We start from the raw sequence: 72,089 nt of genomic DNA, 5'->3' as shown, positions 1-72,089 counted from the left end.
TGTCTTCTGCTATATTTGCTGTTGTTTTGCTCTTCCTTTTCTAAGGTTTTAAGATGTAGTGTGAGTTCATTTATTTGTTGTTTTTTTCTTTTTTTGAGGAATGAACTCCAGGAAATGAATTTCCCTCTTAAAACTGCTTTCATTGTGTCCCATAGATTCCGGTATGTTGTGTCTGTATTGTCGTTTATCTCTAGGAATTTTTTGATTTCCTTCTTTGTATCTTCTGTAACCCATTGATCATTCAGTAACATATTGTTCAATTTCCAGGTGATGCAGGATTTTTCCTTCCTTCTTTTATCATTGATTTCCAGTTTCATTCCATTATGGTCAGATATGGTGCATGGTATTATCTCCACACCTTTATATTTACTGAGAGTCGCCCTATGGCATAATATATGGTCTATCTTTGAGTAGGATCCATGTGCTGCTGAGAAGAATGTGTATCCACTTGATGATGGTTGATATATTCTATATATGTTGGTTAAGTCTAGGTTATTGATTGTGTTATTGAGTTTTATAGTTTCTTTGTTCAGCTTTTGTCTAGAGGATCTGTCCAATGGCGAGAGCGGTGTGTTGAAGTCCCCCATAATTATTGTGTTGTGGTCTATTTGACTCTTGAACTTGAGGAGAGTTTGTTTTATGAACGTTGCAGCACAATTGTTTGGTGCATACAAATTGATAATTGATATGTCTTGATGGTGGATGGTTCCTTTTGACAGTATATAGTGTCCTTCTTTATCTCTTTTGATTACCTTAGGTTTGAAGTTGACTTTATTCGATATGAGTATGGCCACTCCTGCTTGCTTCCAAGGGCCATGTGAGTGGTATGATTTTTCCCAACCTTTCACCTTCAGTCTGTGTATGTCTTTTCCTATCATATGAGTCTCCTGAAGGCAGCATATTGTTGGATTTGTTTTTTTAATCCAGGTTACTAGCCTATGTCTCTTGATTGGTGAATTTAAGCCATTAACATTTAAGGTTACAATTGAAATATGGTTTGTACTTCCAGTCATGTTTATTTATTTATTTATTTTAGATTGGGTAGTTTTCCCTCTTTGGTTATTTTTCTCCCCCTTTACTGAGATACCTCCCACTGTTAGTTTTAGGTGCTATTTTTCAATTCCTCTTCTTGTAATATTTTGCTCAAAATGCTTTGCAGTGCTGGTTTTCTGGCTGCGAATTCTTTTAGCTTTTGTTTATCGTGAAATATTTTAATTTCATTGTCAAATCTGAAGCTTAGTTTTGCTGGATACAGTATTCTTGGTTGGAATCCATTATTTTTCAGTGTTTGAAATACGTTGTTCCAGGATCTTCTCGCTTTCAAAGTCTGTGATAAAAAATCAGTCGTTAACCTAATTGGTTTACCCCTAAATGTAATCTGCCTCCTTTCTCTCGTAGCTTTTAGTATTCTCTCCTTGTCCTGTATGTTAGCTATCTTCATAATTATGTGTCTTGGAGTTGGTCTATTATGGTTTTGGATGTTTGGGGTCCTGTAGGCTTCCAGGATTTGGGCAATCCATTCCATCTTTCATCTCTGGGAAGTTTTCTAGTATTATTTCATTTAATAAGCTATCCATTCCTTTTGACTGAACCTGTGTGCCTTCTTTTATCCCAATGACTCTCAAGTTTGGTCTTTTGATGAGATCCTATATCTCTTGGATATTTTGCTCGTGAGATTTCAGCATCTTTTCTGTGTTGACTATATTCTTTTCAAGTTGATAAACTTTGTCTTCATTATCTGATGTTCTGACTTCTACTTGATCTAGTCTGTTTGTAATATTCTCATTAGCGCTTTTAATCTGATTTATAGTTTCTTGCATTTCTAGGATTACAGCTTGATTTTTTTTTAACACCTCTATCTCCTGTTAAAGCTCGTTCTTTGTGGATTGAATATGTGTGGTTAGTTTCTTTTCAAAATATACTTTCAATGCTTGGATTTGCTGTCTCATGTCTTCTCTAATATTCTGTTCCATCTGAGTTAGGTGTGCCTTGATTTCTTTCCCTGTCCATGTTTCTGATTCTTCTAGGTCCTCCTGTATATTTAGGTTGTCCTGCATTGTTTGTAACCCTTTTTTCCCTTGTTTTTTTCATATTGTTCACGTTGCTTTCCAGCTCTCTTTGACTGCTTTGTAACTGCTTTCTCCTATACATTTGTTTTGGCTTTGTATATCTCTGTTGTGTCTCTTTTGTGGTGGGAGATTATGCCTAGAAATGTTGGACTTTGTTGTACTTTAAAGCTGATTCATTCAATTCATATAAGGCTTCTAGGTTCTGTATGCATATAGTGATTTGTTGTTTGTTCTTAGGACTATATGTTTAGGTTAGGTGCTCTGGTGGTACGACGGTTAGTATGTCTTGGCTTCTTTAGAAGATTGCTCCACTGAAGGTGGATACTACCAGGCAATTGGATCAGGGTGTTTGTAGTAGCTAGGTATTTAGGAGTCTTATAGACAGCCTCGAGACATTCACCTATTTGCATTTAGACAATTACACAAAATGGAAGATGTAATGCTTGGGATGAAAGTTGGGGAGTAGGGGAATGAAGGTGCTGTTAAAAAGAAAAAAGGATAGAGAGAGAGATAGATTAGAGGGGAATGAAAAGAACAATAAAACTTGAAATGGGATAGAAAGAGAGAAGGAGAAGGGGAGAAAGGAACAGAGAGAGAAGAAGGAGAGAAAAAAAATATCGACAACAGCAACAACAAAAAATTAAAGTCTTAGAGATCCACCTTCTTCTCTTCCAGTAGGCGGAGCTGTGCCCTCCAAGCGGAGCTTCTGCTCTCTACCTGCCGAGAGCTACCTATGTAAGGCATCTCCTGGGAGTCTCTCAGACTTGTCAGTCCAGAGCCATTTCACTTCTCCAGCCCTTAACCCCCTTCCTCCTGTCAGCCTGCCAGCCAGGTCCTGTTCCCCAGAAGTGATTCCCCAGAGATCTAGTTACACTTGCAGCCCCACCGCATGTCCCTTTTAAGCCCCAGTGCTGTGGTAAACTGGTGGTTAAGACCTTGGGAGTCACCGCTGGTGATATGGGGGGCTGGGGGTCGGGGATCCCCTCTGCTTCCCTACGGACACGACCCCTGAGAAGTCAATGAAGTTTCCTGGCTGCTTGTATCAGAATGGGGAGTCACGCACCTGTTAAAGTGGATTCTGCTGGGAAGGAATTCCGCTGGCCGAACACTGATGACGTCACCTCTGCTAAGGCGGGCCCCAGGCTCCTTGCCAGAGTGTCCAAAGGGAGGGGTGGGACTGGTCCGGCCCGGTTGGCCTCAGCTCCTGGCTCGTGAAGGCTTGGCTAAAGACTTCTTCCTGCCAAGCTGCGTCTCGGAGTCTAGCAGGACCCAGTCACTTTGGCTGCGGGTGGGTGGAAGGATCTGCAGCTGCACCCGCGGCGCGTGGACTGTGGCTGGTGGATCTGGAACTCGGCGTCTCGTGGTAGGGTTTTGCTCGACCAGGTCACACAGATGCTTCAAAAAAATCCTAGTAGCTCCCGACTGGTCTCTCTTCAGTGGAATTTTGCTAGGAAATTCTCAGTTGGTAGAATGCAAGCGTTATCCTTGCGACTTTATGACCCCATCACTGGGGGTGTATTGAAAGTGCAGCCTCTCTGCCCGCCGCCATGTTGGATCTCTCCTCTTGAAATATTAGTCTAGGAAGTTTATCTTTCACTCACCTTTGCATTTTACATCTGAAGGTAAACTATTAAGCTTTCTTCCCTTCGTGTTCTCCTATATGTAATCTGGTCTATTAGACTTTTAGTTAAGTATTTTTGAAGTTTTGTGATTCACATAGTTATATTGTGATAAAACTGCTTCTACATGGAAACATGAACAAGTTTCACAATTTTTGAAAGATTATAACTGAAACCTTAAGTGTCCAGTGTTGCTATAACTACACTCTGGGCACATTCTGACACCTGACAGATTCACTGATTTTTATTTTAATTTTTAAATATTATCCTTACATGGTATCTAGAGACAAAATGTTCTATATAGTTTTTCCTCTCTACATTGTCATACTTGTGATGATGGGAAGTATAACCTGCAAAGTGGTTAAAAATATTCTGATGATCAGTGTTGGGGCCTGTGAATGACAGATGAATGGGCAGTCTCATGTATATTCATAATGCATAATTCTTTTTGAATTATCCATTATGAATATACATGAAGGTGAAATTCACTGTGATATTTTCATATGGATTCACAAAAAAAAAAAAAATTGATTAGATTCATTTCACTATTCCACACTGAGTGCTGTCCCCAACTCCCTGGCTTGGGTTGGGTTAGGGTTAGGGTTAGGTTAGGGTTAGAGTTGCATTGTATAACAGGAGCCCTTTAGTACAACCAGGTGATTTCCTTCATACTAAGACTTCATTTGAGCGAGTCAAATATTAGTCCAAAAATGATGAGCTATATTTTTAAGAGCCAATAAGAAAAACAATGTCCAGCTATTTTGAACCCATTTGAAGATATTTCTATAATATTTGACATTTTTTTTAAATCAGAGGTATGATTACAATAATGAAATATCTGCTTGAAAATGAACAAATAAAAGATACCATCTTGCTTTCATTGCAGCTTGGTTTAGAGCTTCCATGGTTTTATTTATTTATTTTTTTGGTTGTTTGTTTCTTTGTACCAGGGATTGTACTCAGGGACACTTGACCACTGAGCCACATCCCCAAACCTATTCATGTTTTATTTAGAGACAGGGTCTCAGTGAGTTGCTTAGGTGTCACGGTTGCTGAAGCTTGCTTTGAGCTCAAGACTGTGCTGTCTCAGCCTCTTAAGGCACTGTGATTACAGGCATGTGCCCTCACACCCTGCTTCAATGGTGTTTTGATGAACTTCTTAACACATAGTAAGGCCATGCATATCTATGTTAAATGTGGCCTCAACCTTATTCTTTTATTTGGCATTTTGACCTAAAAAATCACAGGAGAACAAATCTAAGCTTTATAAAACAATTCTGAAGTTAAATAGTTATGACAGAAAGAAATAATTTTAACATATAAATTACAATTTAATTTAATAGCTGATATACGTTTTTTTTTCAGTTTCTTAGCTTACATGAATATCTTTCTGAAAAAAATGAGAGAATCAGGTTTGAAGTGCTTCAGAATCATGAAATTGGATGACTATTTACAAAAAGAGAATGAAAGTTAGTTATTATGCAGGATGCAAGTATAAGTTGTTCTTATCAGTTCTTACCAGAAAAAAATGAGATAATTTACCATTTACAAAACAATGATAAATCGTGTATGAATGTGGACACAATGCAAAGGGGATTTGGGAGGCAACTCTTTTTCCAATGTATTTCTGGGAGAAAGTGATGTTTCTTTTTTACTTATGCATAAGCTAGTTTATTTAAAACTTAATGTAATAGTTCTACATTTCCTTGTGGAACATTAGTTTGCCATATCATGCTAGCCTGAATAAAAGAGTTTTTTAAATTCTTTCATCACATTTCAAAGATATGTCTCCGTAATCACTGCAAAATGCCTTCAAAGGTGAAGGGAGAAGGAGAGGAAAAAACTACTAGAGAGGAAGAGTGATCAAATTATTTTATGTGCATCTGTGAATATGTCATAATCAATAACTCTATTATATACAGTTAAATGCACCAGTAAAAATTTTTGTTTAAAATAATTTTCTTTAAAAATAGAACATAAAGACAGGAATGGGAATTCTGTCAGTCAAAATCATTCGTTTTCACATCAAATGTGTAAAGGCATTAGACACCACCTTATTGTTATCACTACAACATACTTACTATGTTCAGTAATATATTTTAGACCCTATTTGGGGAATTAGTAAGAGAAGAGTTTTATACAAAGAACACTCTACATGGTGATATTTATATAAGAGTTGGAAGTATTTACCACATAACTCATCAAGTGCACATCTATAATGAGCCAAATGTTTTAAAACTGCTGGTCATAACTTCTGAAATCAATTACAATTAAAGAGCTATGTATTTTTTCCAATTCTGAATATCAACAAATTAAAGACCTTAAGTGTGAAACTGCTTTTTGTCCCCCTTCTGCCCCACTATGAAACTGTCAGCCTATACACTGACATTCTTTTGTGGGAAAAAATGGCTTCACCCATTTTCTGTGGTTTATGGCCAAAATCCCAGACTGACTTAGTAACAGTCACACATTTAAAATACCCTGTCATGACTCTATCATTAGTTTACATTTGCCTCAAGAAAAGTATGAAATTTCTTAGCCAAAAATTAAAATATCCAAACAACTGGATTTTTGTCAGGTTACTAAGGCTATCTCATCTCACTTGCTTTATTGGCACTTTGCTGTAGATTCTAGTGACACTGGACCACTGTGATTCCACAAGTGTTCTTTCTCATCTCGGTGTCTGCATGCACCTCTTCCTTTTCTCTCACAATTTCTCCTTCTACTTCAGGTGTTAACTCATGTATCACTTCCATTGAAGGACCTCAAACAAACACTGACACAAATTTGGGACAGAAGTCCCTTCTAAGTGTTCCAGTAGTATCCTGTTTTATCCTTGTCCTAATGCCAATGACTCTGTATGGAAATTGCCTGATTGTCTGCTTTTGAAGCTATTGTATATGACTGTTGAGAGGTGTCCATTATCATCTCCATGTTGTCATCCCAATTCTTGCCAGAATACCCTAGCATATGGTTGTCAAATTTATGCATAAGGGGTGGAAAACCCAAAGCTCTGATACTCAGTCATAATGACAACTGTGTATGAAAATATGGGCGTACTGCATTCCATAGTGATTTTGTATTGTGGAAATATCTTTTTTTCTTCTTATAAACAATGAAAAGTTCTAAACTTCTTCACTGATTTATACTTATAAAATGTTTGAGAAAAAATATAATTCTTTTTCTCTTGTTGCAGAATTTGAATCCTGACCATGGGAGCTTCTGCCTTAAGAATAACTAATAAGACAAGACAAGATTTACTTTTGGAAACCACATAAGGATATACAGAGATTTTAAGAAAAAAAATATGAAAGCTAATATTGTGTTTTTCAGACTGTTAATATAATATTTAAATTATTAATGAAATGTATGATGTAAATACTTTATTGAAATGGATGTGTGTACCATATATATAATGAAATTATCAAAATATGAAAATTATTTAAATCTGTAAGAAAATTTGAAGTGCAAGTGCAAACCAGTTTTTATTAGATGTGTTTTCAGACTATCTAAATGTTAGCATTTAAGCTCAATTCAGCAACCAAGTCAACGCTAATTTGGTAGATCTAAATATCACATTAATGATGGATTATTTATATTATATCACTGAATATGGGTCCAGAGAATTAGGCAACATTATTTTTACATGCTGGTTACTATATTCACTAATGGATTAATGTATTGCAATTATTATACTGCCATCTTTAAATTTATATTTCAGGCACTGACTTAATAATTTTTCTAATAAGAATATTTGCTTAGTGTTTTATCTTTATTTTTTTTTCTCTTTGTTTATACAATCTTGGGAAATAATAGTAAATTTACAGGTTCTAATAAAAAGTACTTTTGTCTGCTGAAGCATTTTAAATTGAATTGCTTACATATGCTATCATTTATGATATTTTTAGTATTTTGTACAAGTCAGAACATGCTAGATAACTACAATTCAACATTCATTTATTATGAGTATATTTTTCAAATATTCACAGGTAACTGCATAGTTGTTAATTGTATCAGTTTCATTATGAAGGTTATATTGTTATCTAGCATGTTCTGACTTGTAGGAAATACTAAACCTATCATGAAAGATGGCATATGTTAACAATTCATTTTAAAATGCTTCAGTGGGAAAAAGTACTTTGCATTAGAACCTGCAACTTCACTAGTATTTTCCAAGATTGTATAAAGAAAAAAAGCAAAGCAAAACAAAACAAAACAAAACAAAACACATTAAGCAAATGCTGTTTCTCAAATCAACACTTATACATTCTATCATAATGCCTTGGACCACTTAATCCTCAGATTATTTTCATGTTTTTCTAGTAGCCTAATATTGTTCTTTATAAAAAAATATTTCCTTGAAAGACATGAAATGAACTTAATTGTTTTATTTTATAGATGCCTTCTGAATTAAATATTCCTTAGTCTTTTCTTAACCTTCATGATCTTGAATTTTTCAGGGGGAAAGCTTGTAGAATGTGCTTAAAATGGATTCTCTGGTTTCCTTATGCTTGGAGCTAGATTACATGTTTTTGCAAGAGTACCACAGAAATCAATTCTATGATTTTCACTTTGAATCACATCATGTGACCTATAATATCCTCATTACTGCTGATGTTAATATTGGTCATTAATGTGGTATTTGCAGGATTTTACTTTGTAATTATTATTTGTGTGAAGATAGTTTGAGACTATAAATATTAATATAAATATAAATGTGTATCATTCACCACTAAATTTGTTCATTTATTATACCTATACAGATTCATGATTTATTTTATTGTGTTTGCTGTTACTTGTTAATATTTTAAAAATTTATTTTTCTTTCAGAAATGTTATATTTTGATAATCTCAGATTTATAGAAGATTTAAGACAGCAGTGAAAGGAATTCATAACAAACATTCCCCAAATGTTATTCTTCATTTCTAGATAAGTCTATGTACATAACAGTTTTTATCTCTGAACCATTTGCAAGATGCACACAATGTCTTTTTATTTGTAATTTTAAAAAATCTCACATTATCTAAAAATGAGAAATTATCTCTGTAACTATGGTGCAATGATCAAAATAAGTAAACTATATTGTAAATATCTACTCTACAAATCTTATTCAAAATTTGACAGTTATTTTAACAATTGTCTTTGAACCAAAATAAATCCAATTTTGGGAAATTTTTATATCAGTTATTCACTGTGTCCAGTGGTCTTGTTTCTTCTGTTTTTTTTTTTTTTTTTTTTTTTTTTTTTTTTTTTTTTTTTTATAATCTGGGATGGTTCCTGAGCATTTCTGGGCTATTCATGATATCTTTGATTTTGATTTTTGAATGGTGTATTTCAGTAGTAGTTCTATAGATTTTTCTTCAGTTTATAATTAGATTTTAATTTTCATAATCAGTGGATAAATGCTCAAATATTTGACTCTCAAACTAACCTGAATGCTGCTGGTAGATTGCACATAGAGATCCCTGTTCCACCAATATGTCAATATATTTGGTGATATTAAAACTAATACCAATGGAATTTGCAAATATTTCTTTAGAGAAGCACATCATGAAGACTTTAGGCTTTGTGGACCAGAAGTTCTCTGTGGTCATAGCCTAAAATCTGCAATATATAATAATTGAATGCCTGATGGCATTCCAATAAAACTATATTTTCAGGGTAAGGGGGTGAGGCTCAGTGGTAGAGTACATGTATAGCACATATGAAGCCTGAGGACAAAACAACAACAGAAACACTTTATTTGCCAGAACAAGCTACATTCTGGATTTAGTCTTGATTTGTTGATCCAATGTTCCTCTAATGCTGTGAAACTTGAGTGGTGACCTGCATGTATGTTTTTTCTTTTGTATGCACAACACACTTCATATGCACCACATCATTCTTCTACAGACTTTCTGTACAATTCAGTTTATGAAATAAGAATAATTTCTGAATTTTCCCTCAGGTTTTGTTATTGAATTCACCATTTCAGTATTAATAAGTACTTTGCATATCTGCCCTTGAAACTTATTCTGTTATCTTTTAAAAAATATTATTATTAATTGTTGATAAACCTTTATTTATTTATTTATTTATTTATATGTGGTGCTGAGTATCACAAATAGTGCCTCATCCGTGCTATAAAAATTCTCTAACACTGAAAAACAACCCAGCCCTGTGTTATCATTAAGAATGAGAAAATTAATACTCAGTTTATCTAATAAATCAGGAAGAAATTTTCATGGTGACTGTAGATTAAATTTTTATGAATTCATTACTTAATACTTTTTTTAGCATTGTTGGTGTTACATATGTAATTTTTAAAATATTCAAAGTTTTACATATGATCATTATGTAAAGATTGAAAAATACAGTTAAGGAAGAACAAAGATTATTCTCCATTATTCCACTTAGATACAATGTCTTTCAAAAGGAGGGTCTGCAAACACTAAATTAAAATCAGTTTTTAATTTTTTTATTTTATTGATTGATTGATTGATTGATGATATTCTGATCTAATCCAGAAGATGCTCTACCCTAAGCCATATCCCAAGTCTTCCATTCATTTGTGAATCTCACTTTTGTGTTTTTCTCTTCCTGCATAACTCCAAGAATTACTTTTTCTAAAGTTACCATTGAATTTTACTTTTAACATATCTACACTTAATTTCACAATTACTCATTTATCAATGGAACATTTCCACTTCTAATAACAAGATCTCCCAAGTGGATGAAGGGAGTTTAGACTCCACAAAAACAGCTATACAAATGATTTCTCTTTCCCACAACCACACATAAATGTATATAAACAGCCTCAATACCCAGCCAAATAGTTGTAGTAAAACTAATAAGAACTGGAGATAGAGGGCAAAACCAAGAACAGCCTCACTAAATGGTAAAGAAAAACAGATCAGCTTTTCCCCCAAGTTGACACACCAGTATGATCAGGAGAAACTGCCCAGTTCTCAGTTTTCCCCTTTTGGCATCAGAGAAAGGAGAACATAGCTCCAATATTCTGGATTTTTAGGGAACTGTTTTCTGTCTACTGTGACACAGAACTGGTGGCATATTTTGATAATTAGTCACATTGAGAAACAGGAAAAACCATTGAACATCAAAAGAACCTACAGTGCAGAAACTTCTGTGTTTGCTGTTTTTTGTTGAGTACAGCAGCATGATTCAAATATATTGAAGAAAAACATCCAATATTAGTTTAATTAAGCATAGAGTTCAGTTTTCAAAAGTGAGATTACATTTCCAATTACCACAAATATAATAGGGAATGCACACATACCAAGGAGGCCCCACAGCTGACCTGAAAAGCAGAAGGCTGGTTTGACACCTGCCCTATCACTTGTGGGAAGAAGTGTCCCCCCTGTGGAAAGAGAGAAACAATGCTGACTCATAGCTGACACCCTGGCAAACGCAGAAATGTCACCAAGAGATGGACGCCAAGGGGTGCCTGTGATGGGACAGTCTGGTCGACTCTTGGAGGCCCAGCAACCCTCCTAATGCTCTGGGCTGTTTCCAGCAACGTCCAGAGGCATCCACAGCCTGAGCTCCTGGTGACCCTGGAGCTAGCCCAAAGGCCACAGCCCCAGCAGAGGAAAAGGTGGCCCCTCCCAAGGTGACAACCACACTCTCACCTCAACACTGAAGATGTCCTCCTGCAGAAATAAGCCAGGCACAGAGTGGAGGTCCCCATGTTCTCTCCTGTGTGGAAGAAGGGAGACAGAAGGGGAGGGGCCACCCATGGAAACAGGGAGCTGGAGGAGCAAGGAAGGGGCTGGGGGGAGGGGAGCAGCTGCATCCTGGAGTTGGCCCAGGGATGCTCTGTGCACCCTGAGCACAACCAGGGACCCAGCTGAGGCACACACAGTCCACTCAGAAACCCTGAGTCAGTGGAGGAAGACCAGCAGGGCAGGGGGAAGGTGAGGGAGCAAGGGGCACTGGCACTGAAGACAGCCAGTTCTGTCCCACACAGGTACGATCCTGTCACAATGAACCCCGCTGCCACGTTCAGCTCCAGTCCCCAGTGACACAGTCAGCACCCTCACTCTGCACCTCGCCAGCTTCCCTCCTCCATGCCATGTCATCAGAGAGTGGTGGCCCAGTGACCCTGAGAAGAGCCACGAGTCCACATTGACCTGAGCTCACCATGCAGCTCCATGTGCCCCCAGTGTGTGGACGACCGCTAAACACCCTGGCCATGGTGGAGGAGGGCAGAGCATTTCAGTGATCTGTGTCCCTCATCCTGCACTGGACTTACCAGAAAGCCTGGGACCCAGTCCCCTTGTCCCCCACGAGGGAGGAGCAAACCCAAGATCACTTAGGAGGGTGAGCCAGCAGCCACCTTCTGCTTCCTGCAGGGGACATGGAGGAAGGGAGACAACCTTGGGAACTGGTAATGCCCATGCATTCAGAGCATGTGGGATCAGGAGGGGCAGATCAGCCCTGGGACCTCATCATCCCAGCTCTGGGAAGCCAGTTCAGCGGGGCAGCATGCCCGGTTCTGCCCAGCGCACGTCCAAGACACCTTCTTAAGTCTAGATCAGATGCCTTGGAACTGAAAACACACCCCAGCTATGCTGAGAAGAGAATAGCCCATGGAGGGAGATCGGCCCACCATGCTCCAGAGGGGAAATGCAGGGGACCACAGGGACAAACTGATGCACAGCCCTGCATGTCCTGAGCCTGCTGCTCATTCCTGGAGCTTTCAAGAGGAGAGGAGGCTGCTGCAGGGGTGTACCAGGGAGTACAGGAGTGGAGTGCAGGAGGGACACTTGGGGACTATTCCCTGTGGAAAATTACACTCTCTGCAGTGAGGGCACAGGTGTGCTTCTTTTATGAACACTGGGGTTTGTTTTTGACTGCCCGCACTGGAGCATTGCTTGCAGAGCCAGGAATGAGTCTGCACGTGGGGACATGAGGGGTGTTGGGGGGAGTCTGACATAGTTGTCTCTTACACTGATTTTGGCAGAGGCTGTAGTAGACTCTTTTTCTTTATTAGTCATTTTATTATTTGTCTACCCCTGCTAATGAGGCAGCATATTTCTTGCTAGTGTGAGTTTATTTGTATTGTGATAATATACACCACAGATGCAGACATTTTAAAGTGTAGCAGTAGGTCAATTCAAAATAGTGTACAACCCTCAGTGCTACGTTGTTCCAGACCCTTTTATTACTGCAAGCAGCAAACCTCGGTTCGAAGTTCCATGTTAAGGGAACCAACAAATCTGTGGGTTTCCTGTCTGGATTCTCTCATTTTGCACATTCCAAGGCTTTCCCATGTCGGGCCGTATGTCAGCTTCCCTTCTCTTACAGCTGAGCCATTTACCCGTAGCCCCACCAGCTCCACTGCCCATGCTCTGTGCCTCACACACAGGTCACCTTGCTTGGGCCCCTTGGGCTGCTGTAATGGGTGCCTTGGGAAACCAGGGCCCCTATGGAGAGCTCTAGTTCCCCTTCCTTACCATCACTGTCCTGCCCCTGAGCTCACAAGAGTCTCTGACCCAAGGTAGCCTTCCTCCCCATTTTCTGCCCCATTGGCACGTGTGAAATGTACCACAGCCAAGCCCACAGAGCCAGTGTATCGGACTCCGAGCCAGATGGAGGTCAGGTCATTAGACTAGGCAGCGGAGGGCCAGGGAGATGGTGAGGGTGTGGGAGATGATGACCGCTGAGCCTTTGGCAGGCTGTTAGTAGGCACTGCCGTTTGCGGGCGGAGCCACATGGCCCTGGCACCACAGTAAGGCTAGACACGAGTGCTGAAGTGTCCATCAGTCACAAAAGGGAGTAGAAACTGTAAAGGACTCTGGCATCACAAGGTCCCCAGGGTCCACCACTGTCAGTGGACGTGGTCTTCTCAGTTGACTGGGCAGGGTCAGGCTGGGGCACACCCTCAGCAAGGCCTGGCAGCTGCGGGTAAATAGAATGAGTGGCTGGTGTTGATCAGTGGCACGAGGCCCACGGCAAGAATGGCAGAGGAGGGAGGGCTGGGTGGCGAGTATCAGGTGACTCCAGGTGTACTGAAGGCCACTGCCTCCAAGAACAGCTGTTGGCCACCTGCAAGAGGAACCCTCACACCCCGAGGGATCCGGGTCTCCCTGCACATTTCTGTAAGTGCATGTCAGAGTTCCTCCTCTCCTGCTCGCTCTCCCTGGTTCCACACAAACCATCGATGTGACCCTGGCATGGGTATGACCTCGTCTGTCTAAACGCCAGGCCCCAGCCCTGGACTGAGCATCAGTGAACTCAGGTGATGCATCCTGCGTGCCTGGAGGGTATAGCCCCTGGCATCCTGCTGCCATGTCCCAGTCCCTGTGCAGCTGCCTTCAATGTCATGTAGGTACCTGTTCTCACGATGAGACCTGCAGACACAGTGTGTTCAGGACAGACCCTGCTATGTCAGCCCTGGAATTTATCTGTTGCTTCCAAGTTGTGTTTATTTGTTAAACTCTAGGTCTCATTATTCATCACATATGGCTCCTTTTCTGAGTTTAGGATCCACAACCCTTTCTCATTAGACCACACATGGACACATCTTGCCCATGGACAGCAGAGCTGTGGGAAGCCACAGGGACACACATGCAGACCTCTGTCCTGGTATCCTAGCCACTCTGGCATCCAGGTGCCTGTCACACCAAAATGAGTGTATGGTAAGAAACTGAGTCCTCAGACCCAGCTTTTAATTGTTGACATGGAAGACATACCTTTTTGTTAATCCTAGGGGAGGTCCATGCTCACTGCCCAAATATTTGGTTCATGTCTATTTGATAATGAGAATACTTGGCTCACTCTTACAGAGTTGAGGCAGATCAGAAGCAAACTTATTGAAAAATGACACCCACACAATGATCCTAGCTTCTCCCTCAAGCTACCCTCTGTTGACACGGGATGCAGTGTGGTCAAGATGACTGGGTCAGGACCAGGGATGCATGGTCAAGTCCCAGCTGTCATTCTCCTGGTCACACGGTTAGTGAGTAGCTGGCAACGCACTGTGCCTGGTCCCTGTCCAGCTCTGCAGCTCGGAGCAAGGACAGCACTGAGGCACAGAGTGTGAGGTAGGGGTGAGGGTGCTGGTCCCGCTAACCAAAGCTGCTGTGCCCCTCAGTCTAGATTTCATCAGGAAGCAGAAAGGGGCTCATCACTGGCAGAGTCTGAAAAGAAGCTGGGTTTTTTATGACACTTTAGTTCTGGAAATACCAATACAGATCTTTTAAAAGCTCTATTTTGCAGAGGTCTCTAGAGTTATATGGACCCCAGTGCTGCAGATGGAAAGCTATAGCCACACCCCATTGCAGACAAAGTCCCAACTCGACACCTTCCTACAGATTTGAGGCACTAGGCAGGAGAGGTGGATTAGTGAGTCATCTTCCTGTTCCTGGTGACCTCTTAACTCCACACGCCCACATTCTTCCTCCTCAGCACCCTGTCCGTCCTCAGCTTCTGCTATACCCAGCATCTTTCCCTGGCTGCTGGTCAGCCTCTGAGCCCAGGAAAGACCATCACAACTGGAGTGAGCAGCCCATCTCCTTCATGCCCACGAGGCCGTGGATGCATGCCCCTCTGTTCGTGGAGCATACTCTTTACAGCCAGCTGCAAGCTGCTCCATCATGGGTCATGATGCATCCATAGCTATTCTTGCAGATGGCAGCCTAAGCCTGGCTCAATGGGACCACCAGTTCCACCTGATGTTGTCCCCACCGACCACGTCCCTGGGGCTACACGGTCATTGCTGTCACTGACGCATCACATGTTGTATGTGAGGTGCTGGCTGCCATCAGCCCATCCTGCCTGGACACACTGTCCTGGGTCTCTCCTGATCCTGGTCTCCTACAACTGTGTCCCTGCTAAGGGACTGGGGTCAGCCTTCACCAAGTGACAAGGTGGTCACCACCTGCTCCTCCATGCAGCTGTGGTCTCTGCTCCTCAGCATGTCCTCTACGGTCAACCAGGCACACCCACCCTCCTCTTGGAGTCCCTTTGAGTCTCCTCTGAGTCCCTTTGCCACCCATTTATCCCATTTTTTTGCTGTTCTTGTATATTTAAGATTCAAGAAGCACTTCCTGAATAAAGGCCCCTGTTTATACAGCATTGCAATCAAATTAACCCAGTATGCCCCCTTCCCAACCTCAGAACAGAGAAGCATGGGGATGATCTCTGTGGGTGTGGACTGGCTTCTGAGCACAGCATTCAGGAGTTTTCACTGTGGACAAGGTAAGCTTCTGTCTCGCCTACTTTTGGAAATAAAAATCACACCAAACCCCAGACCCTGCTGTAAGCTCCTTTTCATTCATGAATTCTCTTGAGGAATGAAAATCCCATTATTTGAGACAAAATTCTTATGAATTTAGTTCATGTTTGATGTGAATGAATAAAGTTTTTTAAGTCATTAAGAACTATGTTGAAAAAATTCAAAACAAAAATTTGTATCGGAGCATCTGTAACATGATTTCTAAAAAGAAAAAAAACTCACAAGAATTAAGCATTAGCAGTAAGAAAGACAAATTGCTGGAACGAGTGGACCTCCACATGCTATCAAAAACCCTCACTTGAACCTCATCCCTTCTACAAGATCAACCCAAACCGGGTCACAGACGATTGACATGCAATGTAAAATCATAGGAGTTTAATAGAAAACAGAAGAAAAACACTTACAGGCTGGGTAGGAGCAGATTTCTTAGCACACCATAAGCCAACAGGCGGCGGAGAGGCTGGCCAGGGAACGTCATTCAGATTGCAAGTGCTGCTGAAAGTTACCATGGAGAGCACAAGAGACCCTGTGGAAACCTGGGGTGAGACATCCGCAGGCCACTGTCCACCCATCGACTCTGTCCTGACTTGCTGAAGATTGTGCCGACTCTACAGGGAAAACAGAAGCAAATCGTTAAAAATGAGTAAACACTGGAAACGGTCACCTTATAGAAAAGGACGTAGTGGTGACAAATCCACATGGAAAGGGGCCCTGAGTCATCACCACGAGGACGTTGGCGTGGCGCGGCCTGCAGGGGGCCTGCACTGGGCCTGCACACCTCCTGTGTGCGCAGCTAAGGCCAGCTGGCGGCAGGGCGGCCACGAACCATTGGTGGGATGCACCCGCTGCCAAGTGAAAGGACTTGGCAGCTTCTGAGGGCCCCTATACGTTCCCAAGGAAACTTGTATTTAAGAGTTTATAGCAGCTCTACTTATCATTACCCAAGACCGTGCACAGCCCAAATGCCCTTCAACTAGCGAAACAGGCACACGGAGGCCACCCATGCAAAGGAATTCTGCTCAGCACAAACTAAACCTGAGCGGCCCGCACAGCCATCAGAATGGGCGGCCCGTGCAGCCTGCTGACTTTGAAGGGGCAACTTTAAAGTCAGCCGTGGCCTTCATAAGGGTCCTTCAAGATGACACGTATGCTGCGCTGTCCCCAAGAAAAAATGATAGTGATGAACACGGATTCAGGATTCAGAGTTTAGGGCTGGGGCAGAGTGTAGACAGAAAGGGTACCAGGGAGCCCTCAGGATGGACACCCTGATCTTGATGGTCATTATATAAGTCTATGTGTCTACAAAATTAATAGAACTGCACACCAACATTTTTACAATTTTACTTCAGGACAAATCTTAAAATATAAATCAACTCAAAGAAAGTGTTGCTTTCCCTGTATTTTTTTCTTAGGTCTGTACATACACATGGACTCTGCACTTATTTGGAAGATTCTGTAGCAGAAAAATTTAAATTTGAAATTCATTTCTCCCTCGGGGATGAGGACGACGCGTGTCTGAGGCGTCTGAGCCTGGGAGTCTCCACCAGGAGCTCCTTAACCTGAAGGGCCCCGGATGGCCTTGCTCCCCAGGGCCAGGAAACGCTCTCTGCCATTGGTGTAACTGTGTTCCAAGGCCAAGTGAGGGAAGACAGGGCTCTGGGACTTCCTGCAGGCTGCCTTCCTGTGCAGATTTTACACAGACGCCTGGGGATCCCTAGGGTCCTGGAGGCCTCCCGCAGTCCAATGGGGCACAGGAGACACTCCTCAGAGGCCCCACCCAGACACACAGTGGACTTCTTAATGGCTCCATTCCCCCGCAGGCTTCTGTGCCAAGAGGGTAATGAGCTCCCAGTGCCAGGGGCTTTGTCTCAACAGGATGGATCTGAGGTCATTATTTTCACAGCATTTGTTCTAACATAATGATTAGTTCTAACATAATGATTCTTTTGATTCTTCCCATTTATTTGAGAGAAAACTGCTAATTACCAACTAACAACGTGTTCCCTCCAGGCCCAGAGAAGCAACCAGGACCGGAACTCTGGAACTTCGCTTTCCATGCCCAACCACGTCCCAAGCCTCACCATCCCACTGCTTTAACATCTGTCTCCCAAACCCAATTCCTAGTCTCCATTACTCTCCTGTTTCACTAATTAAACTTGCATAAGTTCTTCCTGAATTATTAAAAGGCTTTTTTCTTATTTTCTCTCATATGTGGAAGCTAGAGCAGAATAATGGAAGAAAAGCGGGGGCAGATCCTCTGGAAGTAGAGGGGAGGTCAGTGGAGCAGAGGAAGGGGGCCAGGAGGGAGGAACCAAGGCAGGAGATGACCAGCCCATGCTCTGCACACCATGTACACTCCACAGTGCATTGCACCTGTGTCCAGCTGTAAAGCACTAAGGTAGACAATAAATGGAAGGAAGAGCTTAGGGGAAGGGAAATGAGGAGAGGGAAGAAAGAGGAAGCACAGAAGACTGAAATGGAGCAGGTGACATTGCATGCAGCCGCAATTATGTCAATGTACTCCACTATTGTGTGACCATGGGACACTAGGAGAGACGTTTTAAAAGGCTTTTCCTCCCCTTCTCCTCCAGGGCACACTGTAAGCTGTAGCAAGTGACCTGACTTAAATGTATCCTATTGATGCCAGGCTTGTCCTAGGCCCACTCATTTTCTCTCTGTGAGGGGCCAAACCAAACCAGTCAGCTTAACACTGGTGGAGGCATGCCTCCATGCTGAACCCTGGGCAAATGCACCCACTGCCGTCTCCCTCTGCCCTGCACCGCCTTCCTCATGCTCTTCTGCTTTCTAACACTCTCAGTCCTCAAGATCCAACAGATGTGTCTCCAACAGGACACCATACCTCAGAACCAAGAGATGGGCCCAGCTGCCCCTCCACGGCAGGCCAGCATGGGCGCCACTGGATTTTCCCACTATCTTCTCATCCATCTCCACAGTCCTTACACTTGCTGAGTGAAGGAAAATCAATTAAGTGCAAATGACAAATGTGTGAATGTTGTCATTAATCATGAATTTTTCTATCCCCTGCAGGAACAGGGGATGTAGTGTCACTGGTAAGTATTTGTGATAAATCAGTACAGCAGTATAAAAGTGAGCTCTTACAATACCTGAGTTTGACTTCTGTGTTCTGCTTCCGAGGTAAAATCAACGTATTTTGCAAAGCTCTGTTAAGTGTGCGCCCTCATACCAAGCTCTAGCTCAAGAGATGGGAGATCCTGCACTGGCTGCACCTACAAGGGGCTGGTCACTTAAGTTCCTGGCTATTTGGGATGGAGCATGAGTTCATCTCTGCAGGTCTACCTGTGACCTGGAATCCTAGCCTTCCTCCTTGGCAACAGCACAAGTCCAGAGCCCTCAGACCTGCACTACACCATACACTTGAAATTCCATTTTTTCCCCTTTCCCCAAAGCAAATTCATGACAGGAAGGTGGAAAGTCCTGCTCAGCGGCGAGAAACACTCACTTCCCTGTGAAAGGTCCCAAAAGTTCAGAGCACAAGCTCTTGGTGGGAACATGGCTGAGCAGCCTGGGTCAATTGCATGTGTCTGATGTGAAGAGACAGAGACAGGCACCAGAGTGACAGGTCACCACAACCTGAAGGAAATTCCAGATATGTCAGAGTATGCATGAGCTGCGAGCTAATGTAGCAGAGGTAGAAGCTAGACTTGCAGGCCCCGGGGGAGACCTTGTCTTCATAATAACATTGCTAAATTTTATTATTAAAAATCAAGTCACAAGACCAGTTTCCACAGATTTGTATCCGCAGGCTGGAGGGAACGTTTGCATGAGTTTTAATCTTCAGAGACTGATCTATGGAAGCAAAAGAGCTCCAGGAAACAGGTAAAACACACTGATAGGCACAGACACACCAACCCAGGGCCCTGAGCCTAAGGGAATCTTACCCAAGGTTGTACCTGGCCCTGAGCCCAGGGAACCCTAGCCCACTCTGCACCTGGCCCTGAGCCCCAGGGAACCCTAGCCCACTCTGCACCTGGCCTGAGCCCCAGGGAACCCTAGCCCACTCTGCACCTTGCCCTGAGCCCCAGGAAACCTTACCCTACTCTGTACTTAGCTATGAGATCCAGAGAACCCTAGCCCACTCTATACCTGGCCCTGAGCTCAGGGAACCCTAGCCCTCTCTGAACCTGGCCCTGAGCCCAGGGAACCCTAGCCCACTCTGCACCTGGCCCTGAGCCCCAGGGAGCCCTAGCCCACTCTACACCTGGCCCTGAGACCAGGGAACCCTAGCCCACTCTGTGCCTGGCTCTGAGCCCAGGGAACCCTAGCCCATTCTTTGCCTGGCCCTGAGCTCAGGGAACCCCAGCCCACTCTACACCTGGCTCTGAGCCCCAGAGAACTCTAGCCCACTGTGCACCTGGCCTTGAGCCCAGGGAACCCTAGCCTACTCTGTACCTGGCCCTGAGCTCAAGGAAGCCTAGCCCACTCTGCCTGGCCAAATCTGGACACAGTGCCTCCACCAATAGAAATGGACCGTGGCCTCCTACGTCATCCCTACCTTGGTTTCTCACACCCAGATGCAGAGGTGTGTGTCAGATGTTTTCTTAATTTCATAATTTAGGAAACAGATTAGAGATATTAAATGTGAGACCCGAAAGTGGAGAATAGCTGGCAGAAAACAGATTAAAAGCTCTATGACAATGACTTTTTGGATAGAACCCCAAAAGCACAGGCAAAAAATGTGGAAATGAACAGAATTCCATCAAACTGACGAGCTTCTGCACAGCAAAGGACCCAATCAACAGCAGAGGAGGACAGAATGAGAGCATGCACCTGCAAGCCACACCTGACAGGGATCAGAATCCCAGACACACACGGAACCCAAAAAGCTCAACAGGAAGAAAACAAGTAATTTCATTCAAAAATGAGAGGAGGATCTAAATAGGTATTTCTCAAAATAGATATTTCTAACAAGGAGCATTCAAATGCCCAACATGTACACAAAAACTTCAGAACCACTGACAATCAGGGCAACGCAAGTTAAGACCACGAGATGAGATGTCACCTCATGCTTGTTAGAATGGTCATTATCAAAAAGACAAAAAGTAATAAATGTCAGCAGGGTGCAAAGAAAAGGGAACCCTTGGGCGCTGTGAGCACAACCACAGCAGAGAACGGCAGCCCCTGTGATCCAGCAGTTCTGCTCCTGGGCGTGTATCCAAAGGAACAGAGAGTAGTGTGTAAGTGACAACTCATTCCCACATAAACTTCCACAAAGAACACACTTGCGGTGGTGCTTCTGAGATGCTTCTTAGGCAGGGTCCCTTAAGCCAAACCAACCAAAACCAAACAGATCCAAGGAGGAGCCAGATGAGGAGTCCACCCACTGAGCACAGCAGTGTGGCTGTGGGTCCTTCACAACGCCATTCTGTGACACCGGCTGCATTTATCCCTGTGTCACAAGGAATGCCAGCAAGCACAGAGCCTCCTCCCTGTGCGGCCAGGAGACAGTCTAGACAATTCCGTCACCCACAGCTTCAGAGAGGGTCTCAGTAAGCTCTGCAGCAGAATCTGCCCTGAGCCTGAGATAAGGGTTTCCTTCCCTTGCTGGTATCTACTCTAAGCCAAGGACAAACGGAATCCCACACCAGGCCATCTGGAAGGGCACACCTGCGGCCACACTCTCAGCTCCACTGACTTAAGAGGAGGGGTCCCAAGTGCTGCTGTTCACTGACTGGCAGCCATGCCGCTGAGATTCCCAGCCCCTCAGCTCCATCTCACCCAGAGGCATGGAGTTGCCCCTGTGCACTGGCACAGCATCTTCCCAGAGTAAGTGTCCCCACGGGCACTCTCCAGGCCCCTTCTCCAGGCGATTCATCCACGGATCATTCCTCGCAAGGGTGGGATCAGCGGTTTCCAGCCAAGGAGCCCAGCGGAGTCATTATAGGTTAAAGCCACTGAGCCTGGTTGGGGGTCAGGTGGCTCTCAGTGTGAACCCATCTCCCTCTGCTCCTGGGTTTTGTACCCCTCCAGGGTTAAACTAAAGCCAGGACTTAGAATAAGGCTAGTCTATGAAAGGGACCATCCGTTCACCTGGAACAGTCACCGGAGGGACGCTGCTGAGCGAGGAACAGGGTGGGCTGAGGCTCTCTGGTCACTCCCATCCCCCGAGGGTGGTCATGGTTCAGGACATGGGAAGAAGGCTTGGGAAAGAGAGGAGCCGACTTTGACTATCCCCAACACGACAACTCCCAGGTCTGTCTGTCACCAGAGACTGGGGGGAGCCTTTAACAGACGCCTGCCCAGCCGTGGTCTTGCACTCCGGGGCTGCGGAGCCGGGAAGTCACATCCTCAGGCTCTGAGGCACCTGCTGCTGCGGCGCTGCTCTTAGTGACATCCTGCTGCACTGACCTTGTAAGATCGCCAACAGCACCATGTCTGAGGTTGGCCAGGAACCTCCCCAGGAGACCAAGATCATCAGTCCCCTTGAATGAAAACCATCTGCCTGGCTCCTTCTAGGTCCTTGGCTGCTCAGCCCTCCTGGGAGCACTCTGCTGTGAGAACAGCCAAGGAGAGGCGCCACGACCCCCAGTCCTCCCTTCCAGAAGATGCACCTAAAAGGCTACTCCCGGCTCATGAGGACAGCCTGGGCAGAGGCTGTCCTCCCAGCATGCCCAGATGCCCATTGGAAATGCCACCACAGTCATGGGCACAGGGGTGCTGAGAAACGCTGCTCACTGTCTCTCTTGACAACTAGGATGTAGTTGCAAACTGCCTGGTGCTTGTGGGACAGGGCAGGTGACAAGTCCCCTGCCATTGTGGAGCAGAGCTCCTAGAGCTGACAGCTGGTCCAGACCCGGCAGGGCGAGCCACACCGGAACCCTGAGCCACTGTGTTGTCTGCCTCACTTGGTGGCTCAGGTGACTAGGAATGGCTCCAGCAAGTCCTCCGCATGGATCAGGCACCCCAATCTGAGCTCCCCGTGTCCCAGTGCTCCAAAACCCAAAACCTCCTCAGCACTATCAGCACCCCACCATGGAAACCCCACCCGGGACCTGCAAGCCTGTGGTGACACAGGTGATCTGAAAGCCTACACAGAGACTTTGAGGCTATGTGTATGTACACACAGGAAACACAGATGGATGTCACGTTTGTACTTGAGACTTAAGTGTGAATTTGAGATATCTCATGATGTATATGTGAAGATTCCCAGATCCGCCCCAGCCCGCCTCCACAGAACACCACTGGCCTGAGGATGTGGAAGGGACACTGCACTTAGCAGCCAGATGCAAGTGCTGCTCACTTAAGCTTCCCCAGACCCCTTCTCCCAGCCCAGGAGCCTGGCCACTGCCCCCTTTACATCCTTGTTCCTCAGGGTATAGATGAGGGGGTTGGCGCTGGGTGTGACCACCGTGTAGAAGAGCGTGAGGAACTTGCCCTGGTCCTGCGAGTAGCTGTTGGCCGGCTGCAGGTACATGTAGATGATGGTCCCGTAGAATAGAGAGACCACCAGCAGGTGGGAGGAGCAGGTGCTGAAGGCCTTCCTGCGCCCCGCAGTCGACCTGATCCTCAGCACTGCGGCTGCGATCGTGCCGTACGAGACGAGGATCAGGGACAGGGGCACCAGCAGAAGCGCCACCCCCAGGGCAAAGGCACAGGCTTCCACCAGCATGGTGTCCTCACAGGACATGGCAATGAGAGCCGGCATCTCACAGAGAAAGTGGTCCACCCTGTGGCGCCCACAGCGCGAGAGCCGCATGGTCTGAGGACACATGACGAAGGCGTTCAGAAAGCCGCAGCCCCAGGCCACAGCGACCAGCTGCAGGCAGAGGCGGGGGTGCATGAGCACCATGTAGTGCAGGGGCCGGCAGACGGCCACGTGGCGGTCGTAGGACATGACAGCCAGGAGGACACACTCGGTGGAGCCCAGCACCATGTAGACATAGAGCTGGGCCACACAGCCGTGGTAGCTGATGGTCTTGTCTGGGCCCCAGAGGTTCCACAGCAGCTGAGGCACAATGCTGGTGGTGAAGCAGAGGTCCAGGAAGGACAGGTTCCCAAGGAAGAAGTACATGGGCGTGTGGAGCCTGGCATCCGCGAGGGACAAGAGGACAATGGCAGCGTTGCCCACCAGTGCCAGGACATAGAAGACCAAGACAGAGGCAAACAGGACCCTCTCCAGTCGAGGCCGGTCAGAGAAGCCCACCAGGATGAACGCCTGGAGGGAGCTGTCATTGCCGCTCCCCATGGCCACCCCACTGTGTGCAGAAACAGCGAGGGCACTGGTAAGAGAACGCAGCATGGCCCCCTGCCCGCTGCACCCAGCTGTGCACTCAAGAGAGTTCACCTCTGAGTGTACACCTACAGATGCCCATTATGCAGGGCAGTGTGCCCGACTCCCAGGTGGGGCATGGATCTGTCCCGGAGCCTGCCGCCTTGGGGAACGGTACAGGCATGTGATGACCAAGGCGGGTCAGAAGCTCAGCCAGAAGAGTTGTCGAGGGCTGGGTGTTGGCCAGTGACTCCCAACGGGTGGAGAGGGTCCTGCAGCAGCGCCTGTGTTAACGGAGGCCATGACCTGAGAGCCGGGCTCTAGCTGTGTTCTCAGAAGGAATGTGACCTGTGGCCCACTGAGCAGGATGCTCCCACAAGAGCCAGCAGGATGTGCCCAGGTACAGAGGTCAAACTCAGGGGCGACGCTCAGGGACTTTGCGAATGCACACATGAGGCCACCTTGAATGGCAGGCCATTGTATCAAAACAGGACCCAATAATTCTTGAGGTGACAGGTGTGATTCTGCCTCTGCAATACATGACCTACAACCCAGCTTGGCATCCTGTGTGTTGGCTTTCCTCATGCAAGATGGAAAGAGGACAGGGCTTTTAGGTCCTGATCCATACCTCCCATATCTACATGCCTGGTGACAGTGGGCTTATATCTTGGCCACCTACAGCCTCCAGGGCTGCAGTTATCTAAGACAAGGGCTGTAAAGGGGACCCTGCCTGTAGTGCCAATAGCTACTGAGGAAGGCCTCCCTTGAGACAGTAGTAGCAAGTGACACCAGGTAAAACAGGACAGTGGACATGGGAGTACAGAAGCATTTTGAAGGACCCCTGTGTGCCTGTGGCTGCTGCCCCACCTGTCAGCCCTCATGGTGGAGTCTGCAAACTCTGCCTGGCTGAAGCTGTGGTGGGGATCCCTAAGTTTGAATCCAACAGTTCAGACACCAGATCCCCAGCCAAGCCACACAAAGGGGTAGGAAAGTGGCAGGGAACCCTCTGAAGTGGCCAGACAAGTGCTAAAGAACCGGAAGACTTTCACAGGCACACTTTGCAAGTGTCGAGTGTGAAGAGCAGCTGAGCTTCGGTATCCACAGACCCATTGCTAAATTTCACCCCATGGAGAGACACAAGGACTGGCGATGACAAACTACACAAATTGTTTAGCAATGGCTGTCACTTAGACTGCCACTCCTGAGCCAAAATTGCAAGGTGACCTCAGGTCTTTTAAAAACATTTTTCCTCCATGCTTTATTACATCAGTGTGAGGTGGCCACTACGCATTGTCCTCTGACTTGCATCCTGCCCAGGTGTTTGGTTGACAATCATGAAATTGCAAAGGAGCTATGAAAATGTCAAATTCCTTTAGTAGTTTCATTGGCATGAAATAGTAAATGTGAACTCATTATGGAAACTTCGGCCTAATGTTCTGAAATTGGGTTGGTGAATGGGACTCGATTCTCTGACCTAAGGTTATGCTCCAACCACACCAACTCATGGAGGACAGACCAGGGCTTTCTAGGCTTTAATGGATAGAAATTAACAACAAACAGTGGGGGAACTATTTGTATTTCAGATATAATGCACATTCTTATTTAGGAATTTTTAGACCCCTTTTTCCCCTTGCAGGGACCTGCCACTGTGAGACAAAGGTATTGATCTGAAATGTGGGTTCAGGCCACACCACCCACTGAGCTAAGGTGAGACTCTCTCTGGCCACTCCTGTCTCTATGCACTCCCTCCTTCCAATAGTAGCCAAGCCCAGGGCTCAAGTCCCCCGCTCTGCACTCCCTCTTGTCCTATGCCAGCCAAGCTCGGGGCTCAGGTCCCCTGCTCTGCACTCCCCTCCTTCCTATAGCAGCCAAACCCAGGGCTCAGGTCCCCTGCTCTGCACTCCCTCCTGTCCTGTGCCAGCCAAACCCAGGGCTCAGGTCCCCTGCTCTGCACTCCCTCCTGTCTTGTGCCATCCAAGCTCAGGGCTCAGGTATGCTTCTCTGCACTCCTCTCTTTCCTATAGCAGCCAAACCCAGGGTTCAGGTCCCCTATTCTGCACTCCCTCCTGTCCTGTGCCAGCCAAGCCCAGGGTTCAGGTTCCCTCTCTGCACTCCCTCTTGTCCTCTGGCAGTCAAGCCCAGGGCTCAGGTCCCCTGCTGAGCACTCCCTCCTGTCCCCTGCCAGCCAAACCCAGGGCTCAGGTCCCCTGCTCTGTACTCCCTCCTGTCCTGTGCCAGCTAAGCCCAGGGCTCAGGTCCCCTCTCTGCACTCCCTCCTGTCCTATAGCAGCCAAGCTCAGGTCCCCTCTCTGCACTCCCTCCTGTCCTATAGCAGCCAAGCTCAGGTCTCAAGTCCCCTGCTGTGCACTCCCTCCTGTCCTGTGACAGCCAAGCCAGGTCTCAGGTCCCCTGCTCTCACTCCCTCCTGTCCTATGCCTGCCAAGCCCAGAGCTCAGGTCCCTTGCTCTGCACTCCCTTCTGTCCTGTGCCAGATAAGCTTGGGGCTCAGGTCCCCTGCTCTGCACTCCCTCCTTCCTATAGCAGCCAAATCCAGGCTCAGGTCCCCTACTCTGCACTCCCTCCTGTCCTGTGCCAGCCAAGCTTAGGGCCCAGGTCCCTTGCTCTGTACTCCCTCCTGTCCTGTGCCAGCCAAGCCCAGGGCCCAGGTCCCCTCTCTGCACTCTCTCAGGTCCTATGGCAGCCAAGCCCTGGGCTCAGGTCCCCTGCTCTGCACTTCCTCCTTTCCCATCCTTTTCGTGCAGTATGGGCTGTGGCTGCAGTCATTTGTCACCCTTCCCTCACCAACCTGCACTTACATGCCTGCAGAGAGCTCCCTTAGTCTCAGCAGTCTCTAGAGAAAAGCCTGTGATTCTTTTCACAATTGCAGAGAAGCTGTCTCTATGCTGATACAGAAGAACAGAGCTTACTGTTCAACCTGGCTCCTCTCCTACACAAGAGTGTGGTTTTATGTGTGCCTCTAGTCTCCAGGGGCACCCTGGGTTGGCCCAGCAGGGACTAGGCAAACAAGTAGAACAGAATCATCTTTATATGCCTACGATTCATTGTAGAAATCAGTGTATTCTATCTTTTTCTGAATCAGATGCAGTATCTTTCTCAAAAATGGAGTTCCAAATCAGAAGTCGGTGTTGGGAAGCTCCTTACTCTGATTCACACTAACCAATATAAGCCCTAATAGAAGCCATCACAAAGATGATTTTAGTAGAGAGTCAGACCTGAGCCTCATTTTCACACACACAAAAAAATTTCAAAGTCCTCACCCTTCTTATTCCAGGAAGGTTGAGGACCTGAGGTTCTGAAGCCCTTCTTCCCTCAATTCTAGAGATCAGGGGGAGACTTCTCCAGGAATGAGCAGCCAATTCTGGGTCTTCCGAAGGCAACTTCAATGACAACTCTGATAGAAAATCAAACAGAAAAATGACATCTGACCTGAAGAAGAGTTGGTGGAGCTTTCAGCAGTAGAAGGAGGAGGAGAAATCACTTCCTGAGGCAGGAGTGGCCAGAGTCTCACCTTAGCGCAGCGGGTGGTGTAGCCTGGACCCACATTTCAGATCAAAATGCCTTTGTCTCACAGTGACAGGTCTCTGCATGGGGGAAAAGGGGCCTCCTAGCCTGGGGTAGGGAAGCAGGCTGAGTCCCAGGCATAGCCAGGGACACCATGGCACTGGTTCACCTAGGGGCAGGAAAGGTGGCTTTCATCTCCTGTAGCTGTGGGAAATGAGGCGCCTGGGGACCTGAGGAGGCTGGTGTCAGCGTGTTTACAGACCCAAGCCCGGGGGACCCCAGGGACTACTGTGCTCTCAAGGACCCCAAGGGAGGAAGCACTGAGCTCCCAAATATAAAAAATTAGCATAAGCCTCACAAATGTAAAAGGAAGCATGCATAGAACCCACAGCAAGACCCAGACGGAAAGAACCCCCCAAGATTTCAATCCGCAGAGGCCTCCAGCCTTGGTAGATTCAAGACAACCCAAGCGCCAGCTGTCCCCCACACAGGCTCAACACCATTCTTACCCCAAACCACACCCCTTCTAATTTATAGCTACAGACAAGATTATTCTACATTTTTTAAGGAAAGGAAAATAAACTAGAAAGACAAATAGTGAGTAACTCTGAAAAGGTAAGGCACACAGAGGAGGGAAGCAGCCTACCTGACTCCAAGAGTGTGTACAGAGTCACAGGACTGGAGCAGGGAGGGGAGCAGCCCACAGGCAAAAACTGCCAGGACCTGGAGCAAGCTCCCCACATGGGCTGGAGCTTCCAAGAGGTTAGGAGCAATTCTGGGGAGAAGACACAGCCTGAGGACAGACACTGGCGCTGAGGACACCCAGGGCCTCAACATAGGTCTCCTGTGTGACCAAACATTCTGGACCATGAACTTGGGTGCAAATGGACCACACAGCTCAAGTAATTGAATGTGTTGTGGGCTTCAATGCAAACTGTAAAGCTATGAAATTTTAAAAGAAGGAGGTGAGGAAACCTTCAGGACCCAGGAAGAGGTAAAAAATTCTTAGACTTGACTCTCAGCAACCCACAAAAGGAAAGGTTATTAATTGGGCTTAACCCAAATCAAAACTCGCCTAGGAAAAGATACCACTAAGAGACTTAAAAGGCAAACTATAGAATGGAAAAATATTTTCAAACTATAACAGAGGTCTGGTGTCTAGAATATATGAAGCTCTCTCAAAAATATTAACAGTTTAACCCAATTAGAAAATGATCAAAAGTCAGGAGGAGGTGTCTCACCACAGAAGACATGTCATGTGTTGGGGACACTAGTCATTAGGCAAATGCAAATTCAGATGCAAATGAAACATCAGCACAAACCTATCAAAAAGCTCCAAAGAAAAATACATAAAATAACAAAGGCTGACAAAGAGGTAAACAAACAGGATGATGGATAGTTTTAAGAAAGGGAGAGAATGACGCCCTTAAACTGATACATGGATTTGGCTCTTGCTAGGAACCATGGCACAGGCCTGCAATCCCTGCTACTTGGAAGGCTCAGGCAAGAGGATTGCAAGTATTAGTCCCGCCTCAGCAACTAGGCAGACCCTGTCTCAAAATAAAAAATAAAAAGGCTGGAGTGTAGCTTCATCGTGGAGTACTTTCCCAGAATATGTGAGGCTCTGGGTTCCATTCCCACCTCAAAAAAATTGAAAGAGAAAAGTATGTGAATGGGGCAGAAGCTATACTGGACTTGAATTATTGCTCTTAAAACCTGACTGAAATGTCCAAGAGATTCTAAAATGAAGTTAAATGGAAAGCCTACAGCAAGCTGGTGCTGCCTCCATGTTTGGGCCCTGCCTTTCCCTCTGGCTATTCTTCGAGTCTCCACTTCAGCCCAGATGTCAACCTGTTCCATGAGTCTTGCCCTGCGCACTCTCACTGTGGTCCCCAGTGCCCCTCTGTGCTGTCATCATGGGTTCAAGTCTCCCACCACAATGGGAAACTGCCTTCTATGCCTCCTGGTTTCCCTCACCAGCTGCGAGTCCCTTTCAACCAGAATGTAAGCTCAGTGGAGTGAAGACCACATCTGCAGCCCACAGCCCACAGCACTCTCGCCAGCTTGCAACCTCCCACAGGGTGGGAGACAGACCAGAGATGAATGGAAGACAGAGGAGAGACAGGGATGATAGACAATGGCAGGTGATACAGAGATCAGAGCTGGAGGATAGACACAGGGGGCATGGATGGGTGGATGGATGGATCACAGATGACAGATGATAGACAGGTCACAGATTGCCCATACAAGATGATGGATCTGGATAGATGGATGACAGATGATGTAGACACAGGAGCTGGAGGGTAGCTCAGGATGGATGGAGGGATAGATAAGCAGACAACACATGATTGACAGGGGAGGGGGACACATGATAGATGACAGAGCTGAGAGAGATGACAGATGACTTACATATCAGATAGGTGACAGATGACATAAGATGGACAGAGATGGAGAGACAGCTGGCTGAGGGGAAGAATGACTAGCACTCCTCATGGGAACAGAGGCTTGTGTGGAACTCTGTAAAGCACATTTACCAGCTGCTCCTCACTCACACTTATGTGGATTGTATGTAGCGTAATTTTCCATGTGGGGATCTGGAGGGGTTGGCCAGACCCTGCGTGGGACACCCATAAGGTTGGCTGGTCTATGTGTGGGGACACCGGGAGGGGCTCACTGTTGCCTGTGTGGTGACACCTGCAGGGATCTCTGCCATCTCTACATAGCTGAACCTGACCCAGGCATGCTGAGTGGTTTGGCAGAAAGTCCTCTCATGAGTCAAATCCATGTCACCTTTCAGGAAATGGGGCAAGCCAGGAGATCCAGGGATGTGCCTCCTGTGCACTGAGGCCAGTGGTGACATTGTGACAGTGCTCTCCGTGCTGGGCTTGCACTGGTTCACCAGGAACCCCCATGGCGAGAACAGCCCTCACAATCAAAAGACGTTCACAGACCAAGCCAGACGATGTCTGCGCTCCCAGGGACTCTAAAGGGTGACAGCCACACTGGGAGCTCAGGAGTGAGTGTGGTGGCCAGTGTGAGGGAAGCACAGCTCTAGCTAAGGTCTGGCACAGCTGGTTCACCAGAGGCCCAGCTGCCCCAGAGACTGTGGCTGGCCTACAGGCCAGGGCTGCCCCAGAGGACACGGCTGCCCTGAAGGGTGTGGCTTCACCAGAGTCTATGGCTATTCCAGAGGCCGAGGCTTCACCAGAGTCCATGGCTTCACCCGAGGCCACAGCTGACCTGGAGGCTGTGGCTTCAGCAGAGGTCATGGCTGATTCAGAGTTCATGGCTGCCTCAGAGGCTGTGGCTTCACCAGAGTCCATGGATGCCCTAGAGGCCGTGGCTTCACCAGAGGCTGAGGCTGCCCCATAGGCCATGGATGCCCCAGAGGCTGGGGCTGCCCCAGAGGTCACAGCTGCCCGCGAGCTGGAATGCCCATGGTGCGGGGCAGAGATGCTGGATTCTCACTGGAGCCACAAGCTTCTTCACCTGCCATGAACAGTGACACCTGTCCTCAGCCACGTTACCCTGGAAGCACCCATCTCATCTCATCCAGAAGCCATGCCAGGCCCAGGAAGTACTTGGGTGGGAGCCCCTGGGGACTTGAAGTGGCTCCTTATGGTGGACACAGCTCCCTCTGCTGCTCTGATATGGAGCCATGGAGGCCCACAAGGTGGCCACAGACTGATCTGGGGTGAGAGCTTTGCTGTGTGAAGAGACTTCCTTCACTTTCAGCCATGCACCCCGGGGGAGGACTGTTCTCAAGATAATGAGACATGACTCCCACTGGATGCACCTGCCTGCAAACCTGACCCTTGAGCTAATTATCTGCTTGCACGTGGCTCAGACCCCAGAGGAGCCAGACACTAACCCTCAGGAGGCTCAGTGGGACAATAAATACTCTCTCTTGATTGAAGTCTAGAGTCCCAACCACAGGATCCCTGACCCTCTGAAGAGTCACGCATCTCCTGAGCAAGGGCTCTGTGTCCAGGGCTCAACTCCTGCTTCTCCCACTCCAGGTAGGGGGGTCAGGGCCAGGCTGGGCATGACAGCAGGCCCCCTCCTTTCTCCCGGTGGCTCCACACCACTGCAAGACTCTCACCCAGGATGGGCGGCTGAGACGGGCAAGGGAACAGAAAAGCCTTCCTAAGCCCTATCTTCCCTCTCAGCACAGCAGCTTGCAGACCCAAGAAAAAATCAGGACTGAAAGAGGTGTGCATCTATGGAAGCTGCTGACAGAGGAAAAGGCAGTAGCCTAGACTCCTGAGAGCAGGACAGAAGGGCTAAGAGCCCATGCGGACTCCTCTGCAAGCCCAGAGCGCTGGACCAGTGTCACACAGGAGGACGCAGGCAGGATGTTCAATCTGATTCCAACCAAGGTGGAAACGTCGGGTGGCAAAGAAGCCGCATGAAACGTGGAAGAAATGCCACCTGCAAGCAAGCTGTGGAGGAGCCGGCAACCCCCTACAGGAGGCCACCTGGGCAAGAGCTGAGAGACTCTTGCTGCCACTGTGGAAGGGAGGAGGTGCTCTAGTGAGAAGGGCTCCAACATGCAGAAAGGCAGGAGAAACTTGCAGACAGGGGACAGACATGCTACCCGCCTGGCCTGCTGCCTACACGTGGCCTAGGTGTGTCAGTCATCACAGAGCACCACAGCAACATGCGACATTTTATAGTGATGATGAACGTTAAGACAGCGTCTGGGGAGCTTGCCCAGGATCCACTCCAGCAGTGTTGGGAGGCAGGACGGCTCTGTGACGGAAGGACACGCAAACAGCATGAGCGCCACAAAGAGCAGGGCTGGGTGGCCTGACCAGGAGAGGGACTGTGTTGGGCGTGACGGGAGCAGCACAGAGGGGGAAAGAGGACCCCGGCTGGAACTATGCCCCCTGTGTGTGCTCAGAGCCAACAGCAAGAGGAGGTTGGTGGGACAGGAAACAGAGAGAGGCCACATCAGAGGTGGGCTGGGTGCCATGAGTGGGTGCCCGCAGGGTCCCAGTGTCCTGTAAAGAGATGCAGGGCAGATTGAACACAGCCTAGCCTGAGGAAGGGACCCATGCTGCTCCACAGCAGGATCTCCTGGGAAGGATGACAGGCCAACACCACAACAGCAGGGGTCCAGAGAGGGTTGGCCCTTCCCGTTTTTCAAGAACCTTCCTTCTGGTCCCCAACATTGGTGGCCCAACTCAACCCAGTGGTTGCCCACAGTATCATGGCACCAGGAAAATTCCTTTTAAAAAATCACATTTGTCTTTTTCTGCCTGGCTTATACCACTTAAAATGGTGGTCCCAGGCTTGTCCATTGCCCCAGGAGAAAGGATCAGCCTCCTGCTGGGCAAGGAGCTTGCCACTCTACACAGCCCTCAGCCTCCCACCCTCCTGCAGATGGACTCTGTGGCCATCAAACTAGGGTGCAGCTTCAGAAGCTCCCCTGCCTGATGTCCTCCTGCGCTATGGCCCTTAAGTGACTGCTGGTCACTGGCCACTTAACTTTGTGAGGAAACTCCATGCCGCTCAAAATAACGCCTATGCTAACTTCCCTGCCCACCACTGAGTAGAGGGCACCTGTCCTCCACACCCTGGACACATTTAAGGGTTGCTTTTGTAGTAGACACTTGGACAGAGAGGGGAGAGAAATGTGCTGATCCTCACATAAAGAATGTAAAAGAGCTGCCAGCCAAGGGGGGACACTGGAAGACAGTGGACAGGAGTCGTGGATGACAGCCGTGGCAGAAGGAAGGCTAAGAGATCTGCACTGGGCTGTTTAGCCATGACAAGGGAGTGGACACTAAGCACCCTCCACACCAGGAGGAGGCCAGCAGGTAGAACCCGCATCTCCATCAGCCAGACTTCCCCACTCCACCCGCTCCCTGCTCCTCAGAGCCCCACACAGCACCTGAGCAGTACCTACGAATGTGTCCGTCAACCAGAAACCAACAGAAATTCAAAAATATACAATACTTATTTATCCAAAATTGACCATGCTAAAGTTTGGTTTAGCTTGGTTTGGATACTGTAAGAAAGGATTCCTTTCAGGAGCGGAGGTGCAGCTGCCCAGCTGAAAGGCCAGGGCTTCCGTGCGGCAGGGGAGCGCAAGAGCGGTGACCAGGCACTGACCCTGCCCTGCCCACACTGGGTGCTCTGTGATGCTATGGTTTCCCTGGCTTGCTGTGCAGTCATTATGTATTGAAGAAAAGTCGTGTGGAGAGTAAAGAAGTCACTTCAGCATGCCTCCTCCTGCCAGGCCACTGGCAGCACACTGAGTCTGCACACCCTGAGAGAGGCATGTCATCTGCTTTCCAGGGCAGGAAGGCAGAGCCCCACGCTGGCGCTCCCTGTCCCACACCCTAGGGTCCCTGTGTCAGGCTGGCCCCACTGGATCCAGATGTGGACTCTGCGCATCAGCACTGTGCTCCTCAGCCACCCAGAGGTCCCACCATGCACAGCACCACCCCAGCCAGCCCAAAACCTACTGCCCCTGTTGTGAGCAGATTAGAACTCACACCCACCTGCTGCGACCAGTACTCTCTGAATGCCTGTACACGGCTAATGGACTGCTATCCACTGCATCTCCAGCCTGCATCACCGGGGAGTGAGCACACAGCCCCAAGATTCTGTTTCCTCTTCTTCTAACGCCACGTATGACCTTGACCCCTCCAGCTGGTGGTGCGCTTTCTGACTTTCTTGATGCACGGTGCCCACTCCTAGCGGCTGCACCTTGGTGAGGACATGCTGATCTAGAATCTGCACTTCTGAACAGAGGGTAGAGGGCTGGGAATAGGGCACACGTGCAAAATGGCACAGAGGTGTGTGAGCAGATCCATAGCCAGTCCTGGGAGGGAAAGGAAAGTCCCGAGGGAAGAGCTCACCAGAGGGACAGGGGGCAGCTCTGAGCACGTGCAGGGCAGTGTCCCCCAGGGGAGAGAAAGCAGAGGAAAGTCTGGAGAGAAGACAGGAGCACCAGGTCTCACCCGCCACCCCTGAGAGAGTCCCCGAGCCAGGCAGGAGGAGGGAATGGAGAACATCTGAGGAGCAGTTGGCCCCAGGCCATGTACAGTGGGCAGCACCAAGCAGCCCCAGGAGGTGACAGCCCACAGAGGACTAGCACAGGATGTACCCAGAGGCACACGGGTCACATACAGAGAACCAAGCCCAGGCAGGAAACGAGAGCAGACAAAGGGAAGTGACTGGTCCATGCAGGGGACCCTCAGGACAGCACCTGGAAACCTGTCCTCATGAGTGCAACAGAGCAGTTGGAGGGGAAAGAGGCTCAGAGTGCAGAGAGAAGGAAGGGACTTCAAGGACACTGGTCCTGCAGGGGCCCCCAGGTCACAAGCCCAACAGGACCAGAGGGCAACGAAGTGGAATATAAGCAGGCCATAACTAGGGAGACCCCACACACCACCAGACACACCTCCGGGCACAGTAACACCTGGACGTGGAGGCTCACTGCTGACCACTGCCCAGCTGCCAGTGAGGAAAGGACACAGTCTTCTCAGAGGCTCCAGAGAGGGAACATTCTTCTCCTCCTAAAAGGCCAGCTTCACCTAGACAAGAATACCAGGTGAAAAGCAGCACAGACAGCAAACCAGGCCCTGCAGCAGCACTGATGAAGCAACTCAGACACTGCCACAAGCCACCCATGCAGCAGATCCACGGCCTAGACACCAAGATCAGGCAGGCTGGCCACCAGGACACAGCGTGCTGCAGTGCACAAAGGCCAGCCAAGTTGGTGCGTGAAGAGAAGAGGAAGCAGAATAAATAATATGAGGTTTTCTAATTTGATGCAGGTAAAACATTTGACAAAATTCAACTTTCTTTTAATGAAAAAAATCACAAAAGTAGGAATAGAAACTATGTCAACTTAATAACAAACACACATAAAACCCACGGTAAACCTGAAATGATAGAATAAACAGTGCCCTGAAACTTAATGACCAGCCAGATGGGCAAAAACTTGTCTCAAAACTCAGCAAAGGCGTCAAATACACATTCTCCAAAGAAGATATGCAATGGCCAACATGTGAGGGAGCATATGCAGACATCACCACCAGGAAAGGACAGGGGACCCAGGTGAGGTTCAGCTCCACACCCATCGGGCAGCCAATCCAGCCTGGGTCCAGCTCATGGAGGATATGGAGACCCAGTAGTCACGTCCACTGCAGTGGAAATGCAGTGACACGGGCGCTTGCCAGACAGCCTCTTCCCCGGATTCCTCAGGTCCCCTGACTCCCAGGTCCACATTGTCCTTGCTGACTGCACACCAAAGGCTGAAACAGATTAGAGAGCACCCCACACCACACACTGGGTAGTTCTGTTCACAGCAGCAAAACCTGCCGGCGACCTCTGGGTCAGCAGCAGGTAATACACCAGCAGGTGTGTACATGTACTATGTAGCCATAAAAGGTAGGAAATCGCAACCAGCACTGCAGTGTGCACTTCAGGGCATTCGGTAAAGGAAATGAGCTAATCATGAAACTAAAAATGTAGAATGATCACGTTAGCTGAGATAGTCAGAGTGGTCAGAATCACATGCAGGCAATGAAGCTGGGGGCTGCCAGATTTGGAGGAAGGAATGAACAGACATTGGGCAGGTGCAGGTGGAGTTTGTCAGTTGGAGGATCCCGTTGTGGGAGGCAGGAGGGTTGCACCACACGATTGTGTGCCTGATACCACAGGGCACACACTAGGAACAGGTAAGCTAGAAAACTTTATCTGTATTTACCATAATGAAACAGTGGGGCAAAAAAGAAAGGGAGAGAGGTGTGCTGTCAATGAGCTGCAGTGTCTCCTCCCAGCAGAGGTAACAGCACCAGGCAGCTGCAGGGCAGCTGGTCACCAGCCCTCCTCCTGAACCAGGGCCTTCCCTGACTGCTAGAGAAGGACACAGCAGGCACTGTCCCCCAAGAGCCTTTCCTGGAAGAGATGTGCATGCCAAGTGCTGAAGCCCCTTCCCCTCTGGACAGCAGCAAGGCTTTGGAATGGATTGAGAGTGAAACTTAGTCATAGAGAAAAGAGTAGGAATAACAAGAATAAGTGCACAGGTGAGGCCACGGGGCTCAGCATGGACCTCCACATGAAGTCTGCCTTAGATGCAGCAGGTCTCCCTCCTGCAGAGTCACCAGCAAAGGCAGAGATTGACAGAGCAGACCCACACAGGGAGGGCTTCTCCTAAAACTGATGGGACCACCCACCACCATGGTGAAGGCCTCAGAGTGTTGCCATGGAGACACTGAAATGAAAACACCCTGCACATTTCACCTCTCTCTGCAGACAGTGGAGAGCCAGAGCCATGGGAGGAGAAAGCGTGAGCTCCCCAGCAACATCATCCTGCTGGGCTTCTCAGGTACCAACCTGGAGTGCCCCCTCTGCACAGAGATGCTGGTCTCCCGCATCCTCAAGCTCACAGGCAATGACCTCACCATCTCTCTCTCCCTGCTGGAAACCAGAGTCCAGATGCCCACGTACCTCCTCCTGGACAAGCTCTCTGTGCTGGACCTCTGTGTCACCTGCACCATCATGCCACAGATGCTGGCCAACCTCTGGGGGACAAGAAGACGATTACCTCCTGGGGCTGCATCACACAGTCCTACCTCTTCCACTGGACAAGCTTCAAGAATGTGCCCTGCTGATGAAGATGGCCTTTGACCTCTACATGGCAATGTGCCAGCCCCTCCAGTACCCACTCATCATGTGCCTGTGGGTGTGTCGGCAGCTGGCTGCCGCAGCCTAGTCCACCAGCCTGGTCAACTCTGTGCTCCAAGCCACACTCAGCCTCCAGCTTCCCTTCTGTGGGCACCACACCCTGGACCACTTCTTCTGCGAGTTGCCAGCCCTGATCAAGCTGGTTTGTGTGACACCAGGGCAAGCGACCTGGCCCTGACCTTGGGAGCCATCCCTTTTGGCATAGTGGCTCCACTGTTGTGCTCATCTCCTGCACCTGCGTTGCTAGGGCCCAGCACAAGGCACTGGTATCTGCAGCACCTACCGGCTGGTCGTCCTCATGTAATTTGGGCCAGGAATCATCATATACCTCCAGCCCCCGCCAATAGCACCCAGGTCAAGTTCAAGTCCCTCTTCTACTGGGTTGTCCCCCACTGCTCAACCCCCTGCTCTACACCCTAAGAAGAAGGATGTGAAAGCAGCCTGGAGCGGGGGGGCTGCTTCCCAGGGCTGGCTCAGGTCCTAAGGAGCGGTGTTCTCCACCTGTCTCCTGGAGCAACGGCATGCACACACCACCACACTGCTCAAGCAAGTCTCTGTGCCCACAGAGGAAGGGCTCCCTTCCCCCTCGTCAACCATTCCATGACAGGAAGAATCTTCAGACTCAAAAATCTCTAAGCACCATTGTGTCAACCTTGGCTCTTTGTCAGCGTGACTGTCCAGAGCCAGAAGGACTAGCATTGTCCCCACCCCCAAGGAGTGGAAAGTATCACCTTGGAACCCTTTCCCACAACCACTCCCCTTGCCCAGGTGCCTTCCAACAAAATTTGCTGACACCTCAAAACATGAACCATTTATGGTGAAAACTCTCAAAGTCCTTTCTTTGAAATATACATCCCACATCATCATAACACATGATGCTAGCCTCCACAGCCACCAACTGTATCACAGCACCGCAGAGCTGCCTGCTCCCGCCTACCTGTGATGACCCACCTTTCCCCATCCATTCCTCCCTCCCTCCCACTCTGCTCATCCTCTGATCACAAACCACATTCCACTCACATCTACTGTAAGATTAACCTATTCAGATTCCACACGAGTGAGATCTGTGGTCTTTCTGTTCCTGACTTATTTTACTTAACATATTAAAAATGCATGGCTTTCAAAAGTCCACATATTATTCAGTGTCTGTTGTGATATTGCCTTTTTCATCCCGTATGCTAGTAATTTGAGTTCTCTCTCTTCTTCTCTTCATTAGCGTGCCTAAGGGTCTGTCGATTTTATTTATTTTTTTCAAAGAACCAACTTTTAGTTTTGTCAATTTTTTCAATTGCTTCTTTTGTTTCGATTTCATTAATTTCAGCTCTGATTTTAATTATTTCTTGTCTTCTACTTCTTTTGCTGTTGTTTTGCTCTTCTATTTCTAGGATTTTGAGTTGAAGTATTAGATCATTTATTTGTTGTTTTTTTCTTTTTTTAAGGAATGAACTCCAAGCAATAAATTTTCCTCTTAGAACTGCTTTCAATGTGTCCCATAGATTCCGATATGTTGTGTCTGTGTTTTCATTTATCTCTAAGAATTTTTTAATTTCCTCCTTGATGTCTTCTATAACCCATTGATCATTCAGTAACCTATTGTTCATTCTCCAAGTGATGCATGATTTTTCCTTACTTCTTTTTATTGTTGATTTTCAATTTCATTCCATTATGATCAGATAAGATGCATGGTATTATCTCTACTCCTTTATATTGTCTAAGAGTTGCCCTGTGACATAATATATGATCTCTTTTTGAGAAGGATCCATGTGCTGCTGAGAAAAAAGTGTAACTGCTTGATCTTGGGTGGTATATTCTATATATGTCAATTAAGTCTAGGTTATTAATTATGTTATTGAGTTCTATAGTTTCCTTATTCAACTTTTGTTTGGAAGATCTGTCCAGTGATGAGAGAGGTGTGTTGAAGTCTCCCATGATTATTGTATGGTGGTCTATTAGACTCTTGAACTTGAGAAGAGTTTGTTTGATGAACATAGCTGCACCATTGTTTGGGGCATATATATTTATGATTGTTATGTCTTGTTGGTGTATGGTTCCCTTGAGCAGTATGTAGTGTCCCTCTTCATCCCTTTTGATTAACTTTGGCTTGAAATCTATTTTATTTGATATGAGTATGGCACTCCTGCTTGTTTCCGAAGTCGGGACCCCCTTTTTTTGCAATGGTTAGAGACATTCATAAGTCTTACAGAAAAAGGATTGTCATTGCTTTCTATTCTATTTTGTATTCACCAATTCATTTAGCACCTGCTTAGGTGAGTGCCTCCTATCGTATTGGCAGGGTCCTGTGTTGAGACCTATAAAAGCTTTCTGGTTGGGTGAGGCAGGAGCAAGAAGGTCTCCATATGCATGTCTTCCATGAAAGGTGGAATCTAACATTATTGGATATTTTGTGAAGCATCTGCTATGTGCCAGGAATACATTGGTGGAAAAGGGAGACAAAGCCCTTCTGTCAACAACTGTATTAACTTCCATTACTGTAACAAAATACCTGAGACAATTTAAGAAGGGAGAAGACTTACTTTGGCTCAAGGTTTTAGAGATTTTAATTCATGGTTGTTTAGGGGTCTATGGTGTCCCAGTACATCATGATGGGAGCACATAGTAGAAGAATCTTCTTCCTTCATGGCAGCCGGGAAGCAAAGAGAGAGGAAAGACCTGAGGTCCCAATATCCCCTTGCTGCCAGTGACCTAACTTCCTCCCACTAGGCTCTACCAGAGTCTTAAAGGTTTCACCACCTCCTGATAGCACCACAGACTAAGGACCAAGCCTTCAGTACATGGATGGGCCTTTTGGGGGACATTTCAAATCCAAATATAGCACCCATGTTCCATGGTGGAGGGAGGCAGATAATTAATGGCAGATAAATCAGTTATGGCGAAAGTCTTCATTTGGTGATAAAAGCTCAGAAGAAATAAGACCACAATCAAGGTGATCTGTCACATTGGATGAGAGAGCTACTCTACAAAGTGGGAAGAAAAAGTATCTTAGAGGAAATGATTTTGAGGAAAGATCAAAGCACAAAGCCCTTTGGTGGGAACCAGCAAGGCCTATTCAATAAACTGGAAACAACTTTTGTAACTGAAGAAGAGTGATCAGGAAAGAGTGGTCCGAGCCAAGGTTGAGAGGTGGGCATGTCCCAGGACCTTCGGGGCCATGACAAAGAGTTTGGCTTTCTGTCCCAAGTGCAGTGGTGATAGGCCATTGGACATTATGATTTGTAGAGATTTTGTTGTTTGTTTTTGTGCTGGGGTTTGAACCCAGGGCTTCACACATGCTAAGCACACACTCTACCTCTGAGTAACACCCCTTCCTGCATTGTGGTATTTTTTTTTAAATAATAGTTTTTAAAACTAAAGTTTAACATTTTAATTGCATCATCATAAATGAAAGAAAAAATTTACAGCTTCACTGAAATATCATTGATGGATAAAAATATACATATTTCATGTATAAAATTGGATGAGTTTGAAGCACAGAATGAGCCCTCAGACACTGAATTTGCTGGTGTCTTGATCTTGGACTTCTCATCTTCCAGAACTGTGAGCAATAAATTCCTTTTGTTTCTAAATGACCCAGTTGGGTCCACAGCTTGGAAGTGGTGCTACCTGGGCCTATACTGGGAATTGAGTAAACTTCTGGGCAATTTGTTGTTGCTGATCTTTTTTTTTTTTTTTTAAGAGAGAGAGAGAGAATTTTTTAATATATTTTTTTTAGTTTTCGGTGGACACAACATCTTTATTTGTATGTGGTGCTGAGGATCGAACCCGGGCCGCATGCATGCCAGGCATGCTACTGCTTGAGCCACATCCCCAGCCCCTGTTGCTGATCTTTAAGATCGATGACAACAGCTCCCTGGCAGGATAGTCAGGAACATGAGAGATGACTTGATATAAGAAAATACTGAACATTGTGCCCCGTTCACGTTTCCAAATGAAAATAGATTGCTCTGTAAGAAGAGCATTTTCCTCATATTGAATGACTGTCTGCCTCCTTCCCTCAATATTTAATTGATCTGTCACTGTGTGTTGTTGAGTTAATAAAGCAGAGAAGCATTTTTGGATGCACCATCCAGGAGATCATGAGATCTGATGCCAGAGATTAAGAGAGGAGTTAAGATCTTCACATTTTGACATGACCTGCCTGCCTCCCTCCTCTCCTTTCTTCTCTCTTCCTTTTCCTTCCTTCCTTGCTTTGTACTTGGATTCCTGAAAAGACTGCAAGGATAATGTCCTGTTCCTTTTCTTGCTGTTTTTTTATGATTTTTAAATATATATATATATATATTTTAGTTGTCAATGGACCTTTAGTTTTTTATTTACTTATATGTGGTGCTGAGGATCGAACCCAGTGCCTCACACATTTGAAGCAAGTGCGCTACCTCTGAGCCATAGCCTCAGCCCTTTCTTGCTGTTTTTAATCTTCATATTTTAAAAACTCTTTGGGGAGAGTTTCAAAGGTTACCTGGGTAGATTTTGGAACACTTAGATGCCTTGCAAAATCGCCTTATGCATCCCTAAAGTCATAGTCATTTGTAAGTAGTTCTTATCATCCATAAAAGGTGGTGTTGATTGATTTAGCAGATATTTTATTTAAATCATCTCCCTAAGTCAGACTGATGTGTTGCTGTTGGGATTTGTACTCGTTACTAATTTTCTTCATGAATCATTAAGGCTCTGTTAGTTCATTTTATCTTGGGAGGGAGTCCTAATGAAATTAGTTACTGAACAGGTCTTAACCTAGACATTCTTTTGCTGTTGCTGTGGAAACCAGCAACAAAAATTGTGGGTTGAGAAAGAAAAATAATCATTGCTGAACATCAGTAAAATACAGGAGAAGTACGCTGCTTTTCTTATACGAGATTTTTTTTTTTTTTTTAATCATGATACCTGGAACCAGGCTGAGGTTAATAAGGTTCTGAGCTCATCATATCACTGAAGTCATGTGTAGTTTTTCTCAGAAACATTATGGAAAACAAATTACAAAGTCTTTACTATTAGAACAAAATATATTCCAGGCTTGTGTAATTATGTTAAAATGTATTCTACTGTCACGTAAAACTAAAAAGAACCAATTTTTTAAAAAGAACATTTTCACCAGTGGTGGCATTCACATGCTGCTGTCATCACAGGCTGACAATTGGACCCATGTCCCCAGCTAATCCCTTTGTTTAAATAGGAAGAAATAATGACTCTGGAGGAGAGAGGTATTGTCAGTTGAAATGTTCTCTTCTAGCCAAGAAAGGAGACAGGAACATAAGGTGGCCTTGCCCAGCTAGACAAGTGCTCTACCACTGAACTCTATCCCCAGCCTATGAGTATTTTTTTTCTTTTTTTCCCTTGGAACAGGGGCCCTTAACTACCGAGCCACATTCCCAGCCCTTTTTAATACTTTATTTAGTAACAGGGTCATGCTGAGTTGTTTAGATCCTTGATAAGTTTTTGAGGCTAGCTTTGAACTTGTGATCTCCTGCCTCAGCCTCTTGAGCTGCTGAGATTATAGTAGGCATGTACCACAGTGCCCAGCTCCCAGCTCTATGTAAATATATTTTTTAAATATTTATTTTTTAATTGTAGTTGGAAACAATACCTTTATTTTATTTATCCATTCATATGCGGTGCTGAGAATCAAACCCAGGGCCTCACACGGGCTAGGCAAGCGCTCTACAGCTGAGCCACAACCCCAGCCCCATATTTTTAAAGTGCATTTTTTGTTGTTGTTTTTAGACATTGATGGACCTTTATTTTATTCATTTATTTGTATGTGGTGCTGAGAATCGAACCCAGTGCCTCATACATGCTAGGCAAAGGCTCTACCACTGAGCCACAACCCCAGCCTTAAAGTGCATTTGTGATGTTTTTTCAAAGGATGCAGCACTTCGGTTTGGGTGCCCTGTGTCACACTCTTAGCCATCAGATTAAATTAAAGTATGCTTTATTAATTTTTAAATGATAGCCATTTTTATCCAAAAGAAGAAAAAAAGAGTCATTTTGTGCTTCCATGAAATCTAACTTTCAAGTATTTCATTTATGGCTATTTAAAAATTAGTTTGGTTATTCCTCTGTCAGCCCTAAAGCTGCAAATCTTCTAGCTGTTTCCTGGTTTGATTCATACTGCCCTGTTGTGTGTGTGTGTGTGTGTGTGTGTGTGTGTGTGTGTGTGTGTGTATACCTGGTACATTACTGTGTTAGGTGTCTCTGATGGATAATAAGCTATTAATTTGCCAAAAAGTGATGTCAGAGTATCATTAAATATTACACGTTTCAATAATTTGGTAAAGTCTGTTTTAGAATTGTAAAAAATTATCCTAATACAAAGGTGTCATCTTAGGAATAGAGTTTTCTGATTCTGGCCAACTTTTAAGCACTCATTCTCTGTGACAGCAGTTGAGAGGGGTAAAGCTTGACCACGTCACTTGGCAGGATTAAGTTATGGAGATACATGTTTTCCTTTTCTGCTCTTCTACAGAAAGACAGCCCCCTGCCCTAGGACAAACATGAGGAGCACAGCCAAGCCCTGGAATCCTGTCGTCAAAGAGGGGAGCCATGGCCCCGAACGTGCATGGCCCCTTCCTACAGCTTCTTCTGGCATGAGGAGTTCTAAATCTTCAACCTCCTTGGCTTTTGAGTCCCGGCTCAGTAAGGTATAGACTAAGATGCCCAGGACGGGGCTGTGGTGATTCTTGATGCCCAGATTGGGAGGATTGAAGAGGGTAGTTGGCAAACCAGTGGGTTTTCAGGACCGGGAAACAGGCTCCTAAGGAAGAGCCCCAGAGTACGAGCACCCCAGAGCTGGGGTTGTATGGGGATGAGAAAGGAAATCTAGGAGATGTTTAACACAAAAATTAGGTTCTTCTGCCCTGAATTATGTGGACTCTGTCTATCTCTTGGCCTATTAACACTGTTTATTATGTCCTTCCTCCCATGATACATTCTTCTCTCAGTTTCTCCTTCCTCTTCATCCCCATTCATCTCTAATATTAGATGGGTCCAGGGTACAGACTTTGCACTCACATGTTTTTCAGCTACATTCATTCTCTATATCAGAGATTTTCTATATGCCACACCCGACACCTCCTTCGGTATTCTGAGATGAAATTCATAGACAGTTTCACCTACCTAAAAGCAGACGTTTGCAAAATCAATATAGTATCCAGACTCTAGTATAAAAGGAAAGTATTAAATGACTTGTACTTCCATCTGCAAATGCCTGAGCATGACTGTGCAAAGGACCCAAGCTGCTCCTGAGAGCACATGGATGTGAAAGTGACGATGTAGTCTGACTCAGACTTGTGACAATGACAGATGATTGTTTTGAAACAGTGAATGCTCTTGGTGAAATTCTGAGCCAAACATAGTGCGGTCTTCTTTTGTTTTATTATGATGGTTGTATTCTTAGAAAGTTCAGTGTGTCGCTGGGTGTGGTGGCACATTCCTGTAATCCCAGTGACTCAGAGGCTGAGGCAGGAGGATCTCAAGTTCAAGAGTAGCCTCCGTAACCTAGTGAGACTCTGTCTCAACCTAAAAATAAGTAACAAGGGCTGGGAATGTAACTCAGTGGCAGAGCACCCCTAGGTTCAACCCCCAGTGCTGCAAAAAGGAAAAAAAGAGAAAGTTCAGCATGTCTTAAGGGTTGTGCAACAAGTACCTTGCCTTTATGTATAAAATGAAGATAGGTGTTAGGACTGAATGATAAGAAAAAGGTGTTCCACCTATGTGGATGTCACAGAATCTGTGAAAATTGCATGGGTGGTAGGGAAATAAATGTTGCCAACTTGTCACATGCATTGTAGGACATCTAGATTTCCCATTCTGTCACCCATTATCAGTAGCATGTCCATCATGGTGACATGCAAAAATGTACCTCACATTTCCAACATATTCCCAGGACAGCATTATCCCTATGGAGAACTATTTTTCTAGGTGGCAGTATCTGTTTTATGGCTTTTAACACTGTATGTGGATGACATCCAAATTTCCATCTCCAGCCAGGACCCCTACTATAGCCTCTGTGATGTTGCCTCTTGGAAATCTAAATGTTGCCTTTGGGATAACATGTCCAAAATTACATCTTTTTTTTTTTGAGGGGGGGTTACCAGGGATTGAACTCAGGGGCACTCGACCACTGAGCCACATCTCCAGTCCTATTTTGTATTTTATTTAGAGACAGGGTCTCACCGAGTTGCTTAGTACCTCACTTTTGCTGAGGCTGGCTTTGAACTCATGATCCTGCTGTTTCAGCCTCAGGAGCCACTGGGATTATAGGTGTATGCCACCATGCTGGGCTCAAAATTGAATCTTGATTCCTTTTACTCCATCTCCCCAAACCCTCAAATCTCCTTCAAATCTTCCCTTTTGAGTTAATAGCAACACCATCCTTTTGATTGCTCACACACATGATCTTCTCTAGTGTCCCAAGATGCATCAATGAAATGCCATTACTTCTGCTTAAAAATATATGTCAGCTACAACCTCTTTACACCAACTGTGACTTGGTATCCATCTACCTTTTCTTGACCTGGCTTCCCTAAACTCTGCTTTCCTCTCTATGCTCTATCTTCTGTTCTCAGCAGAAGTCAGAGTGGTCCTTTTAGCACAAAAGTCACGTCATGACATATCACTTCTCTGCTTAAAACTCTCTAGGGCTCTCTCCATTCACTCAGAGTGAAAAGCAAAGACCTTGCCAGGGTCACTGATGTGCCCCCAAAGACCTGACCCCATTTCTTCTCATACACTGTCATTTTCTTCCATAGCTGTGACCACAATTTCCTAGTGACTATGACAACTGTCCCTTGGACATGCCAGCCACACTCTTGCAGCAGCATGTTTGTGTTGACGATTGCCTCTACCAGGAAGGTGCGTTATCAGAGGTGTCATCCCTGACCACTGTATTCAAAGTGTCACTTAGCTTCCATCCACCCTCCTTATCCTGCCTTATTTTCCCTCTTGGCTCTTATACCATTGCACACATTTGCTTATTTAATGTTTGTCTCCCTGTGACTGAACCCCAGGATGGCAGGAATTATCTGCTAATTTGTTGTTTGCAGCTCTCTGACCCTAGTGCTAAGAACACCTAGTGACTGGGGCTGGGGTTGTGGTTCAGTGGTAGAGCCCACCATGCATGAAGCACTGGGTTCAATCTTTAGCACCAATAAAAATAAAAAATACAGATATAGTGTCCGCCTAAAACTAATTAACTAAATAAATAAATAACATTTAAAAAAAAGAGAAAAGTTACTAGCTACCTGGTGGGCTCAGAGTATTTGATGAACACCCATGCCCCCCTGTTCTTCTGGGAGCAGAAGTTTGGTGGAATAGAGGAGTTTGGTGTTGGTCAGAGCAGCCTGATGTGGAAACTTGGTTCTCCCATATTCCAGCTGTGAGATCTCAGAGAAACCATGGAACCATCCTAAGCTCCTGCTTTCTTGACTTTGAGAGGAAGGTAATACCTTAGTTTCCATGAGGAGTAAATTTAGTTAAAGTGTTTGTCACATAATTTTATGATTCTATTATCACGGACTCAACCTCATTTCCATTTATTTTGTTTTTATTATCTTTCACCTAACATCACATTTTAGATTTTTAAGTGAATGCATATATTCTATCAATAATAGGTCACTAGAACTACTTCTGGAATACATTGAAATATTTTTATAAGAAGCATGAAAAAAATAAGTCCTGATATGCAGGAGGGTTTCATCAGGATAGCAAGATGTTGGCCACTTCTGACATCAGGAGGTTCATGTTTTGGAAACTTGTTCCACAGGGAAAATGTCAGGGGAAAGCACATGTTCATGTTAGAGGATTTCTGTTCTCCATATTCCTGGGATCTCATGTTCTGATTCTAGAGAATGACAGGGCGTGAGGGAAGGAGTAGCAGAAGGAATTAGACCACGCCTACTCCTTTATCCCATTTTGCTCTGACAATCTCCTTTTGGGTAGATGACGAAAACTAAAAATCCGGAGGAGAGAAGAGAAACGAGGAAATGGTGAGGTCAGAAAATAAGTAGATTTCCTTCCCCTAAAAGTTTACTGCAAAAACTTACAAGCAGATAGAGATGTGGAATTATACAGCAAACATTCACGTACCACTGCCTGGACTCCATGGTGGACATCATACTTACTCTATTTGCTTTACAGTAAATGGATACATATGGTTTTAACGAATCAAAATAGGGAAAGTGAAAGAAGTCCACCAAAAATACTCAACTTCAATACTGGCTGAGCTGTGGGAGCAGTGGCAGAACAAAGCATGGACAACAAGATCAGACAGGATAGGGAATGGTGGTGTACATCATTCTCACTATACTTAAGCACCTGGATTACTCTGATTCAACAGGTCACCCCATACTGGCCATTTAGAAGACCCAGGTCTATGTACCAGGGCTCATTGGGTTGCATACTATGAAACAGTGGCTTGAGCTTGCTCCAGCTGAGAGAAATCTAGTCATCCTTGCTACTCCTAGGGGATTTGTTCCAGAACTCCCCACAGACAACAAGATCCATGAATAATCAAGTGCCCTAGTATGTAATGGTGTAGAATTTGTATATAACCTATTTATATCTTCCTATAAACTCTAACTCATCTCTAGATTATTTATAATAACTAATACAATATAAATATTATGAAAATGGATGTTATACTATACTGTTTAGAGAATAATGACAAGGAAAAGTCTGTGCATGTTCAGTATAGATGCATATTTTTTTAAGATTTTTTTTTTGTGTGTGTGGTGCTGTGGATTGAACCCAGGATCTTATGCATGTGAGGCAAGCCCTCTACCAACTGAGCTTTATCCCCAGACTAAGAATATTTTTGATTGAAGGTTGGATGTATCTTAGGTTATGAACCTGTGGATCTGGAGGGCCTAAGGCTTCCACGTCACTGTGGGGACAAGGGTTTAAAGCTGGACCAAGTGCAGGCCACTCTCTCTGTTGCATGTCTCTACTTAACTCTGCCCCTTTATTTCTATGATGCCCACTGATACCCAGCTTCCTCTCACATGGCGATGAAGCATGGTGGCCAGCATGCTGTGACTCCTACATCTCTTAGAAGCCTTGGCTACTTTTTTGCTCATTCCTACTTGTTTAAAACAACAATAAAAAAAGTCAAACGAGAAGCAAAGAGACCTGTTCAGTTTCTTTTTAGTTTTTGGTTTTGTTTTTGGCCAGGTGTGGTCCAGCATTGACCTTGTGTAGCCTGGTGGGGCCCAGGGATCAGGGCTTGGTGTTGGAGCAGTCTCAATCCTCCCAGAGAATTCAGCTGTGGTTAGGAAAGCAGTTTTATAGTGTGGTTGTGTTGTATGAGGCTTGGGGACCCAGTCTTCTGTAATCATTCTTACAAAATGCTGTAAATATGGTAGCCATTAACCACCTGGGGCAAATTGGAGCCCTTGAAATGTGGCTAGACAAAATTGGGATGTGCTCTATATGTAAAAATACACACCATATTTGAAGAGTTAATGCCAAAAAATGAAGAATGTCTCACTAATATTCATCCATGTACCATATAACAACATTTCAATCAATGACACACACGTATACTGGTGATGCCTTCAGATTACAATGGAGCTGAAGAATTCCTTTGGCTTAGTGATGTCACAAGACAATGCATTACTCATGTGTTAATATGTTTGTGTGACTGTGATGCCAGTTGCATAAAAGAATAGCATGTACAATTATGTACAGTATGTAAAAATGAATAATGATATTAGAAACTATGTTACCGGGCTAGGGATGTGGCTCAAGCGGTAGTGCGCTTGCCTAGCTTGCGTGAAGCACTGGGTTTGATCCTCAGCACCACATAAAAATAAAATAAAGATGTTGTGTCCACCAAAAAACTAAAAAAAATAAATATTAAAAAATTGTCTCTTTAAAAAAAAAGAAGAAACTATGTTACTGGTTTATAAACTTACTATACTGTACTTTTCATTATTATTTTGGAGGGTACTCCTACTTATAAAGAAAAAAATTGCCATAAAACTGCTATGTGATCTAGCAGTAGCCTCGTGATTACTGTGCCTCTTGATTGCATCTTCTTCTCTTGTACTTGATTTTATCTCATGTTGTTTTGCTCAGCATAGTGAAGGATATGAAATTAATAAAGTCCCAGAAACAGCAGGGCCTGGGAGAAGGGAGGGAGAGACAGAAACTTTGAAGGTGGCAGTCCCTGTGAAATGGGATCCCTTCCCTAATCAAATCCTTTCCCAGTGATAGCAAACTGCCCATCAGTCTTGCCTCCGTGACAATATGAAGACCTCTGGAGGTCAGGATGAGCACTGGACTCTGAACTTTGAACCCTTCTCCTGCAGAGTAAAAACCCTGCCTAGTACAAACCATGCCCAGTAAAAACAAGATCCAGAGGCTTGCAACCTTTTTTTATGATTTTTTTTAGAGAGAGAGAGAGAGAGAGAGAGAATTTTAATATTTATTTTTTAGTTATTGGCGGACACAACATCTTTGTTTTGTATGTGGTGCTGAGGATCGAACCTGGGCCGCACGCATGCCAGGCGAGCGCGCTATCGCTTGAGCCACATCCCCAGCCCCATGCTTGCAACCTTTTGCCCACAAGCTGTTAAAGTCTTCAAGGGTTAAGTCTCCCCAATATAACCTATATTAACCCAGATTTCTCCTGTAACCATGGCCATTTTCTGACCAGAAAGTGCACCCACCTGATGCACAACTTTGATGCTGAATAAAGGCTTTGCTGATCCATGAAGTCTGAACCCAGCTCAGTCATTTTGTGCTAACTCTGCCCTAGGAGTAATAGGCTAATATATATATATATATATATATATATATATATATATATATATATATATATATATATATATATAAATATCTCATATAGCCTGGGTGTATAATAGGCTACACCAACTGGGTTTAAAGAAGCACACTTTATGATGTTCTCACAATGACAAAATTGCCTAACAACTCACTTTCAGAATATATCCTATCACTGACACAGGACTCTATTTTACTTTGATTGCATGTTGATTATATTTTGCTTAGATTTGGGTAAAGAAAATATATTATTAAAATTCTTTTATCTGTTTCAGTTTACTTCTTTTTTTTTTCCTTAACCAGGGATTGAACTCATGGGCATCAACCACTGAGCCACATCCCCAGCCCTTCTTGTATTTTATTTAGAGACAAGTTCTCACTGAGTTACTTAGTGCCTTGCTACTAATGCTTCTGTTTACTTCTTCTTTTTCTATTTTTTTTTTGGGGGGGACTAAATCCAGGGGTGCTTAACCACTGAGCCACATCCCCAGCCCTTTGTCTATATTTTAGTAGAGATAAAGTCTAGCTGAGTTGCTAAATGCCTTGCTAAGTTGCTGAGACTGGTTTTGAACTTGTGATTCTCCTATCCCAGCCTCCCAAGCTGCTGGAATTACAGGTGTGCACCACTATGCCTGGCATCAGTTTACTTCTTAATGTGGCCACCACACAGCATAAAATTATGTCTTATATTTCCAGTGCTGCACTAAAACTTTTGTTCTCTGGGCTGGGGTTGTGGCTCAGCGGTAGAGTGCTCGCTTAGCACATGCAAGGCCCTGGGTTCCATCCTCAGCACCATATAAAAATAAATAAATAAAACAAAGGTATTGTGTCCAACTACAACTGAAAAATAAATATGAAGGAAAAAAAAAACAACTTTGGTTCTCAAAGTGTGGTCCATAGACCAGCAGATCAGCATTTCCTGGGAAGCTGGTAGAAAACAAATTCTTGGACCCTATCCTCGACCTAATAAATCAGAAACATGATGGTTGATGGTGGGTTTAAAGAGAGGTGAAGTCAGCAATTGCATTTCAACAAACCCTCCCCAGAATTCTGATGCCTGCTCACATTTGAGGACCGCTGTGTAATCATAACATGTTATCTCTTTCTGAAGACCAGATTACACTATGGCTGATGATTTTGGTTCTCTGGGCTGGGGTTGTGGCTCAGCGGTAGAGTGCTCGCTTAGCACATGCAAGGCCCTGGGTTTTCCCCTCATCTTTGTGAAATTCAGAGGACTTTCTTAGGTTCTTTAATCTGTGAGGTATTTAAACTTTTTCCTTTTGCGAGCTTTCATATGCAGGTGCTCAGCAGCTTAAGTATCAGTGAAACCATTAGCAAAAATACCTTTCCAACATATCAAAGCAACAGTAAAGCACATAACCTTTGTAGGGATCTTCTACAACAAACCAGAAACCTTGGGTGGTGCTGATGCTGTTGTGTGACCAGGAATTAGAGCCAAAAAAATGCAGCCATGAATAGAGATAGGTCACAAATCAGTAACTGAGAGGAGGGGCTTTTCCTATTTGATGTTGCATCCAAAAAAGAGTAGTGATAGAATAAATAGCTTCAGCTGTTTTTTTGTTTTTTTTTTTCCCTGAGGACAGGTAGGATCACTTTGTAGTCTGTGTGCTATACCTCCCAGGAAAGCATCTATGCAATCAGTCTTTCTCAAATGGAAATCCTCATGGAAGATGCAGGGGAAATAAAGTGCTCTCTTTAAAAGCTCTGCTGGCTGGGGGTGTAGCTCAGTGGTACACCATGTGCATGAGGCCCTGGTTCCATTCCTAGCAATGCAAAACTAAAACAAGACCTTTGCCTCTCTGCAAACTAACTCTGCTATGTGATGAGGAGGTACTACATTGGCCTGTAGCACATCTTGTTTATCCTGCTTCCTAAGAAGGATAGCATGAGATCTATGTATGGCACAGAGTAGCATCTCAGATCCAAGAAGCAGAGAAGTGGGTGTCGCTGGCAGAAAAGAAACTCAAAAGTGGACTTCCAAGCTAGCTTTGCACAGGTAACTAAAGTATCAATACTTTTAAGAGCAGCTATCATTTGTGGCACAATGGGTCATTAGCTAAGGTATTTTATATACTTAATTTCCAATTCTCACAATATTTTTGTAAAGTATCTAGTATCCCTGACTATATTAGTCCATTTTCTGTTACTATAATGAAATACCTGAGGCTCTGGGTAACTTTATAAAGAGGTTTATTTTTTTAATTCACAGTTCTAGAGATTCAAGGTCATGGCATTGACATCAAGTGGGCATTGGAGAGGGCTTTGTGGTGAATGGCATCACAGTGGTGGGAATACAAGAGAAAGACAAGAGAGAGAAAGAGAGACTACATGGTAGGACAGAAAGCTAAAGTGCAGAGTAGGACCAATGATGACCTCTTACTAGGCCCCACCTCTTAAAGGAGCCTCCACCTATTAACAAGGGACCAAGCTTCCAACACAGGAACCCTTGGGGAATACCAAACTGCATCTAAACCATAGCACTAGCCACGTATATCATAAGCAGGCACATTGTATGATTTTATTGAATGCGTTATTGAGTGCATTTAACATAAGAGCCTGAGCTTCAGAGAAGTTAATGATTTGCTTGATGTTCTACTGTGCACTCTGGAATCTCCATCACATTGCTTTAACGTTTTCCTAAAAATATTCCCTTCTTATTATCCTTGGCTTAATTTGAAATCAGTTTGTATACAATAGTATCAAAATAATAATGTTAATTTTATTTCATGGTTATTTTAGCTGACTTCTGTTGAAGGCATATTATGAGTTAGACACAGTTATTTAAGCACATTGGCTGGGTAATTCCTCTAATCCTCAAAACAACACTATGAGGTAGGCACCATTATTATATCTATTTAGAGGGTAAAGAAACCAAAGCACAGAGAGGTGAAGTGATTTGCCTGCCGTCACATAGTTGGCAACTGGCAGAGCCAGGATCACATCCAGGTCATCTGGATTTCCAGCCCAGGCCCTTGGCCACTAAACTGTGGGACCATGCCGACATGACAATTTTCCTTCTAGCCCTGTGAATGGGGGACAGGGACTTAGCCACTGAGCCACATCCCCTGTCTTTTTTTTTTTTTTTGTATTTTATTAGAGACAGTATCTTGCTGAGTTACTTAGGGCCTTGCTGAATTGCTGAGGCTGGCTTTGAACTTTCGATCCTCCTGCCTTGGCCTCCCCAGTGGCTGGGAATATAGGTATGCACCAATGCACCCAGCTCCCATTGCTTTTCAACCTGGTGATTTTGTGGAAAAAATATGGGCCTCGGAAACAGTCCTGGGCTCAAATTCCAGCTCCACTGCACCTATATAGTCTTGAGCAACTTACTTAATGTTTCCTAACATATAGCACCATAGAGTTGTGCTGGAATGAGAAGGAACATGCAGGTAAACGACCTGGAAGAATCAACAAGTGCCCACTGTGCTGAGCTGCTGTGGCCGGCTCCCTTCTACCTACTTGTACTGTTAATTCTATCCCTAAACCTTAATATAGGCTTACCTGCCCTGATCTTCAAAATAGACTCTGCCTTAACTTGGCCTCCCATTAGGTGGATGTGCCCACCCTCTCTCTACTTCTCTGCCTCCATTTGCCCCTTGCTCACAGAGGGGGCTCTCCAGTGCAGATCCAGCTGTGCTGCCTGATATTCTACACACATGGGCTGTCCTGACTTCTACTCAGTCAGATCTCAATCCTCTACCATTGCACCTGGGGCAGTGAGGGAGCTGAGAATCCCGGCCCTCTCTCCATGGACTATTGGTACAAGCACCTCTTGTTCTCTGGCACCCACCTGCTCCCTCCAGAATGCTTCACACCCAGTCGATAGTACTTTTTCAGTAAACACTTAGCTGAAGTATAGTGTCTAGGTAGAACAGAAAAGTTCTCGGCCCCTAGAGAAGCAGCCCTGGCACAGTAACAAGGAGGGAAGAGGAGGGATGTCTTTGGAGCTCTCTGTCCTGCCATTCTCCCCCTTCGCTTCTGCATGAGCACATGTAGGGCCTCTCCTGGCTGCCTAAGATCACAGTGTTCCAGAAGCATCCTCCTTTATTTCCCCAGGACCTGTCTTTCCCTGCCTACTTCTTCCTGGTATGCAAATCTGAACCTTATCTAGTTTCAGGATTCCTTGAAAGGCAAACAGGTTAAATGAGATATAAAAGGCTATTCAGTGGCCAAAATCTCCTTGAACGTTGACAGTATTAGCAACAGCTGATTTTGTAGCTAGCCTGCATATTCCAAAGACCTCATTAGGTGTGGGGGAGATGGCTTGAGCAGAAAGAGGAGAGCAGAGTGAGGGCCAAGAAAGGAGGCTTCTCAGGATCTTTCTCTTCCCTCTCTCACATTCTTTTAAGTGTGAAATGTTTTTTTTTTTTTTTATCTAGGCCCTAGGTGGTTAGTAAGGGCATTTTCATGTTTATCTATGCTGTGAATTTAAAGTGTTTTGAGACCAACAGTCAAAATTCAATATGTTTGAAGCAGAGGTTATATTTAACCAGTTACTGCAGTATTTAGGATGTATTAATAGTATCTACCGATACTTGTTTTGTTCTTAATTTAGTGCTTAATTAAGGGCACAATTGTAGAACTAGGATTATGATTTTCCCTATTTTAGAATTGGGGGACTATAAAACAGTTCCTCTAGTTACATAGGTAGGAAAGAGTGGAGTAGGATCTGTCCCTAGCAGCCTGTCTCTACAGCCTAGTTACACAGCCCTTACCAACCCTTAGCTGCCTCCTTCCCATGTGATTGCTGGGAAGCTAGCATATAGAGATTCCATACCGTGGGTCCCCTATTGCATCCCCCACTCCCTTCCTACCTTGCCCCAAACAAAATGCTCTAATCTTAGAGTTGAATGCAGGAGATCTCAGCTCTCCCACCACTAACTCTGCACTTGAAATCCTGAGTCTGGTGCTTCAGCCGTCTGAGCGTTCCTCCTGGTCACTGTTATTCCTATAACCCCCATTGCAATTCTTATGATCACTCTCACTTCCTTTATTGTTGGGCCAGGCCATCTTACAAAGCAAGTCTTCCCATGGATTGCCAACTCCTGTTTTCTGTTGCCTCTGCCTGGCATCTCATCAAGACCCCACATCTTCAGGACCCAACCCCATATAGAAGAAGGGATAGAGTGTCCCAGGGTATGGTTGGGGTGGAGGCTGAAGTGGTTTTATTTCTACCCCTATGGAAGTGCTCTGGTTTATGGAAGTCCTGTTCTGATTTGAAGATTGAGCACTTTCCCTCTGGGCCTTTTGCTAAAGGGCTTGATAATTCTGTACTTCAAGTCAGACTTAACTGATTTCTTTTTTTTTTTATTGGTTGTTCAAAACATTACAAAGCTCATGACATATCATCTTTCATACATTTGATTTAAGTGGGTTATGAACTCCCATTTTTACCCCAAATACAAGTTGCAGAATCACATCGGTTACACATCCACATTTTTACATAATGCCATATTAGTGACTGTTGTATTCTGCTACCTTTCCTATCCCCTACTATCCCCCCTCCCCTTCCCTCCCATCTTCCCTCTCTATCCCATCTGCTGTTATTCAATTCTCTCCCATGTTTTTTTTCCTTTTCCCCTTTCCCCTCACAAACACTTATATGTAATTTTGTGTAACAATGAGGGTCTCCTTCCATTTCCATACAGTTTCCCTTCTCTCTCCCTTTCCCTCCCACCACTCGTCTCTGTTTAATGTTAGTCTTTTCCTCATGCTCTTCCTCCCTGCTCTGTTCTTAGTTGCTCTCCTTATATCAAAGAAGACATTTGGCATTAGTTTTTTAAGGATTGGCTAGTTTCACTTAGCATAATCTGCTCTAATGTATTCCATTTCCATGCAAATTCCATAATTTTGTCTTTTTTTAGTGCTACGTAATACTCCATTGTGTATAAATGCCACATTTTTTTTTTATCCATTCATCTGTTGAAGGGCATCTAGGTTGATTCCAGAGTCTAGCTATTGTGAATTGTGCTGCTATGATCATTGATGTGGCAGTATCCCTATAGTATGCTCTTTTAAGGTCCTCAGGGAATAGTCCGAGAAGGGCGATAGCTGGGTCAAATGGTGGTTCCATTCCCAGCTTTCCCAGGAATCTCCATACTGCTTTCTATATTGGCCGCACCAATTTGCAGTTCCACCAGCAATGTACAAGTGTACCCTTTTCCCCACATCCTCGCCAGCACTTATTGTTGTTTGACTTCATAATGGCTGCCAATCTTACTGGAGTGAGATGGTATCTTAGGGTGGTTTTGATTTGCATTTCTCTGACTGCTAGAGATGGTGAGCATTTTTTCATGTACTTATTGATTGATTGTATGTCCTCCTCTGAGAAGTGTCTGTTAAGGTCCTTGGCCCATTTGTTGATTGGGTTATTTGTTATCTTATTGTTTAATTTTTTGAGTTCTTTGTATGTTCTGGATATTAGGGCTCTATCTGAAGTGTGAGGAGTAAAAATTTGTTCCCAGGATGTAGGCTCCCTATTTACCTCTCTTATTGTTTCTTTTGCTGAAAAAAAACTTTTTAGTTTAAGTAAGTCCCATTTGTTTATTCTTGTATTTAACTCTTGGGCTATGGGCGTCCTATTAAGGAATTTGGAGCCCGACCCCACAATATGTAGATCGGAGCCAACTTTTTCTTCTATCAGGGCAGAGTCTCTGATTTGATACCAAGCTCTTTGATCCATTTTGAGTTAACTTTTGTGCATGGTGAGAGAAAGGGGTTCAGCTTCATTTTGTTACATATGGATTTCCAGTTTTCCCAGCACCACTTGTTGAAGATGCTATCCTTCCTCCATTGCATGTTTTTAGTCCCTTTATCAAATATAAGAAAGTTGTAATTTTGTGGATTGGTCTCTGTGTCCTCTATTCTGTACCATTGGTCCACCTGCCTGTTTTGGTACCTGTACCATGCTGTTTTTGTTACTATTGCTCTGTAGTACAGTTTGAAATCTGGTATCGCTATACCTCCAGATTCACACTTCCTGCTTAGAATTGCTTTTGCTATTCTGGGTCTTTTGTTTTTCCATATGAATTTCATGGTAGGTTTATCTATTTCTACAAGAAATGCCGTTGGGATTTTGATTGGCATTGCGTTGAACCTGTAGAGAACTTTGGGTAATATCGCCATTTTGATGATGTTGGTTCTGCCTATCCATGAACAGGGTACATTTTTCCATCTTCTAAGATCTTCTTCTATCTCTCTCTTTAGGGTTCTGTAGTTTTCATTGTATAAATCTTTCACCTCTTTTGTTAGGTTGATTCCCAAGTTTTTTTTTTTTGAGGATATTGTGAATGGAGTGGTTTTCCTCATTTCCATTTCAGAAGTTTTGTTGCTGATATACAGGAATGCCTTTGATTTATGCGTGTTGATTTTATATCCTGCCCCTTTGCTGAATTCATTTATTAGTTTTAGTAGTTTCTTTTTAGACCCTTTTGGGTCTTCTAGGTATAGGATCATGTCATCCGCAAATAGTGATATTTTAAGACTTAACTGATTTCAACAATGTCGGCCAATTAGAGGAAAGTAGAACTAAGTGCATACCCCTTGCACTATTGCTTTGAGAATTCCCTTAACTACAATGATTTCCACTTTTCATTTGAGGTGTCCCCTTGAGAATTTTTAAAGTCTGAGATCAGAATTGATTTCCTTTGGGAACCAGGGATGCACTTGGTCATGATTCTTGGCAGAGTGAATAATAAGTTCATTTATATTTTCCTATCGGGAAAAGGCTGCTGACATTACAGACTGTGGCCATTTAATATTGAACACATATACTGACAATCTGATGGATGGTTTGAGAGGTTGGAAAACTTGAGCAAAGAAACACCTTTTACTCTGAGATGGAAAGTGGGAAGACAATTCTGGAGTCCCTAAAAAAGGGTAATAGTGCAACTTCTGTGACAAACTCAGGTGCAATATTTATCCAGTTGCTAAATCAGAGATTATGCTATTGTCTAAAAAATTTAATCATCTACTAAATGGAAGTCGTTCATTTAATATTATTTGTTTTTTTTAAATTATTGATTTGTTTTAAAATCTTGACCAGGGTTGTTTGGCTAATATTAGGACTTTAAATAATGTCCCCCAACCCTTTTTTTTGTTTTGTTTTGTTTTGGTGGTACAAGGGATTGAGCCCAGGAGTACTTTATCACTAAGCCACGTCCCCAGACCTTTTTATTTTTTATTTTGATACAGAGTCTTAATAAATTGTTGAGGCTAGTGTTGAACTTGCAATCCTCCTGCTTCAGCCTCTCAAGTTGCTAGGATTACAGCAAGGTCCTCTTTTTAAAATACAGTATGTGGGCTGGGTGGGGTGGTGCATGCCTATAATCCCAGTGGTTTGGGAAGCTGAGGCAGGAGGATCATAAGTTCAAATCCAGTAACAGCAAAGTGCTAAGCAACTCAGTAAGACCCTGTCTCTAAATAAAATGCAAAAAAGGACTGGGATGTGACTCAGTGGTCAATTGCCCTGAGTTCAATCACTGATACCAAAAAAAAAAAAGTCATATGTGTTTCTTGTTTAATGAATAGAGTTTCAGTTTACAGATGGTGACTATATTTAATGCCACTGAATTGTTCATTTAAAATGATTAAAATAGTAAATTTTATGTTAGGCTCATTTTGCCACAATAAAATTTTTTAAAAAATTAAAACAAAAGTACATTAATATTTGTAGGAATTGAACCAGGACTTTGCCTCAAATTGCAACCACCTCCACCCCAATTTACTCTTTTTTTTTCTCTCTTTCTTTTTTTCTTTCTTTGCAGTGCTGAGAATGGAATTCAGGGTCTTGTGCATCCTGCTCAAGTGTTCTACCACTGAACTAGATTCCCAATCTCTTTTTCTTTTTTAAAAAATATTTTTATTAGTCATTCATGGACCTTTATATTATTTACTTATTTATATAAGTGCTGAGAATTAAATGCAGTGCCTCGCACATGCTAGACAAACACTCTACCACTGAGCCACAACCCCAGCCCCCTTTTTCTTTTTTAATGAAGCACAGCATACTACAGTAAAGTGCAAAAAGCACACATCATGATCTTAGCTATTCAGTTCACTTGATATTTACACAAGTTCATACTCAGAGAACCACCACCCAATGTATATGTGGATGTTCCAGCACCCAGAAGGTTCCTTCCCATATGTAAGTTCCCCAGACACAACCTCTGTTGCCATTAATTGGCTTTGCCATTCTTAGACTTCACATACGTGGAATCAGGCAGTATGTGATCTTTTGCTTTTGGTTTCTTTTCACTTAGAATACCTATGAGATTGATCCATTTATTAATATCAAACTTTATTTTTTTTTCTATTGCTGTGTTTCCATTGTGAACTATACCACTATTTAATGTCTTTTCTGTTGAAGGATATTTGAATTACTTTGACTGGGACTATTACAAATAAAGGTGCTAGGAACATTTTTTTAAAGCAGTTTTCTTGGACACAGAGCAAGAAGTAGGGCTGCTGAAGCATAAGGTGAAAGTACTTAGCTAAATTGATACTGCAGTTTTACTAATTTGCCTTCCCTCCAGCAAGACGTGATAGTTGCTGCTGAATACACCAACATTTGTTATTGGTATTTTTTCTTTCAAACTGTTCTGGGAGCATGTGATTATACCTTGAAATTTAAATGATACGAAAATGGAAAATGCTTCTTCTTCTTCTTTTTTTTTTTTTAATTGTGCAAATGTGTGAAGTTCTAACCCTCAGTAAGAGGCTCCCAAGCCAGTGGAGCAGAATGGAGCCTCCTTTGAGGCCTCAACACTGTGGCTGAACACCTCTTTTATGAGATGCTCTACAGAGTGCCTGGTGTCATGCACTTGGTAGATTCTCCAATCATTTCCTCCTGATGTACATTTTTTTAAATTAGTTGCTCATGACAATACAATGAACTTGACATATCATACATTTGAATAAAATGGGGTATAATTTCTCATTTTTCCAAGTGTACAGAAATCACATTGGTTATACAGACACGTTCCTATGTACATTAAGCTATTTTAGAAATCTTCTGTGCACCGCCCTATCCTGCCTTTCTGTGCTGCTCACGGTTCTTTTTTCACCGGTGCCATTGTTTGTTTTTCTACCAGATTTTTTTCCCAGTCACTCAGTCCCCCTCTTATCTACACATTTCACTTTCCACAGTTTCGGTTAGCCATGGTCCAAAAAATATGAAGTGAAAATTTCCAGAAATAATTGATTCATAAGTTTTTTTTTGAATAATGAGACAAAATATTAACATCTTTATTAATTTAGCAAAGGAGAAAAATCTTCAAGTCATAATACACAGAAAACAAGAAGTTGTAAAATGTTTATTGTAAAAACAGTCAAGAGAGGCTTACAATGCAAATATTATCTCAGAACACTTCCCCTTGGTTCCTGAATTAGCTAGGCTCCTATGTACCAGCAAGTCTCCATTAACATTTCTCAGGTTTTAAGGTCCTTTTCAGATGTGTTGATTGATTATATGCATATATTGCGTAGAAACAAAAATCCATCGGATACCAAAAACCAACCAAAAAGTAAAAAAAATAAAAAACTCAAAAACAAAACCAAAAAATCCTTGTTCTGTTGTGCTTTTCTTTCACATTTCCTACAGGGAAACCTGTTTATCTCAGATGCTTTCAAAATTTAACAGTAAAGTAAAATTAGTGCCTTAACAAACAGTAAGATACCAAAGAAACCTCCATTCAAGTTACTGAACCAAACCTCTGACAACATTTGAAGGATATCCAGATTTAAAAGATTTTTTTTTAATTTAAAAATTAAACTCTAGACTGCCAATTTCCCATATTTAAAAGACTATAGTTATTTGCAGCATAAAAATGGAAAGTAGTGCAAAATGCATCAAGTTTTATATGATAAATATATTTTCAACTTCATGGCTGCCTCAAAAGCAAAGAGTGAAAAACTACCACTTCCCAAAAGCAATCGAGACTTAAAGTTCACAATTTAGAAATATCAATTGCTACTCTATTTCCATAAACTGCAAAATGATTTCAGAAACAGATTAAACACACAATTGTTTTACAAAAATATAAGTTGTGTTGGGCTTTACAAAAATTTATAAAATATAACACTTTGTAAATTCAAATTCATACTGAAATAGACAATACTTCTATAAATATAAAGTCTAGTCAAACTTAAAGAGTGGTCTATCTTGATCATTCTTATGTATTAAGTCACTGTTATCATCTTCCAAATCTTCAAGCCTAAGTGGATCTGTGCTTTCATGGGATTTTTTTGTTTTAAGAGACTGTTTATTTTCAAGGGTTTTTTGTTCTAGAAATAATGTCAAAGCAGATGAATCTAAAACTATATCTTACTAAAAGAAGAAACAAATGTGATATAACATATCTACATTATTTATAAATTTCAAACCAAATCCCTAAGAATGGCAACCTAGTATTAATTTAAAATATATATGTGACAATCGTAATTTGGTACCTATAAAACATAAAAATATAACCACAACTATTTTATGGAAAAAATATTTATTCATATAGAATGGAGATAACTCCAAATCTAGTTATTTGTAGTTGTCAAATGAGAAGTACTGCTAATAACAAGCATTCATAAACATTCATTTTATCACCTCAAAGAGCACCAGTGTATTTTTTAAACAAACCAAAAAGTAAGAAAGTAGGGACTAATGTATCATGTAACAGTGCTACTACTATAAGGCACCACTTGGTATACAAAAAAGCAAAGTATCTCCAAACCATGTGTTTTTGTCACTGGTGTCTTAACCATTAGATAGGATGGTTTTAAAAAAGACTAACAACTTTATTAATTAATCAGCTACACTCCTGTTCCAAACATTCTGTGCTTTTAGTTTTTCCATACAACAAAAGTAAAAACAACAATATAATACATGATCTGTTAAATAAACATCTTTTCCCAACTTTCCAAGAAAATAATCTAGAAATGAACAAGAATAAGAAACCCAAACTGCTGCGGATACTCCTCATCCTGTCTCGGTTATCAGACCAACTGTCACGATTTCTCTGTGCTTGGGTTCATGTAACCTGTAACCATTATTTTACTTATTAATGGCCCCAAAATGCAAGAGTAGAGATGCTGGCAAATTCAGATACGCTGTGTAGTGCTTCAAGTGAAGAGGTTAAAATTCTCAACTTCATAAGAAAAGGAAAAAGGTTGTATGTCAAGGTGGCTAAGATCTACTGTAGGAATAAAACATAGTATATAAAGGGCTGGAAATTTAGTCTTGGAATGTATTCTCTGCACATAAGGGGAGACAACTGATTTTGAAGCATGACACGAGGGGTACTATACACCGTCAGCTTACTCTATTCTTTGAAATGATTATAGAAGATCTTATAGAAGATCATACTGTGATCTGCAAATGACAGGAACAGGTTTGCCTAATTTGGCATTTTTTTACTTCACACAATGGTGCTTCTCAGAATATAGTATCTAAGCCACTGGGCACACAGTTCCACTCAGATACCTTGTTGTTTTGCAGCACTCCTTACTGAGAACCTGTCTTCATCCTCTCTCTTTTCCCTCCTCTTGTAGCTCAAGAGGGCCAGTAGCGAGGATATGCTCAACAAACCTGGAGGTACCACCTCATCAGGGGTAGTTCGACTGAAAAAGACTTCGACAGCAGGAGCCATCTCTGAGCTAGCTGAGAGTCGCCTGAGGAGCAATACAGGTAGGAGGGACCTGGGCAGGAGGGACTAGGAAGCCATTCATCTTGGCCATACAAAAGCACATTGGTGATGCATTAGTGATCCTCTCTTCCCTCATCAGATTTTTATTAATCACTCACCCTGTGCCTGGAACTGATTTAGGGAGTGTCCTTGCCCTCAGGGGAGTTTAACGTGTATCCACGTGGAGAGAGATGAGAAATAGAAAGGTCACAGGAAGCGTGATGATTTGCTCAGTCTGCTCTGTAATCCCCTTGTTACCATGCGTGTGTGAAATCCTTGGGATCCAGGCAGGGTGGTGTAGATTCTGTGGTGCAAAAAGGTTTTGTGCATTCAGATAAGAGACCTAAGTGTTCCATGGACTCACTCTTATCACACAGCTCTCCCTGAATTGTTAAACGGTCTAACATGGGAAAATAACTGAAAAATATCATTATCCATTTGTAATAGATGTTGAAGATTAGTACGCTTACGATTTTGTACTCTTAATAAAATATGTTCTAGACTACCTTTCCAAAGGTGTATTTTAATTTATTCAGTTTTCAAAAAAGTTGAATCACTGAAGGTTGTATGTGGCTTTTGGATGTGAGGAAAATTGCCTTGTGTTTCTATATAAAAGTTTTACTATTTTAAAGACTGATTTCATATAAACACACACAAACTCACACACACATGCAAACACACACAAACACACATAACTTAAAAAAAAATATAACAAATGGTTGGGCATGGTGACACATGCCTGTAATCCCAGCTGCTTGGGAGGCTAAGGCGGAGGACCACAAGTTTGAGGTTAGCCTGGGCAATTTAGTGAGACCCTGTCTCAAAATAAATTTTTTTAAAAAATATATATTTTTTAGTTGTCAATGATCCTTTATTTTTTTAAATTTATTTATATGTAGTGCTGAGAATCAAACCCAGTGCCTCACACATGCTAGGCAAGCGCTGTACCACTGAGCCACACCCCCAGTTCTCAAAATAAAATTTTTTTTTAAAATGCTGAGGATGTAGCTTAATGGTAAAATTCTTGCCTGGCATTATGTGAGGCCCCGAGTTCCATTGTCAGTACTGCAAACAACAATAATGAAAGCCCAACTTATTTTTCAAGCCAAACTAGCCTAACACTGATTCCAAAAATTATTAAAGCCCACTAAAAAATGACAGACCAATTTTACTCTCAAATATTGATGCCGAAATGTCAGATTAACATCTTACATGTTCAGAAAGCTTCCTGGAAAAAGTTTTCTGTAGCTTTTTCAAAAACCAAGTGAGGCTTCTCAAACTATTTAGGAGAGTTGAAAGCCATTAGTAAAGAAACCTCAGAGATCATTAGGGGAACATCCGACCTTAGAGAGTACATTATATATTCCATCCTATTTCGCCCAAGAATTAAAAATCAGACATCCCAGTATGTCCATAGACAAACTGCATTTCTTTTTTATCTTTTTTAATTTGTTCTCTTTAGATATACACGACAGTAGAGTGTTATTTGACATATTATAAATACATGGAGTATAACTTATTCTAATTAGGATCCCATTCTTATAATTGAACATTATACGGAGTTTCACTGGTGGTGTATTCATATATGAACTTAGGAAAGTTAAGTCAGATTCATTCCACTCTCTTTCCTATTTCTATCTCCCCTCCCTTCCCTTCATTCCTCATTTGTCTAATCTACTAAACTTCTATTCTTCCTCTCTCCCCACCCTGTTGTGTGTTAGTATCTTCGTATCAGAGAGAACATTTGACCTTTGGTTTGGGAGGATTGGCTTATTTCACTTAGCATGGTAGTCTCCATATCCATATACTTACAAGAAAAAAATCATAAAGTCATTCATTTTTATAGCTGAGTAATATTCCAATGTGCCGCAGCCTGGCTGCAGCAAAATAACCCGGGGGCGGGGGGACGAGCAACCTATGTACATTGATACAGTAGGAGTGGGAGCCGTTTATTGTAGGACAGGAGGGGTATATATACATTCCACACAGCTTATATTAATTAACATAAACTAGATACAGCAGTCAACCAATAAGGAATCTCCACACTTAATGGCTCACTGGCGCCACCTCACAAACTACTCCCCCTGGCAAAATGCCAGGCGCCATCTTGACTTGCTTACAGACCCTAACACCAATGTATGTGTGTGTGTGTGTGTGTGTGTGTGTGTGTGTACATTTATCTCACATTTTTTTATCCATTCATTTGTTGAAGGGCACCTAGGTTGATATAAACAAAGACCCTAGGGGTTTATAGTTTAAAATATCTGTTAGATCTGTTTACTCTCTTTCTTTGACTGCACCATATGTTGTATTTGTATTTGGGTGTATCTTTCAGTTTTGATCCAAATTCTAATGTTTAAGTTCATTTTTCTTAAGTATACTCTTAATAATGTACCTCAGTTAGTGTTTAAACAACTTTCTCCAATTTTAAAATAGATTTTTCTTTCTATAACCTTCGCATGGTTGTTCTTTGTGTGACCAAAGTGAGAATTACCTAGAAGATAAAGCCCTCTGTGATGGAGTTAGTCTCTTACCATCTTGTTCGACAGGCTCAAGTGAGGGACTAAGTAGGTTGACTTTACCTAATTCAATAATTCAGAATAAGATATGTAATACGAATGAATCTACTGAAACTACTCAGGAGGTAAATATCAGACAATATCCTAATTGAGGAACATTTTACAAAATAACTATTGAATACTCTTCAGACTCATAAGACTATACAAAGTAAGATAAATCTGATAAACTGTTATAGACAAGAAGAGACTAAGAATTCAAAATTACTAAATGTAAGATGGCTTGTAGATTGGATCCTAACACAGAAAAATAATGTTAGATTAAAAACTAAGGAGGGGCTGGTGTTGTGGCTCAGTGGTAGAGTGCTCGCCTAGCATGCACGAGGCACTGGGTTCGATCCTCAGCACCACATAAATGTAAAATGAAGATATTGTGTCCACCTAAAACTTAAGAATAAATATTTTTAAAAATAAAATAAAATAAATAAAAACTAAGGAAATTTGAAAGTATGAACCTTAATGAAAATAGTATATCATATTGATCCATTACTTGTGATGACTGTACCATACTAACATAAAACGTTAATAGAGGAAAATGTATGCTGAATATATGGAAAATCTGTACTAGCTTTATGATTTTTCTATCGATGAAATTATTCTAAAATAAAAAGTTTATTTAAAAGCAAAAAAAGTAAGTTCAAATATTAGCAAATAGAATTCAACAAGAAATTAAAAAATTGTAGTGTATATCACAATCAAGTGGATTTATGTCATCCAAGAATGAATGAATAATAGAGAATCTCAATCTGATCTATTGTAGAACAGTAATAGACCAAAGAGAAACTACCTTTGGTTGTCAAGACTGGGAGGTGATACTGACACCTAGTGGGCAGAGGGTAGAGGTGCTGCCAAACGTCTTATGCCTGGGACAGTCCCCAGTAATTATTCTGCCCAAACTGTCAGTGGTACCACTGTTGATAAAACTTGATGTAGAAGAATAAATATCCTATACTGAAAAATAGATATACAAGATATATTTGTCACAATTATCAATCTTTCTGATTAATAACAGACTCTTGGTAGACTATAAACATATGGAGGCTTCTTTGGTGATATAAAATATATGGCATGTGTAGGCCCAGCTGCTGTGGAGATTGAGGCAGGGGGATTGCTCGGCCCAGGAGTTCAAGGCCAACATAGTGAGGTCTGACTCAAAATGGATAAATAAATAGCTTTCTTATCAATGACTAGTTTAGATAATAATATAATAAACAACGCTGTTTATGAAGAAATGATAAAAGTAAAATACCTAGAAATAAACTTACTAGTACAAGGAACTATATATTAAAAATCATTTAAAAACTCTTTTAAAGAACAAGTCTATGCCCTTCGGAGAAGATATAAGTAAGTGGAAGACTATCTGTGGTTTTTGGATAAGAAGATTTATAATAAATATTAAATTTTAATAGTATAACACATTAAGTGTAATAGGATGTCTAAATCATTCTATGAATTCATTTTCATCCTAATTAAAATATGAGTGGGAATTTGGGAGTGGAAACATGGATAAAATGATACTGGAGTATATCTGAAACTGGATCTCAGTAGGGTCTGAACTTGATTTCCTCCTAAGACCCATGAGTAATTGGCCATGTTTGAAGATGATTTGGGTTGTCAAGACTGGGAGGTGAGGGCTGGGGATGTGGCTCAAGTGGTAGCACGCTCGCCTGGCATATGTGTGGCCCGGGTTCGATCCTCAGCACCACATACAAACAAAGATGTTGTGTCCGCCGAAAACTAAAGAATAAATATTAAAATTAAAAAAAAAAAAAAAAAAAAAAGACTGGGAGGTGATACTGACATCTAGTGGGAAGAGGGTGGAGGTGCTGCCAAACATCTTATGCATGGGACAGTCCCCCATAATTATTCTGCCCAAACTGTCAGTGGTACCTCTGTTGATAAAACCTGATGTAGAAAAATAAATGTACTCTACTGAAAAACAGTAATTAAGGGACTAACCATAAACATCTTAGAGCTAGAGAAGAAATGGGCAGCTCAAAGGAACAGCAGAGAAAGTCCAAGATACACTGGCTAATTTAATATTGGGTGAAGTTGGCATTTTACACCAAGATGGATAATTCACTCAAAAATAAGGAATGAGATACTGGGGGTATAGCTTACAAGGAGAGCCCATGCTTAGAATGCGTGAGGCCCTGGGTTCAATCTCGAACACACACACACACACACACACACACACACACACAGAAAGACTGATTAAAATTTCAGGAAAAAATAAATCTGGATCCCTATTTTAATTCGTCAAAAAAATTTTCAAAAGCAATAAATATTTAAATAATAAAAAATGAGACTATGAAAGTACAAAGAGAAAACATCAGAGAATTAATTTTTAGTCTTAGCCTTGGGCTTTTCTAAGTAGGAACAGGCCCAAAAGTCACAAAGGGAAAGATTGAAAATGTAATTACATAAATATTTCAAAGTGCTTCATAAAAAGAGGAAATTACTTGCAATATATGTAACAAAGAGCTTTTTTTACAAAGAATTTATACAAATCCATAAAGAAAAGAATACAGTGGAAAAATGGGTAGTTCATATAAAAGAAATACAGATATCCAGAAGATGCTAAACCTCATTTATAAAGAAATGCTAATCAAAATAATAATTTCATATATTATTTCCCCTAAAAGATTTAGCAGAAACTAAAACAGTTGACAATTGCTGGTGTCACTAAGGGTGCAAGGAGCTGGCATACCACATGTGAATGTAGCACAAGGACATTTGGCAATTTGCCAAATCATATTTTGGTAACAATTTAGCAATATTTTGCCTAAATTTTAAATATATACCTTTGATCAGGTATTCCTAATGTTTGTTATTGTTGTTTTTGTTGTTATTATTATTATTTGTGGTGCTGGGGATGAAAAACCAGGCCCTTGAACATGCTAAATGAGTGCTCTTCCACTGAGCTGTGCATCCCAGCCTGTTGATTTGTTAACATTACTGATATACTTGGAAAAGGGTGCCAATATTTATGAGGAAGATATTTGCACTGATATTTTCCATAGCAAAATCCTGGCCACAGCCCAGTGTATCATCGTTACAGGGCTGGTTGAATAATGAGGTTTTGGGTGAGTAGTATACAATATGAAAATGGGCATAGATTTGTCTGTACTGATAGGGAAAGATTTCCAAGACACTGAGTGGGAAAAATAGCATGGTGTATTTATAATATAGTATAGTCTCATTTGTTTTAATGATATGGCAATTATAAAAATCATAAATATTTTCTCTACAAAGATCCAAGTCTGATTCTCTGAGGAATGTTACCATTGTTGAAAATGGTGAAGGGAGATTTTTATCTTAGATTTTTCCTCACTGTTTGAAAATTTTTAACATAGATTACTATAAAAAGTTTAAAACAGGATAAATACAAGTTATCACGTAAACTTGTGTGTGATGTATGTGTGGTACTAGGGATGTGGGGATGGAACCCAGGGCCTCAACATACAAGGCAAACGCTCTACCACTGAGTCACATCCACAGCCCATATCTTAAACTTTTTTCCCTTCACCTAATCCTTTGTTCTATCTGCCTTTTGCCCTGTTTCTTAAATATTTGTTGGGGTTTGTCTGATTCCTTGCTCAGGCATGTGCTCCTTTGTTCAGAATTCTAGCAAAAGATCCTGGCTTAATATGAACTCCTAAAGTGGGCCAGTTCCTACACCCCATGGGGCACTAGCTTCCTTATTTATCAAATGAAGGAGACAACTACAGTGATGTTCTTGGGACAAACATTTGGGAATACTGTGTAAATTGCTGTGGGCTATTGGAATGTAAGACATTCTCCTAGGTTTCCAAACTCACTTTGTCAGTTTACTTATTTTAATGCAATTAAATGATTTGACTTAATAGAGATAAATTTGGAATTACGTTTTGTCTCTGGAAGTTTTATTATTATCATTATTGTTGTTGTTATTGTTGCGTTGCTGGGCCCGGGCTTTGTGCATGTGAGGCAAGAGCTCTACCACTGAGCTACATTCCCAGCTCTGGAGTTTTTATTTTTAAATATAGGTAGTCCTTAATAGCTTCTGGATAGCTGGCACTTTTGTACACCATCATGAGATCCCCAAAATGACTCCTTTGTGGAGTCACAAAGGAGTGACTGTTAGGACCAAATGTTGGGAGCAGCAACATCAACACTTTTCTGTTTTGGGTGTTGCCTCCTTAGCAATCAAACAGTAGTGTTTGGGTAGACATTTGAATATTCGATTGCATTTTATCTATATGTGTGTTAGCTTTCTGTCACTATAAAAAATATCTGAGATCATCGACTAACAGAGAGAAAAGATTTTGGTTTTTTTTTGGTGCTGGTGATTGAACCCAGGGCACCCTTCTGACAGGCTACATCCCCAGTCCTATAAAGAGAAAAGGTTTATTCTGGCTCATAGTTTTGAAGGTTCCAATCCACTATCAGTAGATCCTGCTGCTTTGGGCCATGGTGAGACAGCACATCACGGAAGAAGCATGTGGTGGAGCAAAACTGCTCATCTCGTGGCCAGGAAGCAAAAAAGAGTGAGAAGAGGGCTGATGTCTTACAGTCCTCTTCAAGGGAATGTCTCCAGTGACCTAAAGACCTCCTACTAGGTCTCACCTCTCAAAGGTTCCACCACCCCCCACGAGTGGCACCCTGGGAATGAAATCTTTAACATGTGGGCCTCTGAGGGATATTCAAGATCCAAACTATAGCAACATGCATTTAAAAAAAAGAAAGAAAGAAAAGAAAATTCCCAGCAATTTGAAAGGCTGAGGCAGGAGGATCAAAAATTTGAGGCCAGCCTCAGCAACTTAGAAGGCCCTAAGCAACTTAGCTAAGGGCCTATCTCAAAATAAAAAAATAAAAAGGGCTGGCTCAGTGGTTAAGCACCCCAATACCAAAGGAAAAAAAAAAAAAAGAAAGAAAGAAAGAAAAAGAAACTGCTGGTCCTAGTCATATATAAGGGCAAGTCTTAAAATCTTAATTCAGGGGCTGGGGATGTGGCTCAAGTGGTAGCGTGCTTGCCTAGCATGCATGAGGCACTGGGTTCGATTCTCAGCACCACATAAAAATTAAAAAATAAAGATATTGTATCCACTTAAAACTAAAAAATAAGTACTAAAAATACCTTAATACAGTTGAGATAAAGATGGAAATTACTTGTGTGTTAGAAATGGCATCAACTAACCATTAGACACTTGCAGAACTTAAAGTAATTCCCTATAGGTTAAGCTGTGAAAGAAAAGAATCAAATTAAAGAAAATCAGGTAAATGCTGGCAATGTATAGTTGGTTTCCTCTGAAGGGAAAAGGATAAATTATATATAGACTCTTAGGGGGCGGAAGTCTTCTTATGGCACTCAAGTCTTAATTTTTGAAATTTTAACTTGTTTTCTCTAATGCATATATGGTATTCTGTATTTTCTTTCCAGTATATTCATTTTTCTATTTTTATGTTATTTTTAAATGTTTCATCTTTTGATAATAATGGTTATATTGTGTCTTCTGTCTACTTTTGTTCTAACTGGACATTTGACTCTGTTGGGATTGGAACTGATTGAACATAATAAGTACATATTTATGGAATATAGCATTATACTTCAACTTGTATAAAATGTGTAATCAAATCAGGATAATCAGCATATCCATAAACTCAAATATTTAACTTTTCTTTGTTCAACTGTATAAATTTTTTAAAGAATTTTGTCATGAAAGTATAATATAGTATTGTAATTTTCAAGTCACAATATATAAACTTGTCATATTCCTATATTGTTTTATTTATTTATTTTGGTCCTAAAGATTGAACCCAGGGGCACTTAACTACTGAGTCACATCCCCAGCCCTTTTTTTTTTAAATATTTTATTTAGAAACAGGGTCTCGCTGAGTTGCTAAGTACCTTGCTAAGTACCTTGCTAAGTTGCTGAGACTAGCTTTGAATTTGTGATTCTCCTGCCTCAGTTTCCTGAGCTGCTAGGATTATAGGCATGCACCACCATGCCAGGCAATATTCCTGTATTAAGACATCTTTTCTTGGGAATTGATCTGTCCTTTGGGAGAATCTCTCAAGCCTAGTAGCAGAAGAAAATGTTTCACCTTTTGGTAATAATGGTTATATAGTGTCCTCTGTCTACTTTTGTTCTAACTGGACATTTGACTCTTTTGGGATTGGAACTGATTGAATTGAGAGACATGAACTTTCCGGAAGCCTTTCCTTTTTGCTTGTTTAAAGACTATTTCTAGTTTTCATATCCAGGCTTTACGGTCTTCCAGAGTTAGCTTCAACAAGAACAAAAACCAGGCAGCAGCCAAAGTCACAAAAGGGCAGCCACTACCACATCAAGCCCTGTTACCTGCAGCCCCTGTGAGAACTCTGGTCTGTTACTCCATTTCATCGTCAAAACAGCCTTAAGCAGAAGGTAGTATTTTATCCAGATCATGGAAACTTGGCTGCAGAAAAATCAAACAACTTTGACTTTGTATCTCCCATGCCCACCCCAGGTGTCCACACTGAACATGTGTGATTTTCTTCCATCAATCTCACATGTGCAGAATTGTAGCCAGATCTTATTCTTCCCGAGGTACCCTTTGAGTATAGCTCATCTTACCCAACCAGTGTAAGCTTTAGAG

The 72,089-nt window shown here is 43.4% G+C and overlaps 2 pseudogenes; one reads left to right on the top strand and one right to left on the bottom strand.

Annotated features, from left to right (window-relative positions):
* Nucleotides 1-23,206: 23,206 nt before the first annotated feature.
* Nucleotides 23,207-24,151, bottom strand: LOC143386930 (putative olfactory receptor 2W6 pseudogene; annotated as a pseudogene).
* Nucleotides 24,152-31,072: 6,921 nt separating this feature from the next.
* On the top strand, nucleotides 31,073-37,886 carry LOC143386934 (olfactory receptor 2G3-like; annotated as a pseudogene).
* Nucleotides 37,887-72,089: the final 34,203 nt, after the last annotated feature.

The sequence above is a fragment of the Callospermophilus lateralis genome, chromosome 5, assembly GCF_048772815.1.
Source record: "Callospermophilus lateralis isolate mCalLat2 chromosome 5, mCalLat2.hap1, whole genome shotgun sequence".
Taxonomy (NCBI): Eukaryota; Metazoa; Chordata; class Mammalia; order Rodentia; family Sciuridae; genus Callospermophilus; species Callospermophilus lateralis.
The sequence above is the reverse complement of the archived record's forward strand: the minus strand, read 5'-3'. Positions and strand labels throughout refer to the sequence as shown.